This window comes from Rana temporaria, chromosome 12 (genome assembly GCF_905171775.1).
Source record: "Rana temporaria chromosome 12, aRanTem1.1, whole genome shotgun sequence".
Lineage (NCBI taxonomy): Eukaryota > Metazoa > Chordata > Amphibia > Anura > Ranidae > Rana > Rana temporaria.
In genome coordinates, this window is record NC_053500.1 from 51,267,015 (window position 1) to 51,339,103 (window position 72,089).

The 72,089-nt window shown below is 45.8% G+C and overlaps 1 protein-coding gene across 3 annotated transcripts; it reads right to left on the bottom strand.

Moving 5' to 3' along the window:
- Positions 1 to 13,364: 13,364 nt before the first annotated feature.
- SP2 (Sp2 transcription factor) lies at positions 13,365 to 40,583 on the bottom strand. Of its 3 annotated transcripts, none has more exons than XM_040331673.1 (8): positions 40,401 to 40,583; positions 30,862 to 30,955; positions 29,906 to 29,974; positions 24,472 to 25,332; positions 14,879 to 15,170; positions 14,559 to 14,733; positions 14,249 to 14,442; positions 13,365 to 14,152 (listed from the first exon to the last, which is right to left on the bottom strand). In XM_040331673.1, the coding sequence occupies exons 3-8, from the start codon at positions 29,966 to 29,968 to the stop codon at positions 14,052 to 14,054; spliced, it is 1,686 nt and encodes a 561-aa protein (XP_040187607.1). In that variant the 5' UTR covers positions 29,969 to 29,974; positions 30,862 to 30,955; positions 40,401 to 40,583; the 3' UTR covers positions 13,365 to 14,051. The 3 variants fall into 3 exon arrangements, with proteins under 3 accessions (XP_040187607.1, XP_040187605.1, XP_040187606.1); XM_040331671.1 differs by having other exon boundaries at positions 14,249 to 14,445; XM_040331672.1 differs by lacking the exon at positions 40,401 to 40,583 and adding an exon at positions 40,191 to 40,268 and having other exon boundaries at positions 14,249 to 14,445.
- Between the last annotated feature and the right edge of the window lie 31,506 nt (positions 40,584 to 72,089).

The window sequence follows — 72,089 nt, forward strand, 5'->3', positions numbered from 1 at the left end:
CGCCATGGATTGAAATCCTGTAGCTCCCGCAAGATCCCCCTCCTCAAGAAGGCACTTATACAGGCCCGTCTGACGTTTGCCAATGAATATCTAAATGAATCGGAGAAGTATTGGAAGAAAGTGCTGTGGTCAGATGAGACCAAAATTGAGCTCTTTGGCATTAAGTTGACTTGCCATGTTTGGAGGAAGAAAAATGCTGATTATGACCCTAAGAACACCATTCCTATAGTGAAGCACGGAGGTGGAAACATGCTTTGGGGATGTTTCTCTGCTAAAAGGTACAGGCTGACTTTGCCGCATTGAGGGGCCAATGGACGGGGTCACGTATTGTAAAATCCTGAATGAGAACCTTCTTCCCTCAGCCAGAACACTGCAGATGGGTTATAAATGGGTCTTCCAGCATGACAATGACCCAAAACATACCACCAAGGCAATAAAGGAGTAGCTCAAGAAGAAGCACATTAAGGTCCTGGAGTGGCCTAGCCAGTTTTCAAACCTTAATCCCATAGAATATGTATAGAGGGAGCTGAAACTTTGAGTTTTCAAGCGACAGCCAAGAAACCTTAGGGATTTAGAGAAGATCTGTAAAGAGTGGACCAAAATCCCTCCTGAGATGTGTGCAAACCTGGACACCAACTACAAGAAACGTCTTACCTCTTTGCTTGCCAACAAGTACTAAGTCAAGTTTTGCTTGGGGTTCAAATACGTATTTTACTCACTGAACTGCAACTCAATTTATAGCATTTGTTTTATGTGTTTTTTTTTCTGGATTTTTGGTTGATATTCTGTCTCTATCATTTAAAATACGCCTATGATAAAAATTATAGACCCTTCATTTCTTTGTAAGTGGACAAACTTACAGAATCTACAGGGGATCAAATAATTATTTTCCCCACTATATCAGGCAAGAATGGATGGAAGAGATATACAAAGTTGAATTTCCATGCCCTTTGAGCTCTTAGGCGCCAGTCTCTGAAAACCAATTTTTTTCAAAATGTATTAACTCTTGATCCTGCGAGTAGATCTGTTGTTTTTCATTTCTATAGCAGGCTAGGCTGTCCAGTTAAACAGATAGTTAGAGCGGTGGTTGTAACTCCTTATATATACCTATGAAGTGACAGGCCTCAGGTGTTACACACTGCAGAGCTTGATAAGGAGAGCACTGCGAGCCAATTGGAGGGAAGGGACTCGCCCACCTCCACATAGCTCACAGGAACAGAGCTGAGACTGTCAATCTGCTGAAGGTCCCTCCCCTGTCACCATTTTACTCTTGGTGTCAGGAAAACTTGTGAGAAGTGGATCATCCTGATAGCAGAGGAATAAAGCAGTAGACAGAAATTACACTTGTGCTCTGGATTGAGAGAAGTACACACTATAGAGGGATATGCTTTGTTTACATTTCATGTCTGAGATAGTGAAGGTGTCATAATAATTACCAGGACAAAATGGTTAAAATCCAAATATTTATTACAGATATGTTTTAAAAGCCATAGAGAATTACATAAAAAGCTGGCATTGAATGAACATCCTTTGTATATACAAGTATAATATTTGAAAGGTCCTCTATGCATTTATTTGGTACCTTGTATGTATACTTCCTGAAGAAGCCATACAGCAAAACATGTAGAAAATAAATGTATTTATCTGGTCTCTGTCAGGTACCCTGTATGTATACTTTGTGAAGAAGCCATAAGGCAAAACATGTAGAAAATAAATGTATTTATCTGGTCACTATCAAGTATCCTGTATGCATACTTTCTGAAGAAGCCATACAGCAAAACATGTAGAAAATAAATGCATAGAGGACCTTGCCATTATTATACTGTAATACACAAAGGATGTTCATTCAATATCCGCTTTTTTTTGTAATTCTCAATGGATTTTAAAACATATTTGTAATAAATATTTGTATTTTAACTGTTATGGCACCTTCAAAATCCCACTCCTATCCAATATTTTTTTTTGTATTAGAACCTAGGAATGTGGTACTGAAAAATATATTCCTTTCACCTGTTCAAACACAATTTTCTGTATTTCATGTCTAAGGTTTACAACCACTTTAAAGTGATACTATAGGTTCGATATAAAAAAATAACAAGCATGTCATACTAACCGACACTGTGCAGTTCGTTTTGCACAGAGTGGCCCCGAACGCCGTTTTCTGGGGTCCCTTGGCGGCTCTCTCGGCTCCTCCCCGCATCAAGTAACCCCCTCTGGGAAGCGCTCTCCCAAGGGGGTTATCTTAGGACTAGGACTAGTTTAGAACTCAGCCCCGGCGCCCTGTCATTGTATTTGATTGACGGCAGTGGGAGCCAATGGCTGCTCTGCTATTAATCCATCCAATCAAGATCCGAGAACCCCGGGTAGAAAGGAAGAGCGCGTCTCCACCATGGGAATTGCATGACTCCAGTTAGTAAAACGGGGGTGCTGGGGGGCCAGTAATTGTCAGATGTTTTTTCACCATAACGCATAGGATGCCTTGATGTGAAAAAAACACGAGGGTTTACAACCTCTTTAACATGGCCTGGGTTTTTTTTTTTTCACAACAATCAGTTTTTATTTATTTAGCTTAAAGCGAAACTAATGTCAGCTAATATGGTCAGACAGTACGGGCAGACAGATACACAGACAGTCTGCAGGACTGTGGCATTACACCCACGATCTTCTGATTTTGGGTGTAATGCTTTAAAACCCCTTTCACACTGGGGCGCTTTGCAGGCGCTAAAATGCTGAAACAACTGCTGCTGTCTCTCCAATGTGAAACCAAGGGCTTTCACACTGGAGCGGTGTGCTGGCATGACATTAAAAAAAGTCCTGATAGCCGCATCTTTGGAGTGGTGTGTAATACCGCTCCTGCTTATTGAAATCAATGGGCACCGCGGCTATACCATCGGCAAAGCGCCACTGTAGAAGTGCTTTGCGGGCGGTTTTAACCCTTTCTTTGCCACTAGCGGGGTTAAAAGCGCCACGCTAGCGGCTAAATAGCCCCATGAAATTTACAGTAAAGCGCCGCTAAAAATAGTGGCGGTTTACCGCCGACGCAACCTCCGCCCCAGTGTGAAAGGTCCCTAACAAAAAATAATAAATGCATATTTTTTTACCTGCAAAAATGTGCATTTATTTTGATTTTTTGTAAAGGTCAACCTATGCTTTAAGCTTAGCCTTGAAAAGTTGCCCAAAGAAGCCAAGTGGAAGTCCACCATTATTAGTGGGAGTTCCCTGGAGGATGACATTGCACTTAAATTGCATTTAGTGTAAACTCTCCCACTAAAACAATCCCATAACTCTTTAAACTCTCCCACCCAAAACAATCCCATGATAATTGGTGGTCAGTGGCATTTTAAAATCCTCCACCCCCTCATTATTGCCCCCCCCCCCCCCAAAAAAAAAAAAAAAACCCCCACAACATTGGTGCTCGTTGGTTCATTAACCGCTTCCCGCCCGCCAACAGTACATGTACTGTGAGCATGCTGGATCATGTATATGTATACACGTACAGTACATTCCAGCTATGCAAGAAAAAAAGTGCACAAACATCTGCCTCCAAAATAAAGACTACAGATGGAAAGGCCCAGAAGGCGAAAATGGTGCCAATATAGAGAACCATGAGGATGAGATTAACATCCCAAGCGTTTTTCTATCATATGCCACAACTTCAATGTGTGTAATTTCCTTATATGCGGCAAACACTTTATGCACCCACATAGGGGTAACCGCTATCGCATCAAAGAGTACAAAAACTGTAACACTGACTACTGCGTTTACATCCTTAAATGCCCATGTGCACTCACCTATGTTGGCAAAACAACCCTTTTAAAAGGAGGTTTCAAAAACAGAAGCGACATTAGACTCGCCCTGTCTAAAACAGAGGAGGATATGCAGATCGACCATAATAAACCAGTAGCTGTGCATTTTGTCAAACACAGACATCAAATACATGAACTAAGAGGAATGGTCAACGAACATGTCCAACAGCCCATTAGAGGTGGTGACCATGACTGTCAACTGCTTCAACGTGAAGCCTATTGGATCCACACCCTGGGCACGGTGCATCCTGGAGGACTCAATGCCAACCTATCATTTACATGCTTCTTTAATGAGAGATAACTGACCTGTGTTCTTGACTTGAACGATGATCGAACTATCTTCCTTTGACCATTGAGTTTCTTTTCTTGCTTTTCCCTGTTTCCTTCTTTCTGTCTATCTTGGTGATGGTCTGATGACGAACCCGTGGCAACTCATTTTGGGATTACTTTGGAACTGCTGTGACCACTTCATCTGCATTTTTTCCCTGCATTATATGGACTTTGAGTTCCCTTTCGAATGTAGCTTAATAGGTTTTCTACATTTAGGTATGAGCCCTTCCCCCCTCCCCACTTTCCTCTGCTCCTTTTACCCCATTCCCCCTCCCACCCCCTCTTTTTCTCTTTTCCTTTTCCCTTAATTACATTTTCCTTTTTTTTTATATATATTTCTTTTTATTATTATTTTTTCCTTTTTTAAATTTTTTTAATTCTATTTTTCTCTTTATTAGTTCTTTATCATTATTATTATCATTTTTGTCTGGTATTGTTTATTTCGCTTTGTTTTTCTTAAACTTTTTGGTTCCACTCCCTTTTTCTTTTCCTTTTTCCTATTTTCCATTTTCTCTCTTCGTGCTCTCACTCTCTCTTCTATTTAAACTCACCTCCTGGTTTCTTATTCTACGGCTGCTTTTTTCTTACTTACTTACGTTCCTCATTTTCACTTATCTTGCCCACCTCCTTTGATTGGACGTAACCTGCCTTATGGGCGGGGTCAGCTGACGTCACTCATTTCCATGACATCGGCAGCCCTAGCGCTGCATGTGCGGCCGGTGGTGGCTGTTGTAAGCCCAGCATCCTTGCACTGATGCTGATCTGTTTTCTGCCGATGTCACTTGTTTTTCACGCCACGGCACTATAGCGTCCCTGGTTGCTTGGATACCGGCACTACATTGCGCAAGCGCGGCCTGCGATCGCTGCCGTGGTCAGCTTCTAATCCCTGCACTGGTGCCGATCTATAACAAGATTGTGCCCTGTATACAGATGGTCCCTCCCCACAGTGATGGGGGATCCACGCCATCACAATAATAGAAAGGTATTACAAAGGCACTATTAGCAAGTCATTTTATTAATCCCTTCTTTTGGTGTATGTTTTTTTCTCAAATCTGTGATATTGTGCTAATGTATTTGAGCTGTTTTGGCAGGATTTGTGACGTCATACCAGTCTGGAGGTGGGAGGAGCTTTGTTTTTTTCCTTTTTTTCTGATTGGTTGATGGTTATTTAAATTCTTTTCACTGTTACCCCACATTTTATCACATACCTGACGAAGGGGTCCTGCGTGACTCCGAAACATTGCACTCTCCTTGTGTTGTGATCATGCAATAAATTATCCATTTCGGTGCTATTTATGCCATTCCATGGTGTGCTGGCAAATATCTTCATTGTGACTTGAACCAGTATCCAGCTGGTTGTTGCTGCAGCACCCAAATTTGAGAGCTCATCCAGGAATGTGTGCAATGGGAAAATTAAGTATTTCTATCGTAGAGACTCCTGGACCTGCTGTTTCTAATCATAGTGGGAGCTGGTCTCCGGCGGCACGTGCCCTAGACCCAGGAAGAGGAAACAACATACAGGTACCTTGTTTTACACAGCCGGGCCACCCTGCCGCAGTATATGTACGGTGGGCGTCTGGAATCGGTTAATGATTCAATTACACAGAATCAGCAGCATGCATGTCACGACTGTTGGTTTTCTATGAAGCTACTTTCACACTGAGGCAGTTTTCAGGCATTTTAGCGCTTGAAATAGCCTCTAAAAAGCACCCGAAAACTGCCTCCCATTCTGTGCAATGAGTGCTTCCACACTGGGGCGGTGCGCTTGTTGGACGTTAGAAAAAGTCCTGCAAGCAGCATCTTTGGGGCGGTTTGGGAGGGCTGTATTTAACGTTTTGAAAGCGCCGCAAATCGGGAGTTTTTATCACTTTTGTTGGGGTAAAAACCACCCCAACACCCTATATCAGCCGAAAAGCTACGCTAAAGCGCTGCATACGATACTGATATTATTTTGAACACAACTGTACCTGAGAGGTGCCACTGTGTGGGCCAAAGGAATCAGAAATGTTCCATACCGTATTCGTGTGCGTTTGTCCAGGAAGCATAATGAGAATGAAGACTCTCCCAACAAACTGTACACACTGGTCACATATGTGCCAGTTACTACATACAAAGGTCTACAGACAGTCAATGTTGATGAAAACTAAACTTATTCTTCATTTTTTTAAATAAAAAAAATCTAAAACTGAAAAAAAAAAAAAAAAAAAATGATCCCTGACGTAACATTATTTTCAGCAGCTGTTTTTTTTTTGACCATGGAGTACGCAAGGGGCAATTTAAAGTGATTGAAAAGTCAAGTATTTTGTTTAAGTAAAAAGAAAAAAAAACATGTCATACTTACCTGCCCTTTACAGAGCAGCCTGGATCCTCCTCTTCTCTGGTCCCTCTTTGGTGCTCCTGGCCCCTCAAAATGTTGAGTGCCCCCACAGCCAGCAGCTTGCTATAGGGGCACCCAAGCTGAAACACATCACCCTCGTTCTCTCCTTATTGGCTGACAGCAGTGGGAGCCAATGGCCCCCAGCACTGCTGTCTCAGCCAATGAGGAGGAGAGTCCCGGGCAGCCGAGACACTCCTACAACGCTGGGTCTATATGGGCTTAGGTAAGCATTAGGGGGGCTGAGGGGAGCTGAATGCATTAAGAGAAAATACCTTCTGCCTTTACAATACTACATGTTGACAATCACTTTATTAGTAACACATAAAAATGGCTGATAAAAAAAAGGTGTTTCCCGAAAGAAAAAATAAATAAAATAAAACAAGCCCCCTGCGAAAGAAGGGATCTAATAAGCCCCTTTCCAATAGGCAGGGTGGCAATAATTTTCATTCTGAACGAGACAGAAACTGCCGGTATCCAACACACCACACCTGGGTGCGTTCAATATCTGGTCCCCTGCGGACCCTTTTGCTGGATTCTACATCACTACAGGACACGGTACAAATTTAGCAGCTGATGGGAGGAACCAAAGGGTCCAACAGGGGGCCAGCTAACCAACATACCTGGAAGTGTCAGATGCCAGGGGTGTCCATACTTCTTCAAAAATAAACAAAGACAGTCTGCCAGAAAGGTAATCAATCAATCTCTGTCACAGGATCCTTGTGTTTTATTTTTCTTACGGTAGCAAAAGGGTCACTTCAAATAACTCATTAGGAAGACATTAAGCACATTACCTCTGGAAGATTTTACCCCCAGACTATTTTTTGCTATTCAGCAAACAATACTTTAACAATTCTAGATATAATGAGCACCCTGCTCTACGATATGTGTACTGAATGTAGCTGCCTGCGCAATGATCACCCCTGGTGAGGGTTTAATCTCTAAACACCACAAAATATGTGTGGCGCTACCCCAAAATCTATAGAAAAGTGCTCCAATCAATTTAATTCATAATAATGTGCTGTGTGACCTTGTGCCAATATGTAACCATACCCCCCAATGTTTGAACTTCAGAATTAGGGACATTCAGGGGAGGAAGGGATTGCGGGCGTCGCAAAATGTGGGTGTTGCCATACTCTTAACAGTGGGAGGGATTTTAAGGAGTGTGGTTAAACAAAACCTGGGCTTTCTTGTACCTATACAGGGGTCAGTATGGCAGAGAAGAGGGGGCCCCAAGGGCAGAGGACAGGGATCAGCAGGATGGGTGACAGGGGTTCAGTAGGGAAGGGTACAGAGGTCAGCAGCACAGAGAACAGGAGTCAGTTGGGAAGGCTACAGGGGTCAGCAGGACGGAGGACAGGAGTCAGTAGGGAAGGCTACAGGGGTCATCAGGACGGAGGATATTAGTCAGTAGGGAAGGCTACAGGGGTCAGCAGGAAGGAGGACAAGAGTCAGTAGGGAAGGCTACAGGGATCATCAGAACGGAGGACAGGAGTCAGTAGGGAACGCTACAGGGGTCAGCAGGACAGAGGACAGGAGCCAGTAGGGAAGGCTACAGGGTTCAGTAGGATGGAGGACAGGGGTCAGTAGGGCAGGGTACAGGGGTCAGCAGGGCAGATGTCAGTAGGAAAGGGTACAGGGGTCAGCAGGACAAGGTACAGAAGTCAGTAGGGCAGGGTACAGGGGGTCAACAGGACGGAGGACAGGAGTAAGTAGGGAAGGCTATAGGGGTCATCAGGATGGAGGACAGGCGTCAGTAGGGAAGGCTACAGGGGTCATCAGGACGGAGGACAGGAGTCAGTAGGGAAGGCTACAGGGGTCATCAGGACGGAGGACATTAGTCAGTAGGGAAGGCTACAGGGGTCATCAGGACGGAGGACAGGAGTAAGTAGGGAAGGCTACAGGGGTCATCAGGATGGAGGACAGGCGTCAGTAGGGAAGGCTACAGGGGTCATCAGGACGGAGGACAGGAGTCAGTAGGGAAGGCTACAGGGGTCATCAAGACGGAGGACATTAGTCAGTAGGGAAGGCTACAGGGGTCATCAGGACGGAGGAGAGGAGTAAGTAGGGAAGGCTACAGGGGTCATCAGAATGGAGGACAGGCGTCAGTAGGGAAGGCTACAGGGGTCAGCAGGACAGAGGACAGGAGTCAGTAGGGAAGGCTACAGGGGTCATCAGGACGGAGGACATTAGTCAGTAGGGAAGGCTACAGGGGTCATCAGGACGGAGGACAGGAGTCAGTAGGGAAGGCTACAGGGGTCAGCAGGACAGAGGACAGGAGCCAGTAGGGAAGGCTACAGGGGTCAGCAGGACAGAGGACAGGAGTCAGTAGGGCAGGGTACAGGGGTCAGTAGCATGGAGGACAGGGGTCAGTAGGGCAGGGTACAGGTGTCAGCAGGGCAGATGTCAGTAGGAAAGGGTACAGGGGTCAGCAAGACAAGGTACAGAAGTCAATAGGGCAGGGTACAGGGGGTCAACAGGACGGAGGACAGGAGTCAGTAGGGAAGGGTACAGGGAGTCAAATCCCCCCCCATTCCTTCTCTTAACCAAAATCCCCTCAGTCCATCTTAGTACAAATTCACCCCCCCCCATTCATGAATGAATGAATGAAAAACTTATAAAGCGCGGCGCATGCGAACTGAATCGCTTCTGGGCGCTAGTTGTTCGTGTCTCATGACATCAAAAGAGCAGAGTTTTGATCTGTCTTCTGAAAGTCAGGTGGTATTCATCCTCTTAGCAAGAATACCCCCCTTCCAAATTAACCTTCACTGTGGAAATAGCCCCCCCCATGTCATACCAGAGCTCCTCCATACAGCACATGACACCAGTCAGATCCATAGATCAAATTGTACACTGTATGATTACCAACCCCCCCCATCCACATTTCCTGCTGCTGTAAGATGAGCAGCTCTTGGAGGACACAGGGAGCACTATTCATACAGTGTACAGTCCAATATCTGGATCCGGTGTCACTTGTCATATGGAGAATCGCTGGAATGACAGGAGAGGGAGAGCACAGCCGCTGTCACTTCTTTCAGCGGCCAGGTACACTATTAATGGGGGGGGAGCACAGGAGAAATCTGGAAGGAGGATAGCCCACCCCACCCCAATTGATCTGGGCATGTCCTGATTCTCCCTACCTCCCCCCTCATGTCTGCATCACAATAAAGTCTATAAATGTAAGAAAGTCCATATGCTTCAAAAGTGCTCATTGCTTCAAAAGTCATACCATTCAGTGCTCTGTGTACAACAGACCGTGCCCCCCTCTCCTTTGTTTCCACACTCACCAGACTAATATAATATCAGTATCAAAGCTTTGTATAAGACCAACAGCTTCTCCTTTAACTGTCCCAGCAATTCTTATTTCAATGGGCAAGTTCTCCTCTGTAATATTCCATCAGTACTCCATCATACGTGCATGTATAGGGAAATATAAGGCAGGCAACGTCCCATAGCGTAATTCTATTTATTAAAATGTATTTAAAAACATACAAAATGCTACTCACAATAATAGATTGCTTGCATTACATGAGCTATAGGTGCATTAACTATTCAGCAAACAATCTGCATTCCGCGGTCTGGAACCATACAAATGGAAGCAATGCCAGCAAGCCCCTCCTAACGTGTTTCGTCACCGATGTCATCAGTACTGATGGAATATTAAAGGAGATTTGTCCATTTAAATAAGAAATGCGGGGGACAGTTTAAAAGAGAAGCTGTTGATCTTATACCAAGCGCTGATATTATAGAGCTTTCTTTTGGTGGTATTTGATCACTACTGTTTTTTTTTTATTATATAAGCGATAAAAGACCAAAACTTTGGGAGAAAAATAAAATTTATATTTTCAACTTGTTATAAAACATATCCAATAAAATCAAATTTCTTTATAAATTTAAGCCACAATGTATACTGCTACATTTGGTAAAAGATTTATTGGTTTGTGTGAAAGTTTTAGCATCTACAAACTATGGTATAAATAATGGGAATTATGCAGCGGTTACCATTTCTAGCGTGACTGCGATAGTGTAGCGGGCAATCAGGGACTGGCACTGACATTGGCTGGGAGGGACACTAACTGACTCTTCCAATAGCTGTTGCTAGTCACACTAAAGCCTTGTACACACGATTGGACTTCCATCTGACTTTTCCGTGGATTTTTGTGCAAAGAGGCGTTGGCCATGAACTTGTTCTGCATACACACGGCAGAAAATTTTCAGCCAACAAACATCAAACCACATGGTTTTTCTGCTCTTTACCGCCACCCTTTGGGCAACTTCTGCTATTGTTGTCTGTTTAGCATTGGTTCAGAGCATGCGTGTTTGTACTTTAGTCCGATGGATTTGTGAACACACGATCGGATGATCTGACAAAACACATAGTTTGTGGGACAATTTAAGAGCATGCACAGCCAACATTTGTTGACGGAAATTCCGACAATTGTCCGATGGAGCATACAGACGGTCGGATTGTCCGACAAAACGCGTTCGTCGGACAGTTGTTGGAATATCCGATCGTGTGTATGGGCCTTTAGTGATAATAATGAACACTTTTACTGTACTGACACTGGGGTGATCAGGAGGGCAATCTAGGGGTTAACTGTGTGCATAACAAGTGTATATGTTTCAATTTTACTCACAGATTGGCTGGCTTTTCTCCCTGATCTTGGCTCTAGATGGTAAGTGAGATCAGGGAGAAAGAACCAGCCAGATCTGTGTTGCATTTATAAACATACTTATCTCTGTGCTGTGGTTGGTCATCAGCAGGTCCACAGCCAAATTCATTGGCTGTGAGCCTGCTGACAAACTGTGTCCAACCACAGAACGAGCAGCAGTGAGGGCGCACATGCGCCTGTGAACCCGGAAGTTCCCCCGTGATGTATAGGTATTTTACGGGGGAACAACAGAGCTGCCGGCCAGCAGTAAAAGTGCTGGTCGCAAGTGTTTAAAAATCACAGATGAAGTTTAGCCCTTAGTTAATAGGGTAAGGATTAATGTGCAAAAAGTGCAGCAATTTAAAGCAACCAGATTTTAGTTCAATCAGATGATGAATTATTGAACTTTGCCTTACTAAACACGCCTTCACTGGCGAAAAGCTGTTGGACAGTTAAGGATGGAAAGTTCCGTTAGACGGAAGATCAGCAGACAATTCAGGTGGTTACAGCAATTTGTCACAAACTGTATGTCAGAGAATGAAAGAGTAACTCCACTTTTGTGAAACATCCCCCCCCCCCCCCCCCGGGTGACCTCTACATTGCAAGGATTTTAAAAAACTTTGTTGCAGATTTCTACTATTTGTTTTTCTGAAAAAATCCCTGTGTGTTTGTCTGTGTCCATGCGGTAAGTGAATCTAATGGGAGTGGTTTCACAACTATCAATCAGCTGCTGCACCTGCAGGTCTCTAATGAGAAACATGGCAGGGTCTGCAGCCCTTTAGACATGATTTACTATTGGGAGTATCTCACTTAACCTTCTCGCCCCAAAGCCGAATGACGACTACAGCGCAGACCTTAATTGCCAGAAGGCCGTCAATAGACGTCCTCCCGTGCATAAGCTGCCTGCGCGCCCCCTGTGATCACTGAGTGATTACCACATGATCAGCTGTCAGCCAATCACGTGATGTAAAGAAAAGTTTGGTAAATCTTTTTTTTCTGCTTGTGCTGACAGCGTGAGCAGAAAAAAAAAAAAAAAAAAAGATCACCAGCTTGTGTCAGAAGGACAGTGGTCCCGAAGCGGGTGAGACATCACCCAAGTACCTGTGCCCACTAGTGCCGCCTGCCAGTGCATAGCAATACCGACAACCAGTGCCCTTCAGTGTCACGTATCAGTGCCCTTCAGTGCTGCCCACCAGCACCGCACATCAATGAAGGAGAAAAATTACCTGTTTGCAAAATGTTAACTATAAAAAAACTTTTTTTTTTTTTTTTAATTGTCTTTTTTTTTGTTTGTTTAAAAAAAAAAACTGCAGTGATTAAATACCACCAAAAGAAAGCTCTATTCATGGGGGGGGGGGGGGGGGGGTGATAAAAATGTAATATGGGCAGTGTTGCATGACTGCTCAATTGTCATTCTAAAACCTCGTACACACGATTGGATTTTCCAACGAACAAATCCATGGAATTTTGCTCAAAGGGCGCTGCCCGTGAACTTCTTCTGCATACAGACGGCAAAACTAAATACGAAACTATGTGATTTTTCAGCTCTTTAGCGCCTCCCTTTGGGAAACTTCTGCTAATGTTGTGCTATGGTTAGCATTGCTTCTGAGCACATGCTTTTGTACTTTGGATTTTTTTTCCGACGGACTTTGAAAGCCTGCTATAAAATATTTGTTGACAGAAAACCCGACAACAATGGTCTGATGGAGAATACAGACAGACGTATTTCCTGACAAAACCCTTCCATCACACATTTGTTGTTGGAAAATCCGATCGTGTGTACGAGGCTAAAAAGAGTGGCAGCTCTGAAAACTGAAAATTGGCCTTGGCAGGAATGGGGTTTAAGTGCCCAGTTAGCAGGTGGTTGAAATTGAATTTTTGTTGCAGGGGATGCCCGATATCGGACTTGTATCTTAGTGCAGACTTCTGGCGAAATCAGTGAGCCAATCACACAAGCAGGAAAGGTTTCTGGGGGGCATTCTGTATAAACCTCCAGGTAGCCATATTGCATTTTACATAAAATTAGAGCTGCAGATTGAAAAGGAAAGGTCATTTTTAATAACATTCAATTACAATATGACTTGTGTTGCAACTGTATATGCTATATATTTTTTATTTGTTCTTTTGCCACGAAAGTGGAGTTACCCTTTAAAATTTTAGTAAAGGAAAAAAAAAAAAACACCTCTTCATCTCACGGCACAAAAATGGTAAATTGCCTTTCTTTTTTTATTTAAATTAAAAGCCTTGTGAAAGCCAACATTGTAAATACAACATGTGTAGTGCACACTGTACAGAGAGAAAGGAACAAGAACTCTTCTGGTGCAAATGCCCGGTAGGGACAAGTCTACAGGGGGTAAAACTCCTGAACTGGCAGAGTGGATGTGCGTGCAGCACGGCCGCATCCCCAAAACAGCGTGAAAAGCATATTAGTGGAAGTATAATTAAGCTTTTATGCTCAGGGTTACTGGAAGAGGGGAGGTAATAAGGCACCTTCCTGCAGGAGCAGTATAAAAGTGGGAATGTTCTGGTCCAGCCAACAGACTGGTGTCGGTAAACACACCCTCTCCCTTCAAGCCTGTCAGCATATGATGTGCTGGCAAATACATTACCCTTACATTTTACCAGGTAGAAAGTGCCTTTATAGTCACACGGCCACACTTTGTTCCCAGTAGGAAACTCCATATGACTGTTAAACACTGTAGCACACTTCAGCAATACATAGGCTGCTATAGAATTGTACTGGTTACTACCAGGAACTTCAGGCTAGTATTCCACACAAACAATGCTACTATACTCTGGCCCCTGCATTTCTCCATGGGGTTCCCATCTGGAGCACAATAGCATCGTGTTCAGGGTCCTACATAGTTAGGGTGCGTTTTCCACTAAGCCTCACAGCTTCTTTGGCACAAGGTGTGTCTTGAAGTGCTTGCTGACGTGGTCGCTGCGTGTAAACCTCTTCTGACAATGAGGACATTCGAAGCGCTTGTCACCTGTACAGGGACAGCAGAGTAAAAAAAAAAAAATCAATACATGTCATACCTGTGGGCCAGTTACATGTGCATTTTGTGCATTCATGTCTCACACACCTGTGTGCGTGCGCGCGTGCCTCTGCAGCTCGTCACTGCGGGTGAACCTCTTTGTACAGAATCCCCAGTTGCACACAAATGGCCGCTCCCCTGTGTGTAGACGGACATGGGCCCTCAAGAGTGACGTCTTGCGAAACGTTCTGCCGCACTCAGGAACGTGACATACGTGCCTCTTCCTGCCGGGAGGTCCCCACCTGCTGAGAGTGACAGTGTCTCTCTTCAGCCAATAACATCTGCCCCACGTTTCAACCAAGCCTCCCCCACCCAGGCCCAGCACTTTATATCAGCCCTGCATCCTGCTCACTCTCACCCCTTCTCCCCGTCCTTGCAGTTCGGACATGTACAGGCAACCCTCCTCCTCTTCACTCCCGGCTGAATTTCCCCAGACAAGGCCTGTTCCATTTGCAGCTGTATCTGGGTAGGGCTGAGACCACTGATGGCCACGTTATTACTGGATACATTCTGGACACTGAGCTGTGGTTGCCCTAAGTAGACACACAAACACAGGAGTGGGTTGGTTTATGTGACAAAAAAAAAAGAAAAGCAAATTAAATGAATCTTAAATCTTACTTTATTTGCCTAACTGTACAACTCTTATATCATGTTACATAATCATACTGGGATATACACCTGAAGCATTGGTGATGGTAACAGGCACCCCTTGCACCGAGACTCCATTGATGCTAATAGTTTGTATTGCCTGGGCAGTGGCTGCCAGCTGTGCTGTATTCAGATTAATGACGCTCCCTGCTGGAGCTAGTTTGGGTAAAGACCGCTCTTTGCGATGGATGTTCTTCTTGCCAGGTATGCCAGATTGGGTTGCAAGGGTACTGGTCCCTCCCGAAGCTCTGGGCTGAGGCATAGAGGGAACATCTTGAGTTAGCAATGGTTGTAGTTCTCCTGTAGATGTGCGGAAGTAGATCTGTTAAAAGAGAAGAAGAGGTAATAAAAATGTATTACAAAACTAGGGGCACACAAGAAATATACAAGATAAAGACAAGGGACAAAAACTAAATCATGTAAAAGTCTCAAAAAGATATAAAAAGAAAATAGAGAAAATTAAAATAATTCTAAAAGGGCGTTTTTATTTTTACCACTACAGGGCAGCACCTCTGCACTAAATCACGTACATATATGTGATCTGACTGTTCCGGGCGTGACCGATCAGCTGGTACCGCAGACTTGCCGTCTGCCGGGACCAGCGATCATCAGGCAGAATGGCGACTGCCGTTCTGACAGGAGGGAATGCATTGATCCTGTGTTCCTGCAATGCAGGGAATAAAGTCCAACACTTCCCCTAGTGAAAGTACCTCCCACAATGTAGTAAAACACTGATTAGACACACAGTTAAAGCTGCCCCCCCTTTTACTTACCTGAACCCAGTCTTTCCAGCGACATGGACGAGCACACCAGCTCCAGCCGGTGTCTCGGGTCCCGTTTGGGTAGATTGACAATAACGCAGCCATTGGTTCCCACTGCCGTCAATCAAATCCAATGACGCAGGACTCCTCCCCCCCACACGAACCTTTAGGGTGAAAAAGCTGAGCCCCCCTTTTTCTTACCTGAACCCAAACGTTCCATCGACAGGGATGACCCCAGCAGCCGTCTCTGGTCCTCATTGGATAGATTGACAGTAGCAGCAGCCAATGTCAATCAAAGCCAGTGACACGGTAGCCAGGGGGCAGGGCCGAGTCCTGCTGTCTGTGTCAATGGATGCAGCAGCAGGACTCTGGCGAGCGCCCGCATGAGTGTCACCATGGAATGCAGCTCTCCGTGGGGGCACTTGAGAAGAGGAGGAACCAGGAGTGCCTCTGAGGGATCCCAAAAGAAGAAGATTGGGGTTGCTCTGTGCAAAACCCTTGCTCAGAAGAGGAAAGTATAACATATTTGTCATTTAAAAAACACAAACCTGTAAAGCCGCTTTAAGGCCTCTTGCAGCTTGAAAAAGTGCAGTACAGCTTTTTTTTTTTTAACTGAGCAAAAATACAGCCCATTGATTGTAATGTGCTTATGTATGCGCACAGGCGCGTAAACAAGCGCTGTGTATTCTTCAGAAAAAAAAATATATGCATTTTTGGTCAGTAATTTACGCCTCATGCGCGCAATCGTGCACAAATGGCCATTAATATTGTGAATGCGAGATTAATTTGCGTGCGAAAAAGAAATTGCGTGAACGTGCAAAAATACACACACAAAAAAAAAAACAAAAAAACGCTGAAAAGATATATGCTCAAACAGGCAGTATTGTGATGTTCGTGCATTTTTTTTTTTTAGCACTGGTCACTGTAGTAGTGGCACTGGTCCCCAAAAAGTGTCAGTTAGTGTCGGACTGTCCACCACATGATCACAGTCCCGCAATACCAAAATACATATTGGCCTAAATTTATGAAGAAATTCGATATTAGTGTGGGGGGGGGGGGACAAATTTTGTTTGAGTACACCGTCGCACGACCGCGCAATTGCCAGTTAAAGTAACGCAGTGCTGGATCGCAAAAAATGGCCTGGTCATTAAGGGGGGGGGGGTTTGGGCGGTTAAATCTTCCAGAGATCAAGTGGTTAAAAAACAAAACATGTTTTACTTACCTGCTTTGCGTAATGGTTTTGCACAGAGCAGCCCCAATCCACTTCTTTTTGGGTCCCCTGTCGGCAGCTCTTGCTCCTTCCCCTCTGCCCCCAATACCAAGCCTCTTCATACACAGAGTGTGGCTTGGCGCCAACCCCTGCTCTCTCTTCATTGGCTCACAGCCTGTGATTGATAGCCGCAGGAGTCAATAACTCCAGCTGCTGTGGGAGCCAATGGAGAGAGAGAGAACCACGAGAGCTGCTGCTCTCGTGCACAATGCAGGGTTGAGACTGGCCTCAGGTAAGTATAAGGGGGACTGGGGAGCTGCAGTCAGAAGTTTTTTTGTTACCTTAATGCATTAGGTCAAAAATCTTGAGCCTTTACAACCACTTAAAGTATACATGTTTGCCCTATCAGAAAAAAATAAATAAAAAAAACACACCATTCAAATGGTCCTTTTACGATGAGAAAAAAACAACTGCATGCAAGAAGAATAGCAGACCCAATCCCAACCTTCAAGCAGAGGGTTGAAGAGATAAGACAGGGGATTTTTTTTTTTTACTTCTAGATCTACCGCTTTGATGGGGGATAAGACCATCATCGTCTAGGAAGAACTGCTATAGAAGCAGATTTTAAAAAAAGTGGTTCTGCCTTATCTACAGACCTTCTGCACGTAGGTAGGTGTACACTCAGACCACCAATGGGGTCAAAGGATCTTGTCAAAGCACAAAACTAAAGCGATGTCTACTCCTAAAGGAGGTGAATTAAATGTTATTCTTAAGGCCCGTACACACGATCGGATTATCCAACGGGAATTGTGCGATGACAGGCTGTTGTTGGAAAATCAGACCGTTTGTACGAAGCATCAGACAATTGCTGTCGGATTTTCTGCCAACAAAATGTGGGATAGCATGCTTTAAAATTTTCCCACAACAAATGTGTGTTGTCGGATTATCCGATCGTGTGTACACAAGTCCATTGGACAAAACTCCAAAGTACAAACACACATGCTCAGAAGCAATGCCCACTATAACACAACATTAGCAGAAGTTGCCCAAAGGGTGGTGCTAAAGAGCAGAAAAAACACATCGTTTTGCGTTTGTTGGCCAAATAATTGTGTGCCGTTTGTATGCAAGACAAATTCCTGGCCATTGCCCTTCGGCCAAAAGTCCTACGCTTTGTCCGTGGAAAATCCTATTGCGTGTACCACGCTTTAATGTGCCAGGCAAAAAGCCAAACTGTTCTTTGCATTATCAGACAAAAAGCCCACGGGAGACCCAAGCCTAGTTGTAGACAGCAGCTGTAAAGCAATGCGTTAGACATTTGTTATAAAAGCTCCAGGGTATGAGGGTTTGACCTTGAGATCGAGTGACTTTTTTTTAATCCATTCTGACATGGATGCAAAACTGAGCCAATAACGGGTGAACAACTATATGAGATATGGTGATTCAAAACGAATAGAATGGAGTCCCAACTGGGAAATCAGCCCATTTGGTGGTACATTCGTTGAGGCAGCGTCACCAGTGGGCAGAGACCACTATAACAGTGGGACTTTACTCTGCTATGCAATGAAGCATAGCAGAGAACAACTAGGCCCAAAGTGGGAGATTTACTGAAACGTAAGCCTGCAAAATCTGGTGCAGCTCTGCACAGAATCCAATCAGCTTCCAGGCAAAGCATAATTAAACAAGCCGAGGTTAGAAGCCGATTGACTACCATGCACAGCTGCACCAGATTCAGTAAATCTCCCCCACATTGAGCCAAGGCTTCATGTACTCAAAACCAAGCAGCTGGGGCTGATGAGGGTCACAGATACCAGAGGTGACCAAGTGCAGACTGACACTGGAACAAGGCCAGATCGGGAAAGATCCGCAAGGATCAGGAAAAGCAGGAGGGAGACTACCAAGCCCAGGTTCACACTGAGCTGCGGGAATGAAGCTGCGCAAGGTCAGTTCCGATTTCACTCCCGGCTGCAACTTCACTGACATCTGTGCAGGTTTCTGCACAGCCGTTAATGGAGAAAAAAAATAAAACTGCAAAAAGTAGTACAGAAACTACTTTAACCACTTAAGGACCGCCTCCTGCACATATACGTCAGCAGAATGACACGGCTGGGCACAAGCACGTACCTGTAAGTCCTCTTTAAGTGCCCAGACGTGGGTCGCGGGCGCGCCGCCCGGTCCGAAGCTCCGTGACCGCCGACCCGATCGCAGCCGGAGTCCCGCGATCGGTCCCCAGGGGTGAAGAACGGGGAGAGCTGTGTGTAAACACAGCTTCCTCGTTCTTCACAGTGGCGCTGTCATTGATTGTGTGTTCCCTGATATAGCACTGCATACTAGCTCATTATGAAATACTTAACTTGGAACTTACCTGGTCCACGCCGAGGGAGATGTCATCTTGCCTGAGCCTGTCTCCTGGGTATCGCCGCTCCAGCGCTGTGATTGGCTGGAGCGGCGATGTTGTCACTCCCGTGCATGCGCGCGAGACTTCTTTCCGGCAAGGGCCCGGCGGCCGCCGGGCCTTTAGCCGAGGAAACCCCTTGCGAATGCGCTGCTGCAGTCAGCGGCTCATTGCGAGGGGATTGACCCTATATCTCACTGTAAAGAGGTCCTGTCATGCCATATTCCTATTACAAGGGATGTTTACATTCCTTGTAATAGGAAGAAAAAAAAAAAAAAGTGATCACATTTTTTTAAATTTTTTTTAAAGTGTCAAAATAAAAAAAATTAAGTAAAATTAACAATTATTTTCCCTGTGTGCTCGCACGCAGAACCGAACGCATACGCAAGTCCCGCCCACATATGAAAACGGTGTTCAAACCACACGTGAGGTGTCACCACAAACGTTAGAGTGAGAGCAATAATTCTATCCCTAGACCTCCTCTGCAACTCAAAACATGTAACTAGGGCCGAAACAACTAATCAATTATGAAATTAATCTATTACAATTTTCATAATCGATTAATCGGCCAGTAACATAATTGGGTTAAAAAAACTAAAATTAGCCCTTTATAGTACAAAAAAGCAAATCGCTACTGTAAATATTACTTTCACTGTCCCACAGTAAAAAAATGAACCCCTTACAGTAGCGATTATTTGCTCTTTTTGTACTTATTTTGGATTTTTTTAACCCCATTATGTTACTAAACATCTCAGGTCTGGGGTCACACCTCTGTTTTTTGGTGCTTTTTGCAGAAACACACTACAGTTCATTTACATGTTTTCCTATGGGACCCGTTCACGTCCATGATTTTTTTTCGGCTGCTGCGTATTTGGAAAGGGCTAGGACTTTTTAACACAAAACGGTGCCATTTTTTTTTTTTTTTGGTTCAATATACTGCAATAGAGAAGCTGCAGAAGAGCATGTAATGTGTTTTTGCGGCAATTTGTGTTTTGTAATTTGCCCAACAAAATTGGCCCAAAACATTTTAAAAATGCATTTTTTTTTTTTTTTTTTAAGGCTATTATCCGATTAATCGAAACAATAATCGGCCAACTAATCGATGATGAAAATAATTGTTAGTTGCAGCCCTACATGTAACTAGTAGAAAAAAAAAATAAAGCGTCGCCTATGGGGATATTTAAGTCCCGAAATTTGGCGCCATTCCACGAGTGTCTGCAATTTTGAAGTGCGACATGTTAGGTATTTATTTACTCGGCATAACTTCATCTTTCACATTATGCCAAAAAAATTGGGCTAACTTTACTGTTTTTTTAAGGCATGAACCCCCCCCCCCAAAAAAAAAACGTGCTTGAGGAATTCCTGCGCAAATACTGTGCGAGATTAAAAATGTCGCAATGACCGTCATTGTATTCTCTAGGGTCTCTGCTAAAAAAAAAAAATTGTATATATATATATATATATATATATATATATATATATATATATATACATACATACATATACATATACACACACATACATACATACATACATACATACACACACACACACGCATACGTGTTTTTTTTTTTTTTTACCTTTAAGTGGTTAAAGGAATGTATTGGATAAATACAAAATAAATTTTATATCCGTCACTGAGAACGTTAACTTTACTATTTGGTTTATGGGTAATCTAAAGCTGAACTCCAGGCAATACCTTTTGGGTTAAAAAATAAAAAAATCCTAGGCAGAAAGCCCCAATTACATCCCCCGATCTGTGGTCACGTGACAATACCAATACGAATACCATAGCATGCAAAATTTGGTGCAGTTCTGCATAGAAACCAATCGGCTTAGAGGTTGCATTGTCAAACCTTAAGTGAACAAGCTGAGGTTAGAAGCTGATTGGCTACCATGCACAGCTGCACCACATTCTGCACTCTCCAGTTTTAATAAATATTCCCCCGCCGAGTCTCAAATCTACTATCTACTTCATTGCAGAAAAGGGTCCCTTCTTGGTGTCCTAGCCGCTGTCAATTGATACTTCCTAAAAAGCGTCCAACGGCAGAATCCTCTTATGCCGCGTACACGACCGTTTTTCATGACGTGAAAAATGCAATTTTTTTAAATTGGTCATTAAAAACGATTGTGTGTGGGTTTGAGCATTTTTCATGACGTGAAAAAAGGCCATTAAAATTTAGAACATGCTCTAATTTTTCACGTCGTGAAAAGCGGTCGTGTGTAGGCTTTAACGACGTGAAAAATACGCGCATGCTCAGAAGCAAGTTATGAGACGGGAGCACTCGTTCTGGTAAAACTAGCGTTTGTAATGGAGATAGCACATTCGTCTCGCTGTAACAGACTGAAAAGCGCGAATCGTCTTTTACTAACAGGAAATCAGCAAAAGCCGCCCAAAGGGTGGCGCCATCCGAATGGAACCTCCCCTTTATAGTGTCATCGTATGTGTTGTACGTCACCGCGCTTTGCTCGAGCATTTTTGTTTTCACTATCGTGTGTAGGCAAGGCAGGCTTGACAAGAATCACGTCCAGAAAAACGTTGTTTTTTCCATGACATTAAAACGGTCATGTGTACGCGGCATGAGGCTCCAGAAGAACTTTTGCACAAGGAGACAAGTCAGCACTGGCACAGACTGATTACCTGTTAACACATCTGGATTCTGTGCCAATGAAACAAGTGGACAGCGGATTGGCCGTGTATAAAAGAGCATCACAAAGTATTCTGGTGAAAGGGTGTATTTTTAGCTTTCCTGGATAATACAAGTTCTAATTGGAATAGTAAAGTCTGATTGGCTACAGTGACCACTAGGGGTGCAACGGATCAAAAAACTCACGGATCGGATCGATCCTCGGATCAGGAGTCACGGATCGGATCATTTTCGGATCAGCAAAAAAAAAAAAAAAGGGGTCCGTTTTTTCATTGGTCCAAAAAAAAAAAAAAAAATTATATATATATATATATATATATATATATATATATATATATATATATATATATATATATATATATATATATATATATATATATATATATATATATATATAAAAAATAATATATTTTTTTTTGGACCAATTAAAAAAAGGAACCTTTTTTTTTTTTGCTGATCCGAAAAAAGAGCACAATAGCAATTCACAGGGGTGGATTAAAGAGGAAGCAGGTGAGGCTGTTTGGGACTTAAAGTACAATCTTGATGTTTTTACAGCAAAATATATATATATATATATATATATATATATATATATATTTTTTTTTTTTTTTTTTGCTGTAAAAACATCAAGATTGTACTTTAAGTCCCAAACAGCCTCACCTGCTTCCTCTTTAATCCACCCCTGTGAATTGCTATTGTGCTCTTTTTTCCCCCTTTCCCCCCCCTCCTCTCACACCAGTGCTTCACTGCTAACATTCCCATTCAGCTTGCTAGAGCCCAGTGCACAGCGTGACACGCCTCCCCGGGGAGGCGTGTCACGCTGGGCTCTGGCAAGCAGACTGGCCGCCGCTCCGGAGCTAGGCCGAAGCCGGGGACTTTCCTAGGCCTAGGCTCCGGAGCGCTCCGCGGATCGCGGGGTGTGCCGATCCGAACGGGGTGGCCCGTTCGGATCACGGATCGGTGACGATCCGTTACACCCCTAGTGACCACCGACTAGTCTACACTTTTAACCACTTCCAAACAATTCTGACACTTCGCTCCTACATGTAAAAATCATAATTGTTTTGCTAGAAAATTACATAGATTCCCCCAAACACTATATATGTTTTTTTAGCAGAGACCCTAGAGAATACAATGGCGGTCATTACAACTTTTTATCTCACACTGTATTTGCGCAGCAATTTTTCAAACACATTTTTTTGGGGCGTCTTTTTTTTTTGCATAAAAAACAGTAAAGTTAGCCCAATTTATTTGCATAAATATGAAAGATGAAGTTACGACGAATAGATACCCAACATGTCATGCTTCAAAAATTGCACACGCTCGTGGAATGGCGCCAAACTTCGGTACTTAAAAATCCCCATAGGCGACGCTTTAAATTTTTTTAGTGGTTACATGTTTTAAGTTACAGAGGAGCAGTGGCGGCTGGTGCTCAAAATTTTTTGGGGGGGGGCGCAAACAAACGAAAAAAAACCCATCAATTGCAGCCTTACTGTGCCCATCAATTGCCACCACTGTGCCATAAAATTGTCGCCACTGTGCCATGCCATCAAACGCAGCCACTGTGCCCATCAATGATCGCCACTGTGCCATGCCAAATGCAGCCACTGTGGCATGCCATTGTCGCCACTGTGCCCATCAATTGCCGCCAGTTTGCCCCTAAAATGCCGCCAGATCCCTCGAAGTAGTCCCGCCCTTGATATCGCTTCAGCCAATCAGGTTACCGGTAACTAGATCCGGTGAAACCGATTGGCTGAGATGCGTGTCAGTGTTAACCAAGGAACGCACACCCCTTGCGTCCCCTGGTTAACTATTTGGAAGCCAATTACAGCCCTCAGGCTGTAATCTGAAAGCCTATCAGAACCGCTGGCTCTGATAGACACTTCCACAACCAACCAGCTGCCGTTATTCAGATGGCCGGCGCTCGCCAGGGGGCCAGCCATCTGAATAGTGGGCGGCAGCATCAGCGGCGACAATTCATAGATTCATGTAATGCATGAATCCATGTATTGGTTTTCAGTGGCGGTGCAGGAGCGAGAGGGGGCGGCGTCCCTGCGCCCTCTATGGACGCCCCGCCACTGCAGAGGAGGTCTACTTTTGCCACTGCCACAACTAAGGTGAAGGATATAGAAGAAGAACTTGTCTAACACCAAGACCATCCTCACAAAAAATAAATATATTGCAGAGCATTTCTCACAATCCTATCATACGAAAAGCATCTACTGCTAAAAAACACTCAACACCAAAAAGCCAAAACAAGTTGGATATAACTCCAAAGTTTAGGTGCATGAATCAGTCAGTCAATGAAATGGGAAGGACCGACCAAACCTAAATCCTTTCTAAACATTTTCCTGATCTCTAAAAATTAGAAATCGCAATACATACATTGCATGATTCTTAGGGGGTTAAGTGGCAACAACATAAAAAGGATCAGTTAAAATTGATTACATTTTTCTACAAGAAAATGGTTGACAAGAGAGCAAAAAAGGACACCCGACTGCTTGCCAAAAAGGTCAGTATATACTCTTGTGTCCCCCAAGAACAAGCAACTGGGGGGTGGGGAGAGAAACAAAATCTCAATACAGTATGCCATCATTTGTATGCATTAGTACCTGTGTGGGTACAATCTCGCTATTATGGACATTTTGTACTTTTTGTGGCACGGCTGGCAGAGTGGCTGATGCTGCTTGGACCACCCTCAGTGCCTGTTGGGGTATTTGCACCATCTGATTGTCCGTCTTGGGCTGTACCAGCTGAAGTAGGGTCGGCTGCCCTGTGCCTGGGCTCTGGACAATCACCAAATTGTTACCCGCTTGCAAGATGTTGTCTGCTGTTGTCTCTATCACAACAGTCTCTACCTGCTCCTGGGATGGGGAGCTAGGTGTTAGTGCTGTTTGAAATTGTTTCTTGCGTGCCTTTTTGCACTGTTTGCTTGGAAGAAGCTGAGAGCTTGCTTCATTGGAACAGTCTTGTAGACTATTAAGAGGCAATGCCAAGGTCAGGCTGTTGCCAGAAGTTCCAGTCACTTTCATTATGTTGTTGGGCTTTTGTGGAGGAGCAGGCTTTATGGGTACGTGTTTGGTGGAGTTGGAGACGGGAGCAAGCTGAAGAGTTGCCCCACCATCAGTGGAACTGACAATCTGGAACTGAGTTCCCATATTCTGTGGAATTCCTGGGTTGGTGGATTGCACATTTTGGTAACGGCCAGCTTTGCTCACAGGGTTCTGGATGGTGAAGAAGAGCTGCCCATTGGATGAGCTGAGCTGTGGAATCTGGATGACATTTCCTTTAGCAGAGAAAATGCCCAAGGCAGTCTTCCCTGGGCTCGCTGGCAATGGTGCAGGCTTTATAGGTATGAGTCTTTTGCGGGCTGGTCGTGATTGTACAGGAGGAGTCTCAGCCGATTCCACTGCAGGGGGTCCAATCTTGCTGCATGTGGCTGCAAGGAGAGCCAAGGGAGAAGGCTGTGTATCCTGAAAGATAAAATAGTACAGTTAGTTACAAATTCCATTAAAAGAATTATGTTATCTCGGCTTGAAAGTGCAAGAAAGCACTGTTCATTTTGCAAAAATATTGTGAGCTGACAACTTCACACACTCTGTCTGTACACAAGGAGAGGTTATGGAGATGAAGAGGTCTGTGTTCTTTTAATCCATCATAAATCAAGTAGGCAGGGCTGGCATCACGTGCTTGGGAGCTAAATTTACATTATGTGGTCATGCCAAAGAAGACAGTAGCAGCACACATACACAAACACACAAATAAAGCGGGGGTTCACCCTAAAAACAAATTTCTGACATTACATCCAGCTCACTACCGACATTGTCAGTACGCCGTTTTTTTTTTTTTTTTGCTGTACATAACTTGTAAAGCTATTTTCTTAGCCGGCTTCCGGGTAGTGGGCGTTCCTATGCAGCAGTTAGTGATTGACATGATGACAAACACTACCCCCCCCCCCCCCCCGTTGCATAAGGAGCGTCACGAGTTGCCGAACGTCGGTGCGCAGGCGCCGTATAGCACCGACTCAACGTTCGGCTTCTTTCGGCAACTCGTGACGCTCCTTATGCGACGGGGGGTAGTGTTTGTCATCATGTCAATCACTAACTGCGACATAGGAACGCCCACACCCGCGTGAGGCACTATCCGGAAGCCGGCTAAGAAAATAGCTTTACAAGGTATGTACAGCAAAAAAAAAAAACGGCATACTGACAATGTCGGTAGTGAGCTGGATGTAATGTTAGAATTTTTTTTTTTTTAGGGTGAACCCCCGCTTTAAAGGGGTTGTAGCCCTTCATGTGTTTAATGCATTAGGGTGAAAAAAACACCTTGCAGCGTCCGGCCCCCCGAATTTCTGTGGCTGCGATCCCGCGTCACTCTCTTCACGACTTTTCGGCTCTTCATTGGAAAGATTGATAGCAGCGCGGCCATTGGCTCCCGCTGCTGTCAATCAAATCCAATGATGCGGGCGCCGGGGCCGAGTCATAGGTACCGCAAGGTAACCCCCTGGAAGAGCTTCCCACAGGGGGTTATCTATTGCAAGGGAGAGCCGCTGTGGGACCCCAGAATAGGACGATCGGGGTCACTCTGTGCAAAACGAACTGCACATTGGGAGGCAAGTATGACTTTTTTTTTTTTTTTTTTTTTAATAAACTGAACCTTTAAGCCCTGTACACACGATCGGTTTGTCCGATGAAAACAGACCGATGGACCGTTTTCATTGGACAAACCGATCGTGTGTGGGCCCCATCGGTTTGTTTTCCCATCAGTGAAAAAAAAAATAGAACAGGTTTTAAATTTTTCCTATGGATAAAAAAAAAAAAAACTATAGTCTGTGTGGAAGTCCATCGGTCAAAAATCCACGCCTGCTCAGAATCAAGTCGACGCATGCTTGCTGTTTTGGCACGGTTGTATTTTTGACTGATGGTGTGTAGGCAAGACTGATGAAAGTCAGCTTCATCAGATATCCAAGAAAAAATCCATCGGATTAGATTCCATCAGATATCCGATCGTGTGTACGCGGCCTCAATTACCTGTGCCTCCGTGCCTCATCCTGTGTCTCCTCAGCGCCCCCACCTCCCCCGCCGTGATCGATCACGGCGGGCCGCTCCGGCCAGTAATTGAGGTAGCGGCTTTGCAGCCTTCTGCAGGCCTAAGTTTCCTTCTGTGATCTGGCGCCATCTTGTGGTGGCCGTTGGCATGACAAGTAAACCAGCAATTCTAATGGAGCTTCCCCAGCGTTTTCACTGCCATCTTCTATCCTCTAATTAGAACCCCCAAACATTATATATTTTGTATTCTAACAGCCTAGGGAATAAAATGGCGGTCATTGCAATACTTTCTGTCACACCATATTTGCGCAGCGGTCTTACAAGTGCACTTTTTTGGGAAAAAATACACTTTTTTTTTAAAATATAAAAATAAGACAACAGTTAAGTTAACCCAATTTTTTTTTTATATTGTGAAAGATAATGTTACACTAAGTAAATTGATAGCCAACATGTCACGCTTCAAAATTGCGTCCGCTCGTGGAATGGCGTCAAACATTTACCTTTTAAAATCTCCATAGGTGACATTTAAAAAATTCTACAGGTTGCATGTTTTGAGTTACAGAGGAGGTCTAGGGCTAGAATTATCGCTCTCGCTCTACCAATCGCGGTGATACTTCACATGTGTGTTTTGAACACCGTTTACATATACAGGCGCTACTCACGTATGCGTTCGCTTCTGCATGTGAGCTTGGCGGGACGGGGCGCGTTTTCTGGCTCCTAACTTTTTTAGCTGGCTCCTAGATTCCAAGCAAATTAGTCAAAGTGTGTGTGTGTGTGTGTGTATGTATATGTATATATACACACACACACACACACACACACACACACACACACACACCATACTCCGCTTTGCAGTTGGTTTTGCACAGAGTGGTCCCCCATCCTCCTCTTCTGGGGTCCCTCCGCGGTGCTCCTGGCTCCTCCTCTTCCAGTGTCCCGCTGGAAAAGCGATCCAACTGGACACCCGTGCGGGCACACTCCCGTGTCCTGCTGCTGCGTCCATAGACACAGACAGCAGGACTCGGCTCCGCCCCCCGGGTCATCGGATTTAATTGACAGCAGCGGGAGACAAAATGGCTGCTCTGCTACCAATCTATCGAATCAGGACACGAGACACCGACTGGAGCTGGTGTGCTCGTTCCTGTCATGGGAATTACGGGGCCCAGGTAAGTATAAGGCTGGATTCACACCTATGGCATTTTTAGTGCTTTTTGCACTACAGATCGTGTTCCATAGGAAACCATGTTAAATGGACCGTAGTGCAAATCTAAAAATGCATAGATGTGAATCCAGCCTAAAGGGGGACTTGGGGGTGGACTGCTGCAGTACATAAAATGCATTAAGGTGAAAAACGGCAGGGGTTTACAACCCTTTTAAGGCCTTGTTCACACCTATACATTTTTTGTGTGAATTTTCAGGTTTTCAGAAACACACAACAGTCCATTTAACATGATTTCTTATAAATGTAGTTCACAACTGTGCATTTTATGGAAAGGGCCAGGGACTTCTTTTTGGTTCCATAGACTTCAATGGATCAAAAATGTGTATATGAAAAAAAAAAAGGAACAATGCAAAATGCACCTTGAACATGCAAACTGCATAGGTGTGATGGTGCTTAAAGCGGAGGTCAGGCGTTAAAAAAAAACATAAAAATGTAAAAGTTAGCAGCTACAAACACTGTAGCTGCTGACTTTTAGTAAGGAGCAGGGTGCTCTGCGATGTCGGCAGCCGAAGCCGAGCAATCGCTCGGGTCTCGACTGCCCCGCCGCCATCCTCGGTGAGGGAAATTAGGAAGTGAAGCGTTGTGGCTTTGGTTTCCTACAGCGCCGCTCGCTCAACTCGCGCAATGTGAATGGGCGGATGTCTCATGGGACACACACACGGTCCCAGAAGACACCGCTCCCCATTTCCCAGGAGGCAGTGTGAGGAGGATAAGAAAGAAGACCACCGGACGAGGAAGTGGCAGATTTGTACGATCTGCCTAGTAACAGCCACTTCTGGTAAGTATAAAAAAGAAAAAAAAAACTATTTTTTTGTAGCCTTTTTGCCTATTTTTTTTTTTAGGGTGGACCTCCGCTTTAACTGAAAATTAAAAGTCAGCAGCTTTTAATAAACAGTCACTCACATGTCCTACGATCCAGTGGTGTGCTCATCCCAGCCAAATGCCCTCCCTCACCGGCATCTTTACAATGGGCAGCCGGCTGTGACAGCTTGCAGCTTTACAGACGGCTGTAAATGCACGAGCGACGCTGCGTTCTGTGACTGGCCTGGAAGTCTTCTAGAACCTGTCATGTGTCCCAGAAGACTTCAGGAGGGAGGAGAACTTCCACTTTTAATCGCCCAGGCAATTGGAGCAAAAGTGGGAGCATGCCCGCTCTCCTCCCCAAAAAAAAGCTCAGTTTCACAAATAGGAGCAGAGAAAGGAGGCCTTAAAGTGGAACTTCCCCTTACAAAAAAAAAAAAAAAAAGAAGAACGGAAGCCGTTACCTGCTAATATTGTGATCAAAACCACAGAGGTGAAAAAAGAGGTTCGCCAAACCCCAGAACCAAATGACTGTAAGGCCGGGTACACATGGGTAAACATGTACGATGAAACCGGTCCGTCAGACCGTTTTCACCGTACATGTCTGCCCGGGGACTTCTGTACGATGGCTGTACTAACCATCGTACAGAAGTTCGCGCGTAGGCAGGGCGTGTCCGCGGCGACGTGGGCGGGCCTGCCTTTTAAATGCATGTTTCAGCATACATGTTTGGTCGTGTGTACGGGGGCTTAGTGTGACAGCATTTTCAGTTTAAGTGAAATTTTAGGAGTCTCGGTGTTGGTTGAAGCCGACACCAATCTAATTTATTCCTCTAATCGTAACATCAAGCAGGCAAATAGGTTTTTTGAAAAAGCAGAAAAAATCCTGTTTACCGTTTGATATGCACTGTCTACACTATATGCCGAGAATACTATGGATTCCATTGTATGATCATCACTTCTACAAAATCAACAAACCTGGGAAGTCGAGGCAGCTGGTTGTAGGTATTCACTGGGACTTACTGCAGCGGTTGCCGTCATGCTGACCTGAAAGCAAAGTTACATTACGGTCTTTATGAGAAAAATAAATAAAAAATTATTAACTCAAAAACACATAAAAATAAATTATTCGTTTAAAAATAAACTATTCAAGCACGTAAACAGTGATACCAAAATTTGCATCATTAACCCATTTGGCAGATCTTGCCTTACTTTCTGTATACATGATAGGTGGATGAGGGTTTCCTCACATCCAATTTGCATGTCAGGAGACTGTGACCAGCTCTCTATGGATCCGGTTCACATATCTCCAGAGTGGCTCCCGTGCAATTTGCACAGGAGTCCTGTGCATCTTCTGGACCATTTCAGGTCCAAATTCAGGCACAAATTGGGGCTGAAAACGGACCCGAAACGGTGAACAGGGACGCACCAGACCCCTGCTGTGAGCCACTCCATGCTGCTTTAACTCCAAAACTATCCAATGAGGAAAGAAAAAAAAAAAAAAAGGACAGGTCGAGTTTCAGGGCTGGTTCACACTAGTGCAATGACAGACATTGCATGTAATTCGCACCACATTTCTGTGCAGATAACATGCGATGTCTGTGCGATGCAAATTCAGCCATACAAAACGTATGGCTAAATTTGCATCACATTCGGACCAAACTCGTGCAGAACCATTTTTTGTACGCACCGGAATTGGATTGCATGGGCGTTCACAACCATGTGATCCGATTCTGAAAATCGCGCTGCGTTTTGAAAATTGATTGCAGGGTGTTAACATACACTCCGCAATCAGTTTGCATTAACAGGTTGCAATTTGCACCTCATCTAGTGGGAACCAGCTCTTATACTAAATGAAACAAAGATTACATACAGCTTTGTAATCCTCGAAATGGCATGCATTTAGGAAATAAAAATATATGTTAAGATTTTACCTTTGCTGTATTCTCAAGAGGTGGGTGAGTAAATACAGTCTTTCTGCAGGCTCATCTCATTATCTTCTTCACAAGGTCATCTTACATACTGAATCTATGCAAGTCCAAATCAAGGGGAAAAAAAAAAAGTTATATTCCAGACACTTTAATTGCTGTACAAACACATCAGCTGACTAAAGCAACCAATGAAATTCAACTTGCTACTTTGTGCTGAAAGTTTAAAATGAAAGGATGACTCCAACACTAAGGCCCAAAGAAATCACTAGTCCATTACTTTCACCCATCAAATTTTGCAGAGTGATCCTAAAGTAGATCTAAACCCTAAATGGGGGGGGGGGGGATTTCATCTCTTCAACTACTGTATTTACATGCATGTATTTTGTACAAGTAAACAATTAAAGGAGAAGTCCAGCCTGGGCTCATTTGGCAGTACTTCTCCTATGGGTCATGGCAATTTGTTTTCCATTCCTATGACCCAGTTTCAGCATAGAGCAGGCTGAACTCCACTCTCTGTTGGTGACGCCAATATAAGTCCAGGCATCGCATCATCCTGACTCTGGGAGTCTGGATCCACCGGGAGTCTGGATCCACCAGGTGCCTGGACCGATCCCGTCTCAGCGAGCCGCTCCCCGCCCCTCCGCAGCTCAGCGCTCCAGTGATTGTAGAGAGCTGCTGATTGACAGCAGCTCTTTGCTCGGGCAGTCGAGAGAACCGAGCCATCGGCGGTGTTCGGTGGCTAGGCTCTCAGTGCAGAGATGCCGGAGGACAGATGCAGATCCACCTAGGTAATAGAGCTGCACGATTAATCGTGGAGAGAATCGCGATCTCGATTCTCCCCGCCCGCGATCTCCCCGTGGGATGACCCTTGATTCTTCTGTGTTCACCGCTGGTTCCACGTAACCAGCGTGGAACGCAAATGCCGCCGATATCGAAACCGACGTCAGCAGCCTGCGCCGCTGGATAGATGCCTGAGCTTCTCTCACAACAGTAGTTTGTACCATGCGCCACCCAGTGGTTGCCGGCGGTACTGCTTCGGATGTATTAAACCTTCTCACAGTTCTGTACAACTGTGTGTATCCATGCGCCACCCAATGGTTGCTGGCAGTACTGCTTCTGATCTATAAAAAAAGAGACCAGTGATATGTCTATAATGTTAAAGACCATATAACTCCTATGAAAAAATCAGAATCAAAGTTTTATTCTGCTTTTTTCATAGGAGTTATATGATCTTTAACATTATAGACATATCACTGGTCTCTTTTTTTATATATTCATATTTTCAGATAAATCACAGGTTTATTTATAAAAAAAAATTGGGGGGGGGGGGGGGTTCTGGCATTAAATTCTTGAGAATCGTGATCTTTTGTCTAAGCAAAAGAATCGGGATTCTAATTTTGACCAGAATCGTGCAGCCCTACTAGGCAAGTATAAAACTGCAATAACCCCCAAATCCATACTTCTCTTTTTAATGCAGGACAAGGGATTCCCAGAGTACTATGGGTTATCTAAAAAAGAATAAAAAACAAACACATAGTAGCAGTCGTCTCCCCTTTAGCCAGTGCATGACTGATCGCTGCTCATTGCCTCAGGGGATCTCTGCCAGGGTATCTGATGTACATCACCTAGAGACACATTGCAGCAGTATGTGCACTGCTGTACATCAAAATATTGTCATCAGTGTCCCATTAGGGTGCTGGCTCGTGTAACATAGTTATGCCCATATTATCGTCACACCCAAACTCCTTGGGAAGGAGGGGTTAGGGATCAGCGACGTCTAAATAACTGGATGGTGGGAGCATGGGGGGTGCACAGTAGGGTGTGGAGATGGGTTACCTGTGCCATGCTGAGGAAAATCCCTGAAAACCAGAGAATGGAGTCTGAAGCCATAAAGGGGTAACCAATGAGATAACTGGTAGGGAGACCTCCAAAAATAAAAGGCATTTCTTTAACCTCCTTCCTCCCATCAAACATTTCTGCCCCAAAAGGAGTTAAATGTAAGACAGGGAAAGGAGTGAACACAAATTGATCGGAACGAATTTTGAAAGCTTTACATTTCTTTGCTCTGCGACATTGTCCCCCATTTCTCCCCCCAAATGGACCACTTGGAAGCTCCATCCTGTCCAGCTAAACTTATTTCTACCTAGAACACTTGTATCTTTCTAAAACCTTGGATGGGGCACTTCGGGGGAGGGGGGGGGGGGATTTTGTAGAAGTGAGGGAGAGAAGTCACAATTTGACTATTAAAGCGCCGGTGCTGCTCATTGATTTTAATAGGCAGGGGCAGTGTATACACTGCTCCTAAAGCACCTCAATGAAACTGATTGCTGGACTTTTCCACGTCCTGCCAGCGCACGGCTCCAGTGTGAAAGGACTCTCGTGCTGTACAGTGGAACCTCGGATTGCGAGTAACGAGCGTTTTGCAATACGAGGACTGCATTTTAAAAAATCCTAACTCAGTTTTCGAGGGTTGTCTTGCAAAATTAGCAGGATTCAGGCCAAAGCGGTGTGCAGTACCGCGTTTGGCCTGAGGTGAGGAGGCGCCTGAGCCGAACGGCGACAATCGCAGGAAATACTCCATTGCTTTCCATGCCTTTCCGGCCGTTTCCGAGGCCCTCTGTCGCCCCACCTCTGGCCACATGCAGTATTGCATGCCATTAAAGTCAATGCGGAACAAATTATTTTAGTTTCCCCTGACTTCAATGGGGAAACTCGCTTTGTTATGCGGGTACTTTGGATTACGAGCATTCTCCTGGAACAGATTATGCTCATAATCCGAGGTTCCACTGTATATTCAGAGCGCCGTGCCGCGATTGTGACGATTCAAAAATGGCCAGAGCAAGAAAAGCTGGAAGGAAGAGCACATGAAGATGGATGCCCTGTCCGCAGTGATAGCGCGCCACTGTGGTATATACTAGCACATTATAACATTACCCTGCAGGGTACCAATTTTCATTTTTTATTTTGCGTTTACTACTGCTTTAAATATACCAGTGAAAGTTGAGCTCTGTTTGAGGCTGGATTGACGAAAATGTAAAACCTTAAACTAGGTTATAGTTTGCTGCTTTGCCAACTGGACTTGTTTTCCGGCTATAAAACTTCCTGGAAACCACTAGCCAAGAATTCTAAATGTCATGTAATCCAACCTTTGTCCACATTAGGAGTAACTCCAGGCACAAGCAATCTGCAAAGTTATATACTCCACTATACATAACACGCTGCCACAGAGAAGCACATCACAGCACCAACCCATAAACACCTATTTAAAGACCAACTCCTGACAAATGTCATCTCCATCCCACTCCTCTCTAACCCATTCTGCCAAGTGATTATTTTTCATATCTGGTGAAGCGAATTTTACTGACCCGAGTCCCCCTCACTGATGCCATTCCTGCCTGCGGGTACTAGCGCCACAGACCCGAAAATGGCCCCCTTTACTTCCCCTCAGGCTGATATTGATCAGGTGGCTAGAGGACGGATGAATGGCAAGATCACCCCTCATCCCATCACAGAATGCCTTGCCTACAAATCCCTTTCTGAATGGATAAGGTGGGAGAGTAAGCCTGCTATCATCATTGTATAAGACACAACTGTAAGTCTCGGTGCTGGAGGTTTGGCGATTACACTAGTGATGGAATTAATTACCCCGAGCTTTACACAACTCAGCCGCATCCCCAAAAGTGGGACACCCATCAATGGAGTGGATTTATTTTTACAGACCAAAAAAACTTTGACCTTTCATTAACCATGCTCCTGTGTAGTCTATGGACTCTGGGTTAGAGTGCAGGAATGTGCTAGTCCAAATCAAAAGTGAGAATCCTAGGGTAACAGCTCTACTCTTGCTTGGTTTATGGTCAGTGAGGCTTGATGACCTAGGGCAGGAAGCCTCCCTATGACAGAGCACCAAGAAAAAGGGAAACTAATCTATACCATAGGTCTAATGCTGCATGTTTCAGCCAACTCCACCTTTCTGACCACATTTCATATTACACCCATATTTAGACCTTATTCACACAGGCCCAAATGTCTGCAGGTGCCAGAGCATTGCACACATCACCCACCAATCATAGTTCCCACTCAAATGCAAAAAAAATTTTTTTTATATAAAGTGGAACTACATAGAATATATATATATATATATATATATATATATATATATATATATATAAATATAAAAAAGAAGAGCTCCTTTGCCTGTCTGCAATAAAATACACTTACCTCTTCGCTATCCACTGAGCAGTTCATTGATGTTTCCTGTCATTCAGTGACTGACTGTCCGTATGAGGCATGATCACACAGATTGCACCAGCGATCTGCTGATCACAGGTGCAATGAAAAAATAAATGCAAATTGTTTTTATAAGTAAAAAGATATGCATTTATTTATTTTTACAAACATGAACTTATGCTTTAAATATCTATTTTTAACCACTTCCCGCCCGGTCAATAGACATCCGGGAAGTGGTTCTGTTATCCTGACTGGACGTCTATTGACGTCCAGCATGATAACATGCTGGCGCGGCCGTGGGGGCGCTCAGAGTGGCAATCGGTGATGCGGGGTGTCAGTCTGACACCTTGCATCTCCAATCTCGGTAAAGAGCTTCCGGTGGAGACTCTTTACCACGTGATCAGCCGTGTCCAATCACAGCTGATCACGATGTAAACAGGAAGAGCCGTTGATTGGCTCTTCCTCACTCGTGTCTGACAGACACGAGGAGAGCCGATCGGCGGCTCTCCTGACAGGGGGGGGTTTGCGCTGATTGTTTATCAGCGCAGCCCCCCCACGGATGTCCACCAGGAAAGTCCTAAGCATGTGGATGGCCAGGTACATCCCACATGGCCATCCACATATGCAAATTAATGCCAAATATGTGCCCACAAATGGGCACTGATTGGCACCATTGTGAAAGACCGCAAATCAATGATGCCCAGCAATGCCACCCATAAGTGCCATCCAGTGTCTATCAGTGCCACCTATCAGTGCCCATCCGTGTCCACCATTGAAGTAGAGCTGCACGATTCTGGTCAAAATGAGAATCGCGATTCTTTTGCTTAGACTAAAGATCACGATTCTCAAAAATTGATTGCCAGAACCCCCCCCCCCCCAAATAAATAAACCTGTGATTTATTTGAAAATACGAATATATAAAAAACAGACCAGTGATATGTCTATAATGTTAAAGACCATATAACTCCTTTGAAAAAAGCAGAATCAAACTTTGATTCTGCTTTTTTCATAGGAGTTATATCAGGGGTCTCAAACTCAAATTACCTGAGGGCCACAAGACAAGTTTCCATATCCCATGGGGGGCCGCATGCAAACTTTCAAACTTCAAAAACAGTACTGGTGTCAGCGAACGCATTATTAACCCTGACCACTACACTACACACTGACCACTCACCATCAGGGTACAGCACATTAGGGCACAGGGCACAGCACACAAGTGCACAGCGCACATCAGGGTACAAAGCCCAGCACATCAGGGTACAAAGCCCAGCACATGGCACATTGGGGCACATGAGGGTACATGGGGCACATCAGGACACAATCAGGGCACATGAGAGCACATCAGGGCACACTCAGGGCACATGGGAGCACATCAGGGCACATGGGAGCACACCAGGGCACAGGTCAGCATTTACTTGTTGTTTTCTTCAAAGGCAGAGTAGCGTCTGTCATAAGTTCACTTGTCTCTCATGTCACGCTGCTACTCCCCGGCGCCCCCCCCCCTCTCTTCTCGTCCATCTCAGATGATGTCACAAGCAAATGGGGATGGACGAGAAGAGAGGAGGGGCCGCCGGGAAGTAGCAGTGTGACATGAGAGACAAGTGAACTTATGACAGACGCTTCCTGCGCTACTCTTCATGCACCTCGATCTACACTTCCGCGGCACCCGCCCTGCCTGCGGGCCATTTAAAACCGGTCCGCGGGCCGCAAATGGCCCACGGGCCGGTACTTTTAGACCACTGAGTTATATGGTCTTTAACAATATAGACATATCACTGGTCTGTTTTTTTTATACATCAGAAGCAGTACCGCCGGCAACCACTGGATGGATACACACTAGAGTTGTATTGAACTGTGAGAGAAGCCCAGGCTGCTGACGTCTGTTCCGATATCGGCGGCATTTGCGTTCCACGCTGGTTACGTGGAATGGCGGTGACACATAAGAATCGCGGGTCATCCCGCGGGGAGATCGCAGGCGGGGAGAATCGAGATCGCGATTCTCTCCGCGATTAATCGTGCAGCTCTACATTGAAGTAGAAAATGTACTTACTTACAAAAAAAATAAAATAACAGAAACAAAGAAAAACTTTTTTTTTTTTCAAAATGTTCTGTCATTTTTTATTTTTTGCGCAAAAAAATAAAAAACCCCAGAGGTGATCAAATACCACCACGTTTTTTTTTTTTTTTGGCAGGTGGCACTAACAGGTGACACTGGATGGCAATAGTTAGCACTCATTGGCAGGTGGCACAGCCGATAATGTAGCTGTGTGGGGGGAGGGGTGGGTGGGGGGAGGGAGAGAGATTCAGCGTGATGTCGGAGGTGGGCAGGCCCCAGCTGCTATCCGGCCAATGATCGGGCCGTTGAAAGGGGCGGGGCCACATACATGTAGCGGTCTGCCCAGATCTCATCCCATTGGCTGGTGTTGGATAGATGGGTCCCGCCCACCCCGACATCAGACCTCGCTAATGACAGCTCTCTTCTCTCTCTCTCCTTAATGTTTCACACACGCGGCGCTGCTCTGCTGAGTGTGGAGGAACCCCACGTTCCTCATCCCTTCTCCACACTTTGCTGACACAGATGCAGGCAGTGTTAAATATCGGCCCAATTTGGATAACAATCTATCTCTATTTTAAAGTGGTTGTAAAGGCTGAAGGATTTTATAATCATGCATTCTATGCATGAAGTTAAAAAACCTTCAGTATGCAGCTCCCCCTCCTCAATTTCTGAGCCCGGTCGTGATCAAGCGATCTGAACTCGCACGATTCCATACCCGCATGCCAGTCCGAATTTGGGGGCGATTTCAAAGACATCTGTGTGGGTTTCTGCACAGATGTCTATACAAATCGCACCCAAAGTCACCAAAAGTAGCCCAGAAAATACTTTTGAGAATCGGCGCCACAAAGTCAGTGTCGCACCAATTTGGACGGTGCCATTGCCGGCGATAGCCGCCGGTGTTTTGGAAATGTTATTGAGATGTATTCAATATGTATTGTCACAATGTGTCCCAGTGTTAGTTTTCTCGCAGACCCCTCTAAAGAGCGGACTGGGGCAGACTGTCGCCAGTTGAAACCTGTTTTGGTAGTGGAAAGCTTCTTGAGGATGCAGAGAAGTGTTTGCAGAGTGGGGATATGTCCCCCAGCAAAGGGCCCCTGCGTGATGCACAGACGATCGTTTGGGGGTGTGTGTTTACTCTGCAAAGACATTATTGGGGGGGGGGGGGCGCGCTTTTGTCTTTCTGTGTGTCTGATCATCACATTGGGAGACCATGGCGTGCCCCTGCAGATAATCTCCCATCCACAGGAATGGTAGTATAATCCGGGTATGCGTTGTTCTCTGAACAATGCAGAATAAGGATTCACAACAATGAAAATGGGACCCTTTAAATTGTTATGGTCAGGGGACAGCGTCCATGATTTCAAGACCAGCCATGCAGCTACAGGGGGTGGGAAATCATATACACTGCCACTGCCCAGACATGCCTATAAGATTCCCCTAGTCATTGGTTGAGATTTGTATAACTCCCCATGTATGCCTGTGCTTGATTGGCTGATTGTAAAGCAACCAAGCTCTATTGTTATACGAATAAAGATTGCTCCCAGGATCAGTCAGTTAGTTGAGCTGTGGAGCTAAGGATGGTGACTAGGTCTGTTTACATATATGGGAAACAGGGGTTTACTAAGATGCTTTATACCAAAAGGCTGAAAGGGACATGGATTACGTGTAGCGTATAGCCAAGTTTCCACGTCACCGGTTTGGCATGCGATTTGGTCAAATGGCGTCAATGTGAAACTAGGCTTGGTGACACTTTTTTTGGGAACCAGCGACACAGAGGCCCCTTTCCACACGATTGGACCGATCTTGTGCGCCCATCTGTTTTTCAGCAGACTTGATTGGGCCACCCATTGTCCTATGGGGAGACAGATGTCAGCAGACGGGTGTCTGCTGACATCCAATCCGACAAAATCAGCTGAAAACAGACAGGTGGCGATACGTTGGCCATCTGTCCAGTGGATGAGATAAGAATGGTGCGGCTGTCTGTTTTATTCTGCTCTCCCCATAGAGCAGTGATCATCAACCCTGTCCTCAGGACCCACTAACAGGCCAGATTTTATGTATTACCTTGGGGAGATGCAGTCTAGAATACTGCAATCACTGAGCAGAAAATGATATCACCTGGGATGTATTTCAGTTATCTTGCAAACCTGGCCTGTTAGTGCAGGGATCCTTAAACTACGGCCCTCCAGCTGTTGTAGAACTACACATCCCATGAGGCATTGTAACACACTGGCATTCACAGACATGACTAGGCATGATGGGAATTGTAGTTCCTGAACAACTGGAGGGCCGTAGTTTGAAGACCTGCGTGTTACTGGGTCCTGAAGACAGGAGTTGATGACCACTGCCATAGAGGAAAGCAGGTCCGTATCTTCAGACTGAGTGGGGACGGACCTGTCATCCACGTGCTCAGTAGGGATAAAACAGGGTGATCCCAGCCGAGTCCATCAAAACAGACCCGACCCGTGTGAAAGGGAAATACAGTGATCAGTGAAAAAAATATGCACTGTCACTGTACTAGTGACACTGGCTGGGAAGGGGTTAACATCAGGGGTGATCAAAGGGTTACCTGTATGCCAACCAGTGCTTTTTCACTGTGTGGGAGGTGCTTTCACTAAGGGAAGGCATGGATTCCATGTTTCTGCTTTGCAGGGAACACAGGATCCATGCCTACCCTACTGACAGAACGGCGATCTGCCTTGTTAACATTCTGGTTGCTTACAGTGTAATCGTCAGATTCCGGCGGGCATCGTATCCACAGTATCAGCCGCTGGGCTCCTGCTGTGTGTGATTACAGCAGGAGCGGTCGTGCATCGCAGACCCGGACGTGTCAGATCATGTACTAGGTAGGTGATCTGGCACAGAGCGGGCGCCCTGCCGCAGATTATGTACATGGGGCGGTCCACAAGTGGTTAATAAATATGGAGGCCTGGCAGAGTGAAAAGGTTTGTTATGAAGTGTAAAGTTGTGGGATATCCAATCCATAGGGGACCCTCCCCTCACCCACACAGGTGTTCAGTAAGTTTTCATAACCTCAGGGGGGTGTTACCTGCCCCCTCCCCAGGTAGAGTGTCAGCTCTTGGCCCCAGGCAGCCTCTGCTCTCCTTGGAGTGTAAATACCTGGAACATCCTGTTTACAGCGGTCCCGCCCACCCCCACCGGAAGCACCCAAAAGTCCGCCCCGCCCTAACTCCGCTTCACACCAACTTCTCCAGCCCGCTAACCCTCCCCTGCCGGTACCGGAAGCCGTACAACTCACCTGCCAGTTGACGACGACATTAAATCATAACGGGCCCGTTACCGAAACTCGACGAGACCAGCCTTCCCGTATCCGACCACTCAGCCTCTGCCCTTAGCGGAGTGACGTGACTACCGACCAATAAGCAACAGGATACGAGAAGACGGACGTGCTACTCAACCAATCCACGCAAACAATGCTGTCTGATGCTCTGATGGGCAGGACTTATAACCAATCAAAATCGGTCTCTTTAACGTCATGTGCGAAGGGTGTGATTTGGGATGAGTAAACTGCGAAGCTGCGGAGAATAGCGGAGGGGGATGGAGGTTAGAGTCGCCAAGCCTCCATATTTACAATATTCTGGTGGCGATAGCATTTTGCAGTGAATTCTGGTAACGTAAACAGAAGGATTTACGTGGTTATAGCAGCTGATTGGCCGAAGGCTGTGTGGGCGTGACAGGATAAACTAAAAGAGAACTAAGAAGGGGGCGGGAAGTCACGCCTTCTGCTAGCTAATCAAAATCTGGAGAATCTTGCCCCGCCTGTATATTTTGGTCACTAGAGGTCAAACTGATTGTGGTTGTTGTGTCTCCACTACATATAGGAGATAGACTTAGAGAAGGCTATTTTTTAGGCTGATAGGCAATGGGTTGGTAATAAATGACATGGGCTGAACACTGCAAAAGAACATGTATTTTTTTTAAAAACAACTCTCACTCAGTTTTTAAATTTTTTTTTTGCATTGATACATGTCCCCTGGGGAAAGACCTGTGTCCATAAAACCCGTTTTAGGACAATAACTTGCATATTAGCCTTTAAAATGAGCACTTTTGATTTCGAACGTTCGAGTCCCATAGACTTCAATGGGGTTCGAAAGTTCGCGCAAACGTTCGGCCCGTTCGAAGGTTCTGGTGCAAACCGAATGGGGGGGGGGGTGTCCGGCTCATCCCTACTCCGTACTGTTACATTCTGCTGCACATTGACACCCATCAGTGCTTACCCCTAGGCACCAAGAGGCTTTGTAGATAACTGATGTCTTCTGCTAGTGATTTTATTAAAAAGTTGGTAGCGCTACACTTGGATTGAATCCAAACTAGGATTGTTCTGTATACATCAAGTTGTGTTGCAGTCAGGCAAGGCTGAGGTTTGTGGTTGGTGCTAGAAAGAACTAACTAAGGATAGTGGGTAGTTGGAGAGGTCAGAGGTGTCCTGAAGGCAAAGGAGTGCAGACACGGCTGCTGATAGGGGGGGCAGGGCACCAGTTCTCCTGTAGGGGGGGGGGGGGACACACAGGGGGGCCCGAACAGCAAAAGGAATCGGTACAGTTGGGCAGACGGGCAATTACATAAAGATGCCTCTTTGCAGCAGCTGAAAGCCGGTGCGCCGTCCTATCTTAGGGTGCAATATTTAGGCTGGCCGCTAGGTGGCGCTTCCATTGCGGTCGGCGTAGAATATGTAAATCACTAGATACGCCTATTCACGAACATACGCCCGGCCGCCGCAGTACAGATACGCTGTTTACGTAACGCATTATCAGGCCTAAAGATATTCCATCAAATAGTTGGAAAAGTAATGTTAAAGTATGGCCCGCCGTTCCCGCTTCGAAATTCGAAAATGTTACGTCGTTTGCGTAAGTCGTCCGTGAATAGGGATTTACGTAATTTACGTCCACGTCGAAACCAATAGGCCCGTGCGGCGTACGTTGCCGCAATGCACACTGGGTTATGTAGGCGGACGGCGCATGCGCCGTTCCAAAAAAAAGATCACAATCACGTCAGGTCAAGCTCAATTAACATAAAACACGCCCCCTCAGCTAAATTTGAATTAGCCGCCCTTACGCCTGCCCGCTTTAGGCTACGCCGCCGTAACTTGGCAGGGAAGTACTATGTGAATCATGTACTTGCCTCGCTAACTTACGGCGGCGTAGTGTAAACAAGCTACGCTACGCCGTCGCAAAGTTAGGGCGGGCTATGTGAATCTAGCTATCTATGAGTATGTTCTAAGGGGGGGGGGGTTTGAGACATCTAGTGGCCAAAAATGGAACTACTCCTCATCCAGAATACCAGGGAGAAGCATTAAAGAAAGTCCCTGGCCCGAATTTAGATACATTGGCGCATTTTTAGGCAGGCGTAGCGTATCTCTTTTACGCATGACCCGCGCCCCTCTGCCTACGCCCAGTGCATAAATACGCCCAGACATGCGCCCGTCAAGTGCAAAAGTACACAAGCATTTTTTTTACTGCTAGTACTTTTGTCTCTTGAGGTATGTCTGCACCAGGGACTACTACGGACCGCAGCATGAAAAACTTCAGCCCTCAGGATAAGGCTATAATTATTGATGGCCTCTCCAAATACGGTGCGTGCCTCTACGGGGCACAGAGTGGCACGACCAGCAAGGTCCAAATAGATACATTTTTGTTGGAGATCACCACGCAGGTTGAATGCCCTTGGTGTGGCGACTAGGAAACCCAAGCATATCTCAAAAAAAATCAACGATCTGCGGCGTCTGGTAAAAGAGAAGCTGGCGGCGATCAGGAGGCATGCCAGTGGCACAGGAGGTGGACCAGCCGCTAAGATCTCCCTGACTGCTGATGATCTGGTCATTGCCAGGTGCCTGGAGAGGGAGATGGATGAGGGCCTGGAGGGCTTTGATTCAGTTGATCAGCCCTTGAGGACAGGTAAGTGTGTTTTATTTTCTTTCCGGTGTGTAGCATGTGTGGGGGGGCAAGGGAACATGTGACAAGTGTGTGGGTCCACCAACATGTGAATGTTTTGTGTCATCCACAGATGTGCAGGAGGGAGCTTGGCCGTCGTCGGCTGATGTGCGACCCACGCCATCCGTGGTGGAGAGTGCCCCTACCTCACCTCTTGAGGAAGTAGAGGAGGAGCACGTTGGTATTGAGGATGCTTTATACCTTGTGGAGGAGACCCCCATACCTGGACCCTCCCAAACATCCTCCCCCATCAGGGATAGCCCCTCAAGGGCCACCACCCCCATCAGGGATAGCCCCTCAAGGGCCACCCCCTACAGCCGGCCCCAAGACTCTCCTGCCCCCAGGAAGGCTACAAGAAAAAGCAGGGGTGATCCGGAGGAATTGGAAGATCATCTGGCGAGGGACCAGGCCAGGCAGACCTGCCATATGGGTTCCCTAGTGGGTGATCTGCACCGTGTGGCAGAGAGCCTGGCCTCCTCGGCCGAGAGCCAGGCTGCCTGTACCCTTGCCGTGCAGCAGGCCCTCACCCAGCAAGCTGAACACAATTCCGCCATCACTGACAGCCTGCAGGATGTGGTGGGAAACGGCATAGCAATTGTGACCTGTCTGGGGGAGCTGCAGGCCACCACATCAGGCCTGGTAACTGAGGTCCGGAGCCTGGCAGCTGCCGTACAAGAGGAGGGGAGGCAGACAAGGCGCCACCTGCGCAGCACCACCACCCGCCAGCTGCGGATGCAGGCTGCGACCAATATATTCCTGCACCGCATAGCCCTGGCATTGGAGGGCAGCCAGGGAGAGACCGGGGGATGTTCCACCACCAGACGCCCCCCCCCCCCACCTGAGGCTCCCCCCAGGCAACTGCGCCCCAGGAGCCTAGGCACCAGGCCCACGTCGTATACTCAGGTGATGAGTGTTTTTATTTTTTTCACTCAGGTTATGAGATTTTTTTTTTTGTATAATCCCTGTACACGGGGAGTAGTGCAGGCTACAGTGTGACTGGTGTGTGAATGTGGGGGTGACACTCCTGCCAGCAAAGGGGTGTCACCCTCGGTCGTTGGGGAGAAATTATCCCCACAACCGTGTGAATGTGGTATGAATGGACAGCGACATAATTGGAGCCTTGGCGCAGCGTTGCTGCTCCCAAGTCCTGCATGGTGGACTTGGGCTAATCCAATGTGATGTGGATGTGGTGTGTGTGAGCTAGGGACCACAGTGGTGTGCATGCGTGCATTGTCTGTGTGCCATGTTGAATGTGTGTGTTTAACGTGCAAAGATGCGTTCCACGAGACAACTCCTGACTGCTGTTCCCTCAGCAGACGGGGTAGCCTCGGGCAGGGGGTGACTGTGTGGTTCGGGGGTGAGGTCATCACGTATGTCAATCTCCAGGCCCTTTCTCATGGCGTAGTTGTGCAAAATGCAACATGCACCGATGATCTGGCACACAAAGTTTGGGAAATACAACAGGGTTCCCCCTGGACTTATCCAGGCATCGGAAATGGGACTTCAGGATGTCAAATGTGCGTTCCACCACTGCACTGGTACGTATGTGTGCAGCATTGTAATTTATCTCTCCTCTGGTTTGGGGATTCCGGTATGGAGTCATGAGATGGGGCATATGCATATGCCGCGTCACCTGGAAGGAAAAAGACAGGAGGATGTTAGTCATGCATGTGCCCCTCTTGATGTCTGCATCATGGGGTCGGACAGTCATGCCTGACTCCCATGTCACTCACCAACCAGCCAGCTGTCCCTGTACACGTTCTGTTCAAATTCTGTTGGGATGGTGCTTTGACGGTATATGTAGCTGTCGTGGCTGGCCCATGGGTGTTTGGCACGGACGTGCCATATGAGGCATTGGGCATCGGCTATCACCTGTACGTTGATGGAATGCCAATGCTTACGATTGCAGTATATGTGCTCTGTGGCACGGGGGGGCGTAGTGCCACATGTGTGCAATCAATGGCCCCCACGGTGCGTGGGAATCCTGCAATTCTGAAGAAATCTGCCATTGCCTTTTGCCGCAGATGCTCATGGGTGGGTTTAATGAAGTGGTGGGACATGCGTCTGAGGATTGCGGGGACAATCTGGTGCACACATCTGCTCATGATGGATTGTGACATCCAAGCCACTACTCCACTTGTACGTTGAAAAGAACCACTTGCAAGGAAATGCAGTGTTGCCAGTACCTTGACCAGTGGCTGCACTGCATGTACGCGGTGTGTCTTGCTGGTGATGTCATCATGCAGGGTTGTGGCTAATTCCAGGATGGCATCAGGGCTGAATCTGAAGATGCAATACACGTCTGATTCACCCATGCCAAAGACGTCAATGCGCGTGCGGAATATCCTATCCCGTGCCCGTAGACGCAGTAGTGCTATGACCACGGCTGCCCCTGGCATGTTGGCATACAGATGTGTTGTCCTGCAAGTGTTGTTGCTCAGCTCGTCTGTAACGGTGCTGCTGTAGCTGCTCTCCAGCTGACTTGTGCAAGTCTGGTGCAAAGTTACCCCTGCTTTATGAGGGGTAACTTTACGCCGGACATTGCACTTACGCGCACCGGCCAAACGTACGTTTCTGAATCAGCGTATCTCACTCATTTGCATATTTGAATAGGAAATCAATGGGAGCGGCAGATGCGTCCAGCGTAAATATGCGCCTACGATACGCCGACGTAAGAAATTTACGTTGGTCAGAAGAAGCCTATTTTCCGGCGTATCTTGTTTTCTGGGTACGGGGCACAGATACGACGGCGCATATTTACACTTACGTGGCGTATATTGAGATACGTTGACGTAAGTGCTTTCTGAATCCGGGCCCCTGTTTTATTCTCCTCTTCAGAATGCTGGGGCCTGGGGTGATATTTATTGCTAGGACACTGGGCAGTGGAGGGAACCAGCTGGGGTATTTTCATGGACTTTCATTTAAAAGTCTGTGGACAAGAGAAATCAATTTTTTTTTTAGTACAATCTGTCTATAAAAATACAGATGGTTGGCCACCCTGGATACCTGCTAATAATGTCTTTGTTTTTCTTAATAACTTGTTAAAGAGACTTACATGTTTGGGAAACTGTACATAACTGCTGTTTGTACAGGTATTCAATTAAGCCTCTTTGTATATGACTATTATACTAAAATAATTGTTATATTTTTCCCACCTAATTGACCTGTATCATAAACACAATCTGTATCTGAAACCCTAACCATAATAACAAAAAAGGTTCTTTAACATGGTTTTCTTATGCGACTGGCATATACAAAGTACCATATAGAATATGGGATCTCATGTACTGTACCCAAAAGAAGAACTATCTTTGTTGCATATACATTGGCCTGTTCCTTTCTAACCTGCATATATAAAGTGCTGCATGAACTGTTGGCGCTATATACAGTAAATCCTGTATAATAATAATATATAACAGAGCGTCTGAAGCATATAATGTGACAAGTCATAACTTAAATTGAGCAGTAGGTGGCGCTCACACATCATGGATTGAGTTTATAATTATTTTGACTGTCAAGAAGCACATTTATTTTAATTCATTGTTTGAGAAGTTTAGAGATACAAAGGCAATGACATATAGATGAACCACTTTGCTGCCAGACCAAGTTGTACATATTTAGGTGGCTTGAAAATTCAACAATCTCCCTCAACGATATATTTTCAGAAAGCAGAAAACCTATAGAAATAAAGTGATTTTGTCTCGGTTTGGTATGTTGTACAGTATTTGTGAAAATGTTTATGAAATCTAGATTTTTCAGTGAATGAAAACTACACTACATTTTGTTATTGCACACAAACTAATCTTTAAATGTAAAAAAAAAAAAAAAAATTACCTAACACTTGCAAACACACTAAAAACTATGGGCCAGATTCAGGTAGAATCGCGGCAGCGTAACGTATCGTAGATACGTTACACCGCCGCAATTTTTCATCGCAAGTGCCTGATTCACCAGGCACTTGCGTGAAAAATTACGCCGGTGGCCTCCGTCGTAAGCCCGCGTAATTTAAATGGGCGTGTGCCATTTAAATTAGGCGCCCTCCTGCACCGGACCTACTGCGCATGCTCCGGTTCGAAATTCCCGCCGTGCTTTGCGCGCAGTGACGTCATTTTTTCGAACGGCGACGCGCGTAGCATAATTCCGTATTCCCGGACGGCTTACGCAAACGACGTGAATTTTTAAATTTCGACGCGGGAACGACGGCCATACTTTATACAGCAATACGTTTGCTGTGTAAAGTTAAGGCACCCAAAACGACGACTAACTTTGCGACGGGAAACTAGACTAGCGGCGCGAACGCGAAAATCCTTGGTGGATCGCCGTAACTCCTAATTTGCATACCCGACGCTGGTTTACGACGCGAACTCCCCCCAGCGGCGGCCGCGGTACTGCATCCTAAGATGCGACAGTGTAAAACAATTACACCTGTCGGATCTTCGGGATATCTATGCGTAACTGATTCTATGAATCAGTCGCATAGATACTCTGAGAGATACGACGGAGCATCTGAGATACTCCGTCGTATCTCGGCTGTGAATCTGGCCCTATGATACCTAACAGGGGATACATTAAAAACTAAAATTAAGTATAACTTAAGGCAAACCTTAATTTTTTGATAAAGTGTAGAGGGATTGCTATGTGTGCCCCCGTTAGGGAGACTCACCCTCTTTTTTTTTTTTAACCTGTTTACCATTATCACAGAAAGTTAGGTTCCTTTCACACAGGGGATCGCCCCGCCGGACTTCGCTTTACTCAGCAGGGATCGATCCGCTAATCACCGCTGAGCAGATGGATGACAAGTCTGTCTCCACTCACTGTGCAGAGACGGACCTGTCAAAGCCCCGTTCTCCTCTATGGAGAGATTGGATGATATCGGATCCACCTGTCCCTTTTCGCCCGAACCCAGCCAATCCGCCAGACGGATGGAAAATAGGGTCTCCATACTTCTAGATTTCACGGACAGGATAGGATAGCAGCGGGGGTGTTAGCAAACATGTCACCGCTGACATCCGCTGCTCCATAGGAGTTAATAGAGGCTCCGATCAGGTCCATCTGAAAAACTGACAGGTGGACCTGATCGGAAAGCCCGTGTGAAAGGGCCCTAAAAGAAAACCCCCAAATGGTTGATCACAGAACAGGAATAGAGGGAAAATTCTTCAATGGGTAGGCTACCTTTCGTGACCCTGGTCAGAATCATGGGCTTTTCTCAATTTGGAATGATTACCTTTCACTTCCTGTTTTGGCTATGGGACAGGAAGTAAAGGGAAATCTCCCCAAAAGGACTCGGATAAAAAAAAAAAAAAAGCTGACAGGGGTTATAACCCTCGCTTACTTATCCAAAAATGAAAAACAAAAAAAAGTTTTGCATTTAGTTGTACTTTAACATCTCATCAGCTTAGAATTAAACCTAAAAGATAGCCTTAAAATGTTTATTTTACTTATTGCACGTGTGTGGGTACCTAATATGTGCCATGTAATGTGCCATTTGCATTCGTACGTCCTAGCTTCATGTGTAGAGTAGGTCATTTTAATGTTTTACATTTTTTTTTATATAGTTTTACAATTTTATTTAAACTTTATTACTACTGACTCAAATCTGCATCTCCCTCCCATGTATACTGGGTGGTGGCATCGCTGCTCTGAAGAGCTGAACCTGAAAGTGCTAAGAACTGAGTGCTTTCAAGTTTCATTTAGCAGGGGTCGCCAAACTTTTCAATCGAAGGGCCAGTTTATTGTCTTTCAGACTTTAGAAGGGCCAGACTGTGGCCAGCGGGGGCAGAAAATGTCCTGGGCTTGGCATCAGTGAGAATAAATATGGCCTCAGGGTTGGTGGTCAGTAAGAGGAGCAGTAGTGCCCCTATTAGTAGGAGGAATAGTATCCCATCATTGGTATCAGTGGAAGAAATGCTTCCTTGTTGGTGTCAGTGGAAGGAATAGTACCTCATATAAGTGAGAGAGATAGTGCCTGAGGGCCAGATAAAGGCTAGCAAAGGGCCACATCTGGCCCTCGGGCCGCAGTTTGGAGACCCCTGATTTAAAGCATCAGGGATTGGAGAATGGGAGTTTTTAGGTCACCTTCTGTTCTCCATACCTTATCTCTAATCCAGAGGAAGGGGTTGGAAGGGGCATGTGCCAGTCAATAGAAGTGATTGGGTGGCTTTAGGACCATCCAGATCACATCTACTAAACAGAGGAATGGCAGGAAAGGTTATTAATTTTTATTTTTTTAAAGTTCAAGGGTCCTTATTTGCCAGTGACAGTTATTTTCTGCTGAGAGCAATCAGATCTGAAAATAATAGTCACATGGCCAGAGTAAAGCAGTTGGGATTATGTAGCAAATAGAATACAGTGGTCAGCACTATGCAACATATAGGGGTGACCATCCCCATAATACTATTCAGTGGTCTGTTCCTTCATTGATTTTCATTATCCCCATTGGTGGTTAGTGTCCAGTGTTCCTATTGGTGGCCAGTACCCAGGTCAGGTAACTGCCAGGTGCCTTCCACTATTCCTGGCACTGAATTGGGGCATATTAAGGATCGGGATCCATTAGAGCAGGGGTCTCAAACTCAAATTACCCGAGGGCAACAAGACAAGTTTTCATATCCCATGGGGGGCCGCATGCAAACTTTTAAACTTCAAAAACAACAGTACTGGTGTCAGCGAACACATTATTAACCCCCAGCACTGGTGTCAGCGAGCGCATTATTACCACCAGCACTGGTGTAAGCGGACGCATTTTTACCCCCAGCACTGGTGTCAGTGGATGCATTATTAACCCTGACCACTACACTGCACATTGACCACTACACATCACACTTACCACTACACACTGACCACTACACACTGACCACTGCACACTGACCACTGAACACTACACTACACGATGACCACTACACTACACACTCACCACTACACCATGACCACTACCCTGCACACTGACCACTACACACCCCACTGACCATTACACACTGACCACTCACCATCAGGGCATAGCACATCAGGTCACAGAGCCCAGCACATTAGGGTACAGGGCACAAGGCACAGTGCACATCAGGGTACAGAGCCCAGCACATCAGGGTACAGGGCACAGCACATCAGGGTACAGGGCACAGCACATCAGAGCACAGCACAACAGGTCACATCGGGACAAGGCACATGGCACATCAGGGCATAGCACATCAGGACAGGGCACATGGCACATCAGGGTACATGGCACATAACACAGTACATCAGGGTACAGAGCCCAGCACATCAGGGTACATGGGGCACATCAGGGTACATGGGGCACATCAGAGCACATGGGGCACAATCGGGGCACATTAGGGTACATGCGGCACATCAGCCACATCAGGGTACATGGGGGCACATCAGAGCCCATGGGGCACATCAGGGTACATGGGGCGCATCAGAGCACATGGGGCACAATCCGGGCACATCAGGGTGCCCTCTTCTCGTCCATCCCAGGTGATATCACAAGCAAATTGGGATGGACGAGAAGAGAGGGGGGGGGGCACCGGGGGGCGGGGAGCAGCCGCAGCGTGAGACAGAGAAGTGAACTTATGACAGATACGCTTCCTGCGCTACTCTGCATGTGAAGGAAATCTACTCCCCCCACTTCCACGGCACCCTCCGCCCTCCCTGTGGGCCACTTATAACCGGACCGCGGGCCGGTACTTTGAGACCACTGCATTAGAGGATCTCTGGTGAGCTAGTCTGAGCCTGTTTGTAAAAAGCAAAGCAAATCTAAAACACAAGTTTGTTTGACAGTTGATTGCAATACTTTTCCAAAGCATAAGGCATCAATTTTCCAGCCTGTTAGATGACCGCTATGTAACCAGGGCCTGCTCCTTTGATCCTTCCATACTCTTTACAAAAGAATAAAGATTCGTACATTCGCCTGTGTTATTATTGTCTCAATTATATGGAAGGCCTTGGCTCTTCAATGACTCATTGTAGAATGTCCAGGCCAGGAGGGTAGGAGTTAATGCCTCTCCCAGTTCTTAGGTCTTTTGGTGGGTTCTTCTCTGGGTCTGGCCCACTAATCCTGTGATATATACATATGGGACAGTAGTCTGGGACAATAAAAACAGTACCGGTACTGCTTAACCACTTTTTGACCCCCTTCCTGACCAGAGCACTTTTTACAATTTGGCACTGGGTCGAATTAACTGACAATTGCGCGGTCGTGCAACGTTGTACCGAAACAAAATTTGCGTCCTTTTTTTCACATTAATAGAGCTTTCTTTTGATTTTATTTGATCATCTGTGCGGTTTTTATTTTTTGCGCTATAAACAAAAAAAGAGCGACAATTTTGAAAAAAAAATATTGTTTACTTTTTGCTGTATTAAATATCCCCAAAAATGACCAGACGCTACTTGGAACTTCCCAGTTGAAAATTGTTTCAAAACTAAAATACTTGGGGATCTCAGTCACAAGCGACATTAAGGAGTATGTGAATAATAACATAGTCCCATTGCTACTAAAACTGAAACAAAAAAATTTGGAATCGACTGCCTCTGTCTGTAGCTGGGCGGTGTAATTTAAAAAAAATGATATGGCTGCTCCAGATATTATACATAATTCATAATTCCCCGATTTGGTTAAGCCAGATATGGTTTAAGGCCTCGTACACACGATAGGTTAACCAGAGGACAATGGTCTGATGAACCATTTTCATCGGTCAAAACCGATCGTGTGTGGGCCCTATAGGTTATTTAACCATCAGTTTAAAAAAAAGCCAACTTGCTTTAAATTTAACCGATGGATTCAAAACCGATCGTTAGTAGGCACAACCATCGGTTAAAAATCCACGCATGCTCAGAATCAAGTCGTCGCATGCTTGGAAGCATTGAACTTTGTTTTTTTCAGCACTTCGTTGTATGGAATTTGGTAATGATATCAAGAAAAGCAGTAAAATAGATCCCCTCCAGCCAGCAACAATAGATCCCCCTAACAACAATGGACCACCCCCAACAAAACCCCCCCCAGCAACAATAAATCCCCCTAACAACAATGGACCACCCACAACAAAATCCCCCCCCAGCAACAATAGACTCCTGGCAGCATCAACAGATCTCTGCACAGCCAGCATTAATAGACTCCCTGGCAGTCATCAACACTAGACCCCTCCCCCAACAGTAGATCTCTTTCAGCAACAACTGACCCCCCCAGCAACATAAGACCCCCAGCAACAATAGGCCCCCCACCAGCAACAATAGACCTCCCTGCAAAAATAGATCCTCAGCAGTGAGCATCAATACCCTGCAGCACACCCCAGCCATTACATACAGTCAGTCCAGGAGGTGCCGGAACTGCGTTCCAGCTGAAAAGAAGCCCTGATCGTGTGTACAAGGCTTAAGGGGATGGAAACACTCTTCATGGAATTAATGTGGAAAGGAGGACAAGCCAAGACAGGGGATTTTATACATATGGTCTGGAAGTGTCCTAAGCTTTTTAGATATTGGGTGGAGGTAATAGATAGGGTCAATACAATTTTTAAGACCTTATTGGAGCCAGTGGCCATAACCTGTCTCTTAGGGAGCATGGAAGAACATAGAGTCCCACCAGGAGCTTTGGAAGGGGTGTTGAGGTGCCTATTCCAAGCACGAAAGTTAATTGCACAGAAATGGCAGGCGCACAACCCCCATCAGTAAAAAACTGGGTAGAAACCATAAATGTAATGATCCGGAGTGAGAGAGTGGCTTTTATTAGACAAGGCAACTATAAAACGTTTTTAAGAATGTGGGGGCCCTGGTTGGGGGAAATGGGATACCCTCTATAAGAGGTAAATGCCCCTCCTTGCTTGAGTCCCCCACAGGAACTGGAAATCTTTTCCACCGCCAGTATGAGTTATTAATAAAGGCACTTGGGGTCCTCCCCTTAACTTCCCCTTCCGAAGGCTTTTTTGATGGTTTGACTCCCTTATGCTTTTCCTCGACTCGCTGGTTTCTTCCTCTCTTTTTTTTCTCTTTTAACGTTTTCTCCCTATATTTAATGCCTTAGCACTTTCACTAGATAGATATACTTACTCCCACTTGGGCATACATACAGTATTAGGACTACGCTAGGGCACAATGTCTACATGGGGTTGGTTGGGGATTTCGGATAAGGGAGGGTTGGTTAACACAAATCACTGGTTGCATATATATGATCCACTGAATGTAATTATATATTTGGAATATCGTTTGCACTTTGTAAAAATATTCGTCTTGCCACCCGCTGGAAAACAATAAAGAAATGTAAAGATAAAAAAAAAATATCGCCAAAAATGTTTTTAAAAAACAAATTTCTTCATCAGTTTAGGCCAATATATATTCTTCTACATATTTTTGGTAAAAAATCGCAATAAGCGTATATTGATTGGTTTGCGCAAAAGTTATAGCATCTACAAACTATGGGAAAGATTTATGGCATTTTTATATATAAATATATATATATTTTTAATAGAAATGGCGGTGATCTGCGATTTTTAGCGGTACTGCGACATTGCGACAGACCGGATACTTTTGACGCTATTTTGGGACCATTGACATTTATATAGCAACCAGAGCTATAAATGTGCACTGATTACTGTATAAATGTCACTGGCAGGGAAGGGGTTAACACTAGGGAGCGATCAAGGAGTTAACTGTGTGTTCCCTCAGTGTGTTCTAACTGTATAGGGGTAAGACTGACTAGGAGAGGAGACATTGCGCTGTTCCTACTTAGTAGGAACACACTATCTGTCTCCTCTCCTCTGACAGGACAGGGATTTGTGCGTCTACACACACAAATCCCAGTGCTGACGCTCGTACATGGGCGGCGGTGATTGCGACCGCTGGCCACACGCATTGGGTCCACTGCCGCGCACCGTGTGCGTGCGTGCCTCCCGCGGCAGGCTCACGCCCTCTGGCGGCTCTTAAAGGAAAACCCATATATATATATATATATATATATACAGAGTATATATCGTATTTATCGGTGTATATCGCACACTTTTTTGCCCTGAAAATCAGGGCAAAATCGTGGGTGCGCGATATACGCCGATACCCGCTTTCCCGCGCCGAGTTTTGAATACTGCGCCGACATATACCGAGCGCAGTACACTCGAGTATAGTCGGCCAGTCTCGGCTTCTTCCGCGGTCACGTCCTGGACGTGAGCGCGACAGTTGTCGAGCCTGCCCGAGTGTACTGCGCTCGGTATATGCTGGCGCAGTATTCAAAACTCGGCGTGGGAAACGAGCGGGGAGGACGCGAGGACGCCGCGAGGACGCCGCAGAAGGACGCCGGACCCGCCGAAGAAGACACCGGACCAGCCGAAGAGGACACTGGACCCGCCGAAGAGGACACCGGACCCGCCGCAGAAGGACACCGAAGCCGCAGAAGGACACCCGAAGCCGCAGAAGGACACCGAAGCCGCAGAAGGACACCCGAAGCCGCAGAAGGACGCCGGACCCGACGAGGCCGCCGATGGACGCCGCGCAAGACACCAAAACTGTAAGTACAAAAATAACTTTTTTTCCACAGGATTGGGGGTCACTTTAGGGGTGCGCGGTATACGCGGGAGCGCGTTATACCGCGATAAATAGGGTATATATATATATATATATATATATATATATATATATATATTAGGGTTGTCCAGATACCGATACCAGTATCGGTATCGGGACCGATACCGAGTATTTGCACTAGTACTCGTACTCGCGCAAATACTCCCGATACCAAAATAGAATACTTTTTTTTTTTTTTGTGACATCGAACACAAATTGGATGGCACCATTGGATGGCACTGATAGGTGGCACTGGCATTGATTGAATGGCACTCATAAATGGATGGCACTGATAGGTGGCACTGGCATTGATTGGGTGGCACTGATGAGATGCACTAATAAGCTGCCTCCCTGCACTGATAGGTGGCACTGGCTAGCTGCACTTTTGGGCACTGGCACCGATGAGCTGCACTGACAGTGAACACTCCTTCAATGATATGTAGTTTTCCAGTACCGTATGCTAAAAAACAGCCCCACACCATGATGTACCAGTTCTTCATAATTCTAAAGAAAATATCTTTGGTCTGTATTGTGGTTTGAAAACGGTCACATGACATTAAAAAAAAGTATCGGTATTCGGTATCGGCGACTACTTGAAAAAAAGTATCGGTACTTGTACTCGGTCCTAAAAAAGTGGTATCGGGACAACCCTAATATATATAATGGGGATTTCGCCCAGGAGAGACAGTGTGCTGCAGTAAATCTGTGTGTGGCAGTTGGGAAGTAATATACAGATTAACCTGTATATTAACAGGGACAATGCAAGCAATAATATTTAAAAACACATTACATATTAATAAATAAGTACTCCGAATATAAAAAAAAATCATAATAAAAGCGAATACTGAATAACACAATAAAAAAAGGGGGGTTTTGGAATACTTATATCTTAAATAGCAGATAAACCTTCAATCTAAAAAAATATAACTAAAAGATGGACTCCTAGGCACTAACATGGGGTGTAAGAGTATCATTGACTAAAAAGAGCTGAAGGGAGGAGAGCTGAAGTAAAAATATGTCATACTTGTATCTATAAAGGGATAGACCTTATGTAAATAGAATGTATAAGATTAAAAGTCACTAATAAAACAATTGACATCAAATTCAATATTAACGGATGGAGGGTCTGCATTTCATGTATCTAAAAAAGATTCCCATTGGCTAAGGGTTATGATTTTGTTGCTCCCCCTCCAATGGGGATGATATTTCTCTATTCCCCAATATAAAAAGGAAGGAGGGATCTTTATTGTGATAGATTGCATAATGCTTTAAAATACTATACTTCGGATAGCCTTTAGTATTACTTTGAATATGTTCCCTGATTCTTTTCCACATAGGTCACTTTGTTCGTCCAATATACTGTATCTGACATGGGCATTGGAGGGCATAGACAATTCTTTTGGTTATGCATTTTATGCAGTCCTTAATTTGATACTAATTTCCTGTCCCTGTGGCTTTAAACTTATCCCTTTTTTAATATTCTTTTTTTAGTTCTGGTACAGGCAGGGCCATCTTAATAGCATCATGGGCCCCTGGGCAAAGTAATGCTCTGGGGTCCCTACAATGACGACAGTGAAGGTAAACAGACATCAAGTAGGTGTATCTATCACTCTCAGTGCCATCATGGGGCCCCCAATTGTGGGGCAGCATGGGCTCAAGGATCAGCTGCTTTGGGGAAAGTGCAGGGCCCCCCCATGCAACTGGGGCAGTGCACAGGAGTGCCCTCTTATTAAGACAGCCCTGGGTACAGGCATAACATGTAAAAAAAACTTTTCCTAAAAAAAACTTGAAATTTGGTTTTCTGGGAGGATCCACTATGTTTCTTGCTATTTTGTCAGGTACTGTTGGGGCTTATCTGTAAGTAAATTTTGGTTGTGTAGGTAACACCTATTTTAGATGTTTATCAGCTGTCAAGATGGGCCAATGTTTTTTGAAAACCTTCTCTATTTTCTTATGCTGTATTCCGTAATTGAGGATAATGGGCATGTTATCTTGATATGTATCCATCCTCACTTTATTCTCTATTCGAGTCTGTCTATCCATCTGGTCCACTTGTTCCATCTGTTGTTTAATAAAATCTTCTTTATACCCTTTTTCACAAATCTCTGGCTAATTAATTCCTCCTGTTCTCTCTAGTCATTTTGGGCCAGATCCTCAAAAGAGATACTCCGACTTAAGTGCTGTTCAGTCTGTGTGTAACTTTGGAAACGATCCTCAAAAGGCTTTTTCCAAAGTTACACAGAAGATCCGGCATGTGTAATTGATTTACACTGCCTAATTTTAGGATGCAGTACCGCATCCGCCGCTGGGGGCATTTCGAGTCGAAATGCCGTTGCTAGTATGCAAATTAGCACTTAAGGCGATCCACAAAGCTTTCTAGCTTCTTTTTTGCGCCGTAAGTGTTATTTTGCAAGTGTAAAATTAGGGCTCGTTTTACAAAGTGTAAAGTTAGTCACACCTTGTAAAGGCCCATTGCAGCGACGGCATTTGGTATGCTTTCCCGAGGGAGAACTCCACGGCAATTTGTAAAAAACAAAACCGGCATGGGTTCCCCCCCAGGAGCATACCAGGCCCTTAGGTCTGGTATGGGTTGTAAGGGGACCCCCCCTACGCCGAAAAATTGACGTAGGGGGTCCCCCTACAATCCATACCAGACCCGTATCCAAAGCACGCTACCCGGCCGGCCAGGAAGGGAGTGGGGACGAGCGAGCGCCCCCCCCCCTCCTGAGCCGTGCCAGGCCGCGTGCCCTCAACATGGGGGGGTTGGGTGCTCTGGGGCAGGGGGGCGCACTGCGGGCCCCCCCACCCCAGAGCACCCTGTCCCCATGTTGATGAGGACAGGACCTCTTCCCGACAACCCTTGCCATTGGTTGTCGGGGTCTGCGGGCGGAGGCTTATCGGAATCTGGGAGTCCCCTTTAATAAGGGGGCCCCCAGATACCGGCCCCCCACCCTAAGTGAATGGATATGGGGTACATCGTACCCCTATCCATTCACCTGGAGGCAAAAAGTAAAAGTTAATAAACACACAACACAAGGCTTTTTAAAATAGTTTATTATTCTGCTCCGGACGCCCCCCCTGTCTTCGTTATTAGCTCAATTACCAGGGGGGGCTTCTTCTTCCGCTCTCCGGGGGTCTTCTTCCACTCTCCGGGGGTCTTCCGCTCTCCGGGGGGGCTTCTCCGGACTCCGGGGGGGCTTCTCCGGACTCCGGGGGGCTTCTTCCATCTTCTCCCCTCTTCCGCTCTTGACTCGGCGAACCCCGGTTCTTCTGCAGCTCTCCGGTGCCTTCTTCTTCAGCGCTGGCTGCCTGCTATGTTTGTGTGTTAGCTCGATTTCAAACAGGCAGCCGGCGCGGTCTTCTGTGGCGTCAGGGTCTTCTCTTCCTTTCTTCCGATGTTGCCTCGTCGCCTGTTGTCGCTGTAATGATGGAAGCGCGCCTTGCATCCCATTTATATAGGCATCGCCGTCCCATCATGCTCCGGTAGGTACCCACGTGGTGGGTGCCTACCCACGTGCACCCACCACGTGGGTACCTGCCGGAGCATGATGGGACGGTGATGCCTATATAAATGGGATGCAAGGCGCGCTTCTATCATTGCAGCGACAACAGGCGACGAGACAACATCGGAAGAACAGAAGACCAGAAGACCCTGACGTCACAGAAGACCGCGCCGGCTGCCTGTTTGAAATCGAGCTAACACACAAACATAGCAGGCAGCCAGCGCTGAAGAAGAAGGCACCGGAGAGCTGCAGAAGAACCGGGGTTCGCCGAGTCAAGAGCGGAAGAGGGGAGAAGATGGAAGAAGCCCCCCGGAGTCCGGAGAAGCCCCCCCGGAGTCCGGAGAAGCCCCCCCGGAGAGCGGAAGACCCCCGGAGAGTGGAAGAAGACCCCCGGAGAGCGGAAGAAGAAGCCCCCCCTGGTAATTGAGCTAATAACGAAGACAGGGGGGGCGTCCGGAGCAGAATAATAAACTATTTTAAAAAGCCTTGTGTTGTGTGTTTATTAACTTTTACTTTTTGCCTCCAGGTGAATGGATAGGGGTACGATGTACCCCATATCCATTCACTTAGGGTGGGGGGCCGGTATCTGGGGGCCCCCTTATTAAAGGGGACTCCCAGATTCCGATAAGCCTCCGCCCGCAGACCCCGACAACCAATGGCAAGGGTTGTCGGGAAGAGGTCCTGTCCTCATCAACATGGGGACAGGGTGCTCTGGGGTGGGGGGGCCCGCAGTGCGCCCCCCTGCCCCAGAGCACCCAACCCCCCCATGTTGAGGGCACGCGGCCTGGCACGGCTCAGGAGGGGGGGGGGGCGCTCGCTCGTCCCCACTCCCTTCCTGGCCGGCCGGGTACCGTGCTTTGGATACGGGTCTGGTATGGATTGTAGGGGGACCCCCTACGTAAATTTTTCGGCGTGGGGGGGTCTCCTTACAACCCATGCCAGACCTAAGGACCTGGTATGCTCCTGGGGGGGGAACCCATGCCGGTTTTTTCTTTGAAAATTGGCATGGAGTTCTCCCTCAGGAATGCATGCCGCTGTCATTTTTATTTTCCCCGACGCAACTTTAAGCCGTCGCGATCCTCAAAACTCGGCGTAACGTAACTTCGCGCATGCGCAGTACGGCCGACGCGCATGCGCAGTACGGCCGCCGCGGGAGCGCGCCTCATTTAAATGGGACTCGCCCCATTTGAATAGGAACGCCTTGCGCCGGCGGAATTTTAGTTACACAGCCTGAAATTTCTAGATAAGTGCTTTGTGGATCAGGCACTTAGGTAGAAACTTTAAGCCAGTGTAACTTAAATTGGATTTTTTAAGTTACGTCAGGTTTTTGTGGATCTGGCCCTTTATTCTGTACAATTCCTTTTGAGTCTCATGAATTGCCCTTTTGGGATATTGAGTTGACCACAGGGCATAGTGACAACTTTTGATTGGTATGTACGCATTCCTGTCAAATGTTTTACATTTTTTTTTGTTTTGAACGATCCATTGATCATAGATATTATCCAGAAAATGTATCTGTTTTGTGTCATATTTCCAGGAAAAGGTGATGTTCTTATCATTCAGATTACATTTATTCAGATATTGAACTAACGCATTTTCCTCCCCATTCCAGATTATGATTACATCATCGATGTATCATTTGTACATTTTCAATTCTTTAGGTGTGGCTTGATAGATGCTATTTTCCTCCCACTCAGCCATGTTTGCCACACTCAGTGCAAATTATGCACTCATTGCGGTGCCTTTGATTTGTTTGTAGTATGTATTCTCATACCAAAAATTGTTGTGTGACAAACAATATTCCAAATTTTGCATCAGATATGTTTGTAGTTTTCTAGATGTATCACTTAAATGCTTCAATGCCCGTTTTGTGGCCTTCATTGCCTCTTGATGTCCAATGATTGTGTGAAATTAATTAACGTCAGCCGTGGCTAATATACAAAGTCCTACTTCTATTTCTCCCAGTAACTGGATAAGGTGCTTCGTGTCCTTCAAGTATGCTCTGTTTTTTTGTGCTAAGGGTTGTAAATGGTAATCTAGGTATTGGCCCATCCTGGCTCCAATTAAAAATAGGACTTCCCAGGGGATTCACACTATACTTATGAGTTTTGGGAACTGTGTAGAATTTAGGGATCCTACAGGTATCTGGAACAAGAAATCTGCTTTCTTTCTAATTGCAAAGGCCTCTCCTCATACCCTTACCCACCAATTTTTCCAACTAATTTTTGTAACTCCTTGTGGGGTTACTTCTTAATGGACCATAGGGCTCAATATCTTCTGGGTGTCTTTTTAGCTTCGTTTTGTAGGCCTCTTTTGTCTGAATGACAATTCCTCCTCCTTTATCCGCTGGTCTGATCACAAGATTTTTTTTTTATTTTCCAGACGTTTGATTCCAATTTCAATATTTTTTGCTTCTTTTACCTTTCTAAGTTCCATTTTTTGGTAAATCTTGCGATACCAGTCATTTTAAATATTTCAATCAGCCCATTGTCACTAATGGGTGGGTTGAAAGATTTATTTCTAAATGTTGTATGTTGGAATTCATTATCTCTTGATAAGATCCTTCTTTCCATTGGTTGAGACAATATGTATATTTTTTTTGATGTTCAATTTCCGTACGTATTTCTGGACATTTACATATACATACATTGTCACATTTCTCACAGGTGAATATTTCAATCCATTATCCAAAACTATTAATTATTTTTAGTCAATGATACATCAGTTAAATTGAAAATCCCCTCACCTACTGCTCTCTTTTTCGCTTGCTTCTTGTATCCTGCTCTACACGCCCTCTTCCCGGGGGGGCTTTTTCTTTCCCTGTTGTCTCTGTCCGTTCGTTTGGGGCATGGGTGCTCAACCTGTGGCTCTCCAGCTGTTTCAGAACTACAATTCCCATGAGGCATTGCAAGCTACTGACTGTTACAAGCATGACTCCCAAAGGCAGAGGCATGATGGGACTTGAAGTTCTGCAACAGCTGGAGAGCCACAGGTTGAGCACCCATGGTTTGGGGGTTCGATCCCATCTCCACTCCTCTAAAAAATGGCTTGAGTACGGTTAAGAGTCAGATTTCGGCTCTGGCCGTTTACTTTCAGCGACCCTTGGCGGCGCACTCCTTGGTGCGTACGTTTGTACAGGGGGTACGACATGTGGCCCCTCCGGTGTGCCATCCGCTGCCCCCATGGGATTTGAATTTAGTCCTTTCGGTGCTTCAGGATGCTCCCTTTGAGGACATCCGAAAGATCCCTTTGTTGACTCTGTCACAGAAGGTGGTTTTTCTGGTGGCAATTACCTCGATCAGACGAGTATCTGAACTGGCGGCCTTGTCTTGCAAGGCTCCCTACTTGGTCATCCATAAGGATAAGGTGGTACTGCGACCTCAGCCGTCCTTTCTCCCGAAGGTCGTTTCGGCTTTTCACATTAATGAGGACATTGTTCTTCCATCCTTATGTCCTCAGCCGAAAAACCAGAAGGAGGCCACTTTACATTCCCTGGATGTGGTTCGGGCCCTACGAGTGTACTTATCTGCTACGGCTCCGTTCCAGAAGTCGGACTCACTGTTCGTGTCAGTGGCTGGTCCCAAAAAGGGTCTGGCAGTCTCATCGGCCACCATTTCTAGGTGGATCCGACAGGTTGTGCTTCAGGCCTATGCCCTGAAGGGGCGGGCGCCTCCCTTTCGGGTTATGGCGCATTTGACCAGGGCGATCGGTACCTCTTGGTCTTTCCGGCATCAAGCCTCTGTGTTACAGGTGTGTAAGGCAGCGACCTGGTCGTCGGTCCACACTTTTTCAAAGTTTTACAAGGTGGATGTGAGTGCATCTTCTGATGCCTCCTTCGGCCGCAAGGTTTTACAGGCGGCAGTTTGAAGTTGGAGTTCCTCCGTTGAGTAACTCCGGTTTTGTTTGGGGTGTAAGCTTGGTTTGCTGTGTTTTTTTCCCACCCCTCAAATTTTTGTTGACATTGCTTGGGGATGTCCCTAAGGTCAAAGGCTGCTGTGTCCGTCCATGAACGGAAGAGAAAATAGGATTTTTGTACTCACCGAAAAAAAAATTTCTCTGAGTTCATGGACGGACACAGCACCCACCCCTCCTTTTGTTTGTACTGCTTGTTACGAACTGGAGCTGCTAGAGCAGGGTGTGGGTTATACCCGGGGAACCTCGCCCCCTGGGAGGAGCTGCACTGAGGAAAGTGTGTTAACACTTAAAGTGCTTTGTTTCTGCCTAACTCTCCTGAAGGAAGCGGATATAACCCTAAGGTCAAAGGCTGCTGTGTCCGTCCATGAACTCAGAGAAATGGATTTTACGGTGAGTACAAAAATCCTATTTTTACAGAGGATAATAGTTTAAAAATGTGGTAAAGGCCAAATATTTTTGTTTACCTTAATGCAGTGTAAGCGGGTGGTACTTCCTCCTTGTTCCTCGCCTCGTTGGGCGCCAAGCAAGGGTGACATGAGAGGCCTACCCCATGGTGGCTTCTTCTGGGTTACGCTATGACAGGTTCACTTTATTATACAGGGGGTACCTTTACTCTTGTGTCATCTTCATCAATGCCCCAGGGACAAGGCTGAGGGGTTATAAACCTTATGCATTAAAGCGGAGGTTCACCCAACAAATACATTTTTAACATTACATTCAGCCAAGTTGTCATAATGACAATCGGCTGTTTTTTTTAATTTTAACCCCGTACATACCGTATTTTCACCGCCGCTTCCGGGTATGTCTTCTGCGGGACTGGGCGTTCCTAATTGATTGACAGGCTTCCGACCGTCGCATACTGCGCGTCACGAGTTGCCGAAAGAATGTCGTGCGCAGGCGCCGTATAGAGCCATTAGTTTGTCATTATGACAACTCGGCTGAATGTAATGTTAACATTTTTTTTGGGGTAAACCCCCGCTTTAAGGTGAAAAAACTTGTGACAGTGACCGTTTTAAAGTTTTAATCACCTGAGCCTGTTCGGTCCCTCGGCACAGATGCACTGTACCTCTCTGCCCGGGGGTTCTCAGGTCTTGATTGGATAGATTCAAATCAGTGCAGCCATTGACTCCTGCTGCTGTTAATTAAATCCAATGACGCTGGCACCGGGGGGCGGGGCCAAGTCCGGCATTCTGTGTCTATGGACGCAAATGCTGGACTCGGGAGCACACCCCCAAGGTAACCCCCCGGGAGAGCGCTGGGGGAAATAGTGTGGCACATGCTGAATGGTGGAAATTATACCTGGATGTTGGCACCTGCACTTTAAGGCCGGGTACACACGAACAAACATGTATGGTGAAAGCGGTTCGTCGGACCGTTTTCACCATACATGTCTGCCAGAGGGCTTCTGTACGATGGTTGTACACACCATCGTACAGAAGTCCGCGCGTAAACAATACGCGGGGCGTGTCCGCGTCGTCGCTGCGGCGATGACGCGGCGATGACGCGGAGACGTGGGCGGGCCTGCCATTTAAAGGCTTCCACGCATGCGTCGAAGTCATTCGACGCATGCGAGGGACGGCGGGCGCCTGGACATGTACGGTAGGTCTGTACTGACGACCGTACATGTCCGAGCGGGCAGGATTCCAGCGGACGGTTTTAAAACACGTCCAGGAATATTTGCCCGCTGGGAAAAGGCCCGGCGGGCAAATGTTTGCTGGAATTCGGCCCGCTCGCGCCCACACACGACCGAACATGTATGCTGAAACTGGCCCGCGGACCAGTTTCAGCATACATGTTTGGTCGTGTGTACGGGGCCTAACATTGATGACTGTACTTGCACAAGTTTTGGACTCTTCATTCATCTGAATTTTTTTGGCACATTTTTTTCACATGTACTTTGGACTTTATATTATTGCATAATTTTTTTGCACTTTATTGCACAATCGTATTGTCTTTTCGATATTTATTCATTTAAATGTTTTATAATTATTTATTGTTAATCCTTCTCACGTTTTTTGGATTCATCTTGTATCTGGATTTTTTTTGCACATACAGGACCTTTGTCCTAATATTATTCTGTTAAGGATACTCACGGATTATCATCTCCTTGGCACTGTTTGGATTGCTGCTTTGCACATTCACTTTGCTTATATTACTATTGTATGCTGCTAATCATACATGTTATATGGCATTGGTTTGATAATCATTTGCTGTATCATTTTCCTATGAGAGAATAAATGAACCGGACGCTTTAATTATTTGGATCTATCCCTTTGGAATTTCCATTTAATTACTTCACTGGCGACTTTATGACTAATACCTGCAAACTTTAGGATCAAACATCTTGTATTTTAAGCGCCATACTACCTGTTTTTATAAGAAAAAGCAATTTTATGTATTTTTTAATGGTTTTATTTTAGCAATGATATGTTTGTTATTTAAAAAATAAAAAACAAGGGTTTACAATCACTTTAAGGTGGGCCTCCGGCGTTAGAGATGAACATACAGTGAGTACACTTGCACCGGGTCCCCGTGTCAACACTGTACACATCCACCTATCCAGCATATCACTGCTACCTCACTCCCAGAAGCAGTATGGGGTCCAGCCGTGCGTGCACTTCATTAACTCTTCCTCTTCCATACCTGAGCACAGGCTGGGGACCTCTACAGCTTGAGTCTGATCCCGTTGCTATGGGAGACGGACAGCCCATGGAGAGATTGCTAACAACTCCTTCCTGCAAGAGGCTATCCCACCTATTTCAGGCACATGCTTAAAGGGTAACTTCACTTTCATGGGAAAAAAAATTATATAGCGTATACAATTTCGTTATTAATCATATTGTAATGTAAAATAACCTTTCCTTTTTCAATCTGCTGTAATTTTCTGCAAATGCGGTGTAATATGGCTACCTGGAGTTGTTCAGTACATAGGATGTGTACTGAACACACCCCAGAAACTTAATTTCCTGCTTGTGTGACTGGCTCATCAATTTTCCCAGAAGTCTGCCCTAAGATACAAGTCAGATTTCAGGCACCCCCTGCAACAAAAATGTCATTTTTGGAGCGATACTTTCAAAAGGAACACAACTAAAGGGATGCAGGCCCAGCAGATTTCCCTATTAGTGCTGTGCAGCTGCACAGCTGATTGATAATTATGAAACCACTCCCATTAGACCCACTCAGGACCGAGGCACATAGGAACATACAGGGATTTCTTCAGGATATCAAAAGGTAGGAATCTGCAACACAGTTTGTTATAATACTTGCAATGTACATCGATCATCCAGGGGGGTAGGTTTTTTTCTTAACAAAAGTGGAGTTACACTTTCAAGATAGGCTGCTTGGTGAACTTCTGTCTTCATACCCCATGTATCTAGTGAGCTGAACAATTCGATGGTGCCAGTTACTTACATTACAACCCTTTGAATAACTTCAGACCAGGCGGGGACGTTTCCAAACTTTAAATAGAAAACTTCAAAAAGGTATTATAATGTCCAACATTCAGAGACACAATTCTTCCCTAAATCTCTAACCCCATCTACAGGCTGTGTGCTGTCCCGGCATACCTGTATAGGTAGTGTCCATGTAATGACAGAGCCCATCAGAGGTATCCTCCAGCAGCTGGTGTCTTTGGTGCGAACCTCAAGTTCTGACGACCTTTCATCCAAGTAGTAGTGAGCGACATTCTTCTGCTCCGTCTCTCTCCCTTACAGGCACAATCTCAACTTTTTGTCAGGCCTGTTATGGGCCCTAGACCCCTAAGGGTTTTCTACGACCTCCAACTCTAATTCTGGGCTCCCTGGCCCAGGGGCTCTCTGCTGTTCTGGACCACTGTCCCTCTTATATAATATAGGACCAGTGGGTCAGACCGTGGCGGCTGGTGGTCAAGATTTTTTAGGGGGCCGCAGAACCAAGAAAAAAAAAAGACTTTTGGGGAGAGATTGAATTCTGCTACCTCAACCCAAAATGGAATTTATATAGAGGTGAATTGCCTTGACTCTGCTGTATCCACATCCCATACCAGCCAGTTCCCGGATTGAGGACACTGTCCCTGGACCAAGTCTGTCCCCGGTTTTGTCCCCGGATTGGATTTGAACAGGGGCTGGGGCAATTTCAAAGAGTCAGTGCAGAATAAAAAAAAAACTTCCACACCCCTGCTCCGCTGCTCCTACTAGCTTGGAGGGGGGGGGGGGGTGTATTTTTTTCCATTATCTGTGCCCCTTTCTGATGATCATGTGCTGGTCAGAGCGGAGGGAATATTTCTTCAGTTTCGGGTGCATGCCCATTCAGCTCCGCTTGCATGTTCTTTTGCCTTGGCTCAAGTACCAGACAGCCGCCTGCCTCTTTATGTCCTTGCCTTTCCTGGTGGAGTGATCTTTAGGGTTGCCACCTCATCCCTTTAAAACCGAACACATATTAATTACACAGGTTCTCTGGCTGATTAAGGTGCTAATTAAACTTACTTGGTGCCTTATCGACATTAAATTAGCCCCAGAACCTGTGTAATTACTATGTGTTCGGGTTTAAAGAGATGAGGTGGCAACCCTAGTGATCTTCCCCCACTCCCCGCCCTGTTAGTAGCCGGGGCCCGAAGAGTAAGATTTGACAGGCTGTGAGGCTGGCGGCGGCGACGGGCAAGAGTCGCTGATTGCCGCCATTACTAGTACAAAAAAATATGATTTTGTTTTAAAAATCTGGTCACCTTACTGTAGGGCTCTAAGATTTAGGGCATTTGGTGTTCTACAAAGGGGGTCAGTTTATTCAATAAATAGTATCAATTAAAAAATATAGTTAGTCAGCTTTTCTATCATGATGATTAACAAGCTTTGGTTGAATACTGAGGTAAATTAAGTGTTGTGAACTGTGCAGCCATCCCCTCCTCTTCCTCCTCTCTCGCTCTGTGATGCCCCACTTTGAAGCTGTGCCCAGTGCTCCGTCTGGCTTCCTGGCTGCCGGTTTCTGCTCTGGAATTATAGGCCGCCTCTTAATTTTAGGCCTGCAGGCGGCACACAGGATATACCTATTATCTACCTTTGTTATACCCACTAATCCTGACACAGCTGGTCCCATGTCTGCCTGTTTGTGAGGGGAACTGATAAAGCCACTGCTTCCTGCTGAGCCAGGTGTATGAGAAATATGGCTTCCCATGTAAACGTGTATTAGATATACGACTTTTATCTTGATGAGGGATGTCAGGAGATCACTATATACTACATGCACCGTCAGCAATGTCTGATCCTATAACAGATAGTACGAAGGCCCTTGCTTATTATATATTATGAAGTATTAGTGCCCTGTCTGGTCATGTTCTAATAGTGTGTACACATGCACAGCATTGTTTTTAGCCTGAGGATTACAGAGGGTCACTTTACAAACTTCCTAAAAAATCATTAGACTCTTCTTGGTCATAAAGGCTTGATCACATGGGCGTACTATAAAGTAGTCCCTTGTGGGGGCCATGTTTAACCACTTTCCCCCTTCCTGACCAGGCAATTTTTTGCCATTTTATTCACTGAGTTGCTTTAGCTGACAATTGCACAGTCATGTGGCACTGTACACAAATAAAATTGATATAATTTCCCCCCCCACAAATAGAGCTTTCTTTTGGTGGTATTTGATCACCTCTGGGGGTATTATTTGTCTTGCTATAAACAAAAAAAGACTTATAATTTTGAAAAAACAATAAAACAATATTTTTTACTTTCTGCTATAAAACATACACAATAAAAAGAAAAAAATCGAATTTATTCATCAATTTAAAGTAGAGGTCCACACAAAAATGAACCTCTGCTGTCTGGATTCCTCCTCCCCTTCGGTGTCACATTTCCCTCCTTTCAGGGGGGAGCAGAAACCAGTATCTGCGGGGGTCTACGTCACATCCAGCACCCCCCCCTGCTGTCTTCTGGAAGACACACAGGTCCTAGAAGACAGCAGGGACCAGTGGCATTGCGCAGCGCGAGTCACGCATGTGCAGTAGGGAACCAGGAAGTAAAGCCGCAAGACTCGGGGCAGTTGTTAGGTGGGTGTGGGTAGGCTTCCCTGAATAAATGAGTTTTCAGGGATCACCTAAAGGTGAACAAGGTAGGGGGCTATTACATACCGGGGCAGGGAGTTCCAGAGGATGGGAGAGGCTCTGGAGAAGTCCTGAAGGCTAGCATGGGAGGAGGTAACAAGGGAGCTAGAGAGCAGGAGGTCCTGGGAAGAGCGGAGGGGATGATTTGGGCGATATCTGCAGATGAGGTTGGTGATGTAGATGGGGGCAATGTTTTTATTTTTTGCGCTTTAAGCAAAGATAGAGCGACGATTTTGAAAAATAAGCAATATTCCCAAAAAATATATAAAAAAGTTTTTTTTCCCTCATTTTAGGCCGATATGTATTCTTCTACATATTTTTAGTAAAAAAAAATCCCAATAAGCGTTTATTGATTGGTTTGCGCAAAAGTTATAGGGCTAGATTTAGGTAGATGCGCTACTCCGACGTAACTCTGAGAGGTAAGTACAGTATTCACAAAGCACTTGCTCCCAACGTTGCGCCAGAGTAACGTAATTTCGTAAGCCGGCATAAGTGTAAGTGGGTGTGACCTTATGCAAATCATGGTCCGAGCGTGGAGCAGTGTTTTACGCCCGGCGTATCATGAACGGAGCATGCGCAGTGACGAGGACGTATGAGCGATCCCATGTGCGCATGCTCACAACTACGCCGGCTCAACTTCCTGGGATACGCTGGCCCACTGGCTTACGCCGAACGCATAAATACGCCCAGACATGCGCCCGTCCGGCGCAAAATTACATCCTGCTTTTTTTAAAGCACATTTGGCGTCAAACCTGATTAACATGCACACGCGCGTTCCCACCTCGCGCCCGCCCGTTGGGCACGCGCACACGCCGTTGGCGCGCGTGTACGAGCATTGGACGCGTGACGGCGCGCAGTTACAGAGGAACGCTGCTGTTTCCCCTGAATGATGGATCGGCGGGATCGGAAGGTGAGTCCCTGACACCAGGCCTGTTATAGGGGTCTGTCCGGGGGCACTTTACCCACTCCAAGTAGAGTGGCGACGAGTTACAAAAATTGGTACTATACAGAGCAGTATTGACTGCTCCATTTAATATCCAGGCCTGATACCGCAATGTTCTCTTCTCTTCTCTTTCCTTCATCAACCTTGACCTTCCCAATACATGTTGATGTTGGCCGTGTTGGGCCTGGACAATAAAGCATTGAAAACCTTTTATTGGCTGTCTGGACCTTCGCTCACTACTGCTGTTGTCACAATTAGACCCTTAGACACCGCCAGGGTAACTTAGTAGGTGGATCCCAAAATCAACCAGCGGCTCCTTCGGGGGTGAGCGCTACAAGTATATGCATGCATATGTACTCAGTACTTGGTTTGGGCCCCTTTTGCAGCAATTACTGCCTTAATGCGGCGTGGCATGGAAGCCATCAGCCTGTGGCACTGGTGAGGTATTATGGAAGACCAGGATGCTTCAATAGTGGCCTTCAGCTCTTCTGCATTGTTCAGTCTCATGTCTCTCATCTTTCTATTGGCAATGCCCCATAGATTCTCTATGGGGTTCAGGTCAGGCGAGTTTGCTGGCCAATCAAGCACAGTAATCCCACGGTCAATGAACCAGGTTTTGGTGCTCTTGGCAGCGTGGGCAGGTGCCAAGTCCTGCTGGAAAATGAAGTCAGCATCCCCATAGAGCTCGTCTGTGGAAGGAAGCATGAAGTGCTCCAAAATCTCCTGGTAGGCGGCTGCTTTGATCCCGGACTTAATGAAGCACAGGGGACCAACACCAGCAGATGACATGGCTCCCCAAATCAACACAGACTGTGGAAACTTCACACTGGACTTCAAGCATCTTGCAGTGTGCGCCTCTACATTCTTCCTCCATACTCTGTGTCCTTGGTTTCCAAATGAGATGCAAAATTTGCTCTCATCAGAAAAGAGGACTTTGGACCACTGAGCAACAGACCAGGTGTGTTTTTCTTTAGCCCAGGTAAGACGCTTCTGACGTTTGTTGTTCAGGAGGCTTGACAAGAGGAATACGACATTTGAAGCCCATGTCCAGGATCCGTCTGTGTGTGGTGGCTCTTGATGCACTGACTCCAGCCTCAGTCCACTCCTTGTGAAAGTCCCCGACACTTTTAAATGGCCTTTCCTGACAATCCTCTCCAGTCTGCAGTCATCCCTGTTGCTTGTGCACCTTTTTCTTCCACACTTTTCCCTTCCACATAACTTTCTATTAATGTGCTTTGATACAGCACTTTGGGAACATCCAACTTCTTTTGCAATTACCTTTTGAGGCTTTCTGTCCTTATGGAGGGTGTCAGTGATGGTTTTCTGCACAACTGTCAGGTCAGCAGTCTTTCCCATGATTGTGATTCCTACTGAACCAGACAGAGAGGCCATTTAAAGGCTCAGGAACCCTTTGCAGATGTTATGGCTTAATTAGCTGATTAGAGTGGGACACCTTGAGCCTAGAATATTGCACCTTTTCACAATATTCATATTTTTGTGGATTTGGGATTTTCATGAGCTGTAAGCCATAATCGTCACAATTATGACAAATCACAGCTTGAACTATCTTGCTTTGCATGTAATGAGTCTATCTCATAGATTAGTTTCACCTTTTAAGTTGCATTAGTGAAATAAATGAACTTTTGCACGATATTCAAATATTTCGAGTTTCACCTGTACTCATTTGCTTTTCTAACACACCTGGGTGGGCTCTGAGTGCAATGCTCTGCGCTCCAAATCCACTCTATTTTTAAGACTATTAGAGCCTAGGGCTCTAATCAGGTGCTTCAAAAAACACCCCCGCTGCTGTAATTTCAATGCCCGGAGTCCAAAATGGGTCCAGACGTCTGAATAGTTGGTGGCTGCAGCGGCCATAGATAGATTCATGCTCTGCATGAATCTATCCATTAACCATATAGGGGGTGGCGTAACAGAAGGGGTGGCGCCTATGCATCCTTAATGGATGGGCCGCCCCTGCTCTCTTCCTTCTCTGAGTCTCAGCTCTCCCCTCCTTGGCACAACCTGCTGGGGACTGTAGTTTGTCAGCATGAATGGGGCCACCTGTCTCCTGGGACTATATGTCCCAAGATCCTCTCTGCTTGCTGCTGATTCATCCTTTTTTTGCAGCCAATGAGAGGGAAGGGGAGGAAAGGAGCATAGCGGGCAGCAGCAGGCAGAAGCTACACAGAGCCTGCTGACTCTCTCTCATGTCCCATGCTGCTGACTGGAGAAAAGGGGGCGTGAGCAGAGAATATTTTGACAGCCCACAACTCCCCTCTCTCTGTCAGTCATCCCTGTACACAGGCACCATGGTGGAAGATAAACTATGCCAGTTATTAAAAAGAACTGAGCTGTGCATGCACAGTTCAGTGTTCATTTTAAAGGAGACTGTAAGCAATTTAAAGAAGACTGCGAGCAAGCAGATACGTTTATTTTATCAAATGAACTCAAAATGTGAAGATTTGCCATGGTGTAGGGATAGGGCTGTCACGTTTTCTTCAAGCCAAACCCGAACACTTTAGCGGCACACAGTACATTTTTTTCTTTTCGTATACACTATAGCAGGGGTATGCAATTAGCGGACCTCCAGCTGTTGCAAAACTACAAGTCCCATCATGCCTCTGGGTGTCATGCTTGTGGCTGTTAGAGTCTTGCTATGCCTCATGGGACTTGAAGTTCTACAACAGCTGGAGGTTCGCTATTTGTATATCCCTGCCCTATAGGATTGTAACAGACCTGGGACACCTTTGGGCACTCCAAAAATAAATGTAGTGAGGCGCACATAGTGCCCAATCACCCTCCTGTCAGTCCCTGTCCTGAGCCATATTCCTGTCTATTTTAGACCATTTAATAAAATGCCTGGGCCAGTATTGTTCACTATATACTGAATAGAAAACCAGCACTGGCTGATGCTTTTCTGACAGTCTTGCAATCACATCACTGTACTTATTATTCAGACATCCATCATTGCCTGACCATGTTCTGCTGATCCATAATCATCAGATAATAACAAATTAGAAACTCATTA

What these genes read in the sequence shown, in the direction of transcription:
- SP2 (XM_040331671.1), bottom strand. Translation starts at nt 29,968, where the DNA reads ATGACGGCAACCGCTGCAGTAAGTCCCAGTGAATACCTACAACCAGCT. An exon ending in CAGCTGCCTCGACTTCCCAG is followed by an intron (nt 25,333 to 29,905) that starts GTTTGTTGATTT and finishes TTTATCTTTCAG; the next exon opens with GATACACAGCCTTCTCCCTT. An exon ending in GCACGCGCGCACGCACACAG is followed by an intron (nt 14,153 to 14,248) that starts GTGTGTGAGACA and finishes GTCCCTGTACAG; the next exon opens with GTGACAAGCGCTTCGAATGT.